Source organism: Homo sapiens, chromosome 20, assembly GCF_000001405.40.
Source record: "Homo sapiens chromosome 20, GRCh38.p14 Primary Assembly".
Taxonomy (NCBI): domain Eukaryota; kingdom Metazoa; phylum Chordata; class Mammalia; order Primates; family Hominidae; genus Homo; species Homo sapiens.
The window spans coordinates 25,931,150-26,003,238 of NC_000020.11; the positions used below are offsets into that span (position 1 = coordinate 25,931,150).

The 72,089-nt window shown below is 40.2% G+C and overlaps 1 long non-coding RNA gene across 1 annotated transcript, besides 2 other annotated features; it reads left to right on the plus strand.

Moving 5' to 3' along the window:
* The first annotated feature begins 24,662 nt into the window (after positions 1–24,662).
* Positions 24,663–38,139, plus strand: LINC01733 (long intergenic non-protein coding RNA 1733). The gene is made up of 4 exons (NR_110003.1): positions 24,663–24,720; positions 24,937–25,061; positions 31,913–32,047; positions 33,854–38,139. It is a non-coding gene; the product is annotated as a long intergenic non-protein coding RNA 1733 (long non-coding RNA).
* Positions 56,435–56,514: an enhancer, noted in NCBI's record as "active region_17680". NCBI's record gives its function as "activates an Ori minimal core promoter by ATAC-STARR-seq in GM12878 lymphoblastoid cells {active_cell/tissue: GM12878}" and the evidence as "EXISTENCE:reporter gene assay evidence [ECO:0000049][PMID:35858748]".
* Positions 68,224–68,408: a silencer, noted in NCBI's record as "fragment chr20:25980009-25980193 (GRCh37/hg19 assembly coordinates)". NCBI's record gives its function as "represses an EF-1alpha promoter that drives an FKBP-Casp9 reporter gene in an ReSE screen in K562 erythroleukemia cells {active_cell/tissue: K562}" and the evidence as "EXISTENCE:reporter gene assay evidence [ECO:0000049][PMID:32094911]".

Consider the following 72,089-nt stretch of genomic DNA (forward strand, 5'->3'; position numbering starts at 1 on the left):
CCTTCACTGCTTATTTTACTTTTTCTCTTCCTCAGTTTGTTTCCCTTCCAGAGAGCCAGGTCATGGGTACTGGAACTAGACGAATAAGGATTGAAAACCCACTTATGTAACCTTGAATGAGTTATTTTACTTGTCTGAGTCTCAATTTTCTTATATATTAAGTGAGGATAATTTTTAATTTATAAGATTCTTGTATAAATAAATATGTACAGAAAGTCCATCATACACCTAGTCCACAGCATGGACTTAATAAATCTCATTATCTTTTCAACTCTATTTCTGCTTCCCATTCTTCAACTTACTACTACAAAGCTAATCCATTAGCTAGTATATAGTAGAAACTGAAAAAAAATTGAAATGCATTTCTTTTATTGCTATAATCACAAATATGTTACATAGACCTACCTCAATGGTAGAGTTCATCCATTGAGTTGGTTCAGTTATGTTTAATATTAGTTTAATATTTCAAACGTAGCAAAAATATTTTATTAGTTACTTATAATAGGTGGAGGAAAGTAAACAATAGGCTTCTTAGAAACACTCTGATTCCTGATCTAAACCCTATTCTTCAGTGAAATTGTTTTGATAATGTATACAATTTCAGAAATTTATATTTTTGCTTCTAATATCTCAATGTATTTAGTTAAGAGAAATAAAAATAACTTTAACTGACTTTATAATATATAAAGTTTATTTTAAACCTTTGCCTTTAAATGAAAAAAAATAATGTTATTAGAGGTTTTATACTTTTCTGTATATAACATCAGGCTAATTTTCACTAGACTGTAAATATTCTTATATGGACAGGCAAATCAGTACTGAATATACAATATATTTTCTTTTCTATGGATTGTGCCCAAATTACATCAGTTTAGAACAAACACGCTTAATTAAAGCCAATAAATTCAGGTGTTCTATGATTGTTATACTTTTTTGTTTTCAATGAAAAATAGCCAGACCTGTTCACTGGGGCTTGTTGTAATTATGGATTTTAATGTGAATAAGCTATCATTTGATGTTCCACCAAGAAAATGTTTTTACATTTTAAAGAGCTTTAAGATTTGTTATTTGAGTTAGTGTCATTTGAATAATGGCTGAGAGAACAGTTTTTTTTTTTCAATTACACACGTATTTCTTCATCTATTTAGAGCCTCTGAGGTCAGACTAGATTAAAAATGCACACACGCATTTGTCTCAAGTAATGGTGGAAAGTTACCTCCTTGGTGACTGCAGTGTGCAAGAATGTGTGTGGTTTGGTTTCTAATCTTTCATTTCTTTCCAACATGAAAAAATAACCTCCCTCAGGCAAGAAAAAAACATTGTACTTGGGGAGTTGCCTTTGATCAAAGAAAGGGGCAATAGCTCTTTCCTGAAAATGGTGACAAGAATGAAAAATGGAAAGAAAGATCTATTTTAACTAGAAGTAATGATTTTGGGGGAGGAATAGGGAGAGTGTATGTGAGTAAACAAGGAAGGAAACTGAGAGTAACAGTCACTGATGTCAGTTTGTGAAAGGGATGAGGCTGACCAACATGCCTTGAGGCCATATCAGAAGATTTTAGTTTTCATATAAAATATTTATATTTCCATCTTTTTTTCCTATATTATGAGGGCAATCAAAAGAAGAATTTTGGCTTTGTACAGAATTTTCCTACGTATTGAGGAAGTAAAAATGCCAGGTATATTCACATTTTCAAGGTTTTACTGAGAATAAAGTTTATACCTAGAAATGATTTTAATACAAGCAATGGGCTATCCTAGGAAAACAAAACGGAGAGAGATGATCTAACAGGAATGATGTAGCAGAATTGACATAAATGCTGCTATGCTTTGGTTCTGTGTCCCCACCCACTCCCACGTGTTGAGGGAGGGAAGTGATAGGATTATGGGGTGGGGGGTGGTTTCTCCCATACTGTTCTCGTGATAGAGAGTCTCACGAAATCTTTTGGTTTTAAAAGAGGCAGTTTTTTCCTGTGCTCCTACTTCCATCTCTTCTGCCACCTTGTGAAGAAGGTGCCTGCTTCCCCTTCACCTTCCGCCATGATTGTCAGCTTCCTGAGGCCTCCCCAGACATGCAGAACTGTGAGTCAGTTAAAACCTCTTTCCGTTATAAACTACCCAGTCTCAGGCAGTTCTTGACAGCAGTGCAAAACCGGACTCATACAAATAGAAAAGATATTATCAATATCATCCTCCCCAGAACTTTCATGTTTTCACTAGATTTATGAGATATATTTTTCAATCTCCTTGAAAATCAACACAAGCCCTTCATTATCCAGTCTCATTATAAAATAAAGTATTTGTTTTATATTGGCACCATGACAATTTCAACTAAATTAATGGCTTCAGCAACATAAATTATTATCTCACACTTCTGTAGGTCTGAAGTCTCAGTGGGCTCAACCAGTTCCCCTGTTCAACATTCGGCAAGGTCCAAATGAAGGTGACAATCAACAGGGATCTTATTGGGAAGCTCTGGTAAGAGTACATTTCCAGATTTATTAAGGTTGTTGGCAGAATTTAGTTGTTTGCAGTTGTATCACCATTCCCAGTATCTTGTACAGTTGTACGTCATTGTTTTCTTGCCTGTGTCAACTGGTGGTTGCTGGTGTCAGCTCCTAGTAACCTGTCTCCAGACTTCCTATGTGAGCCTCTACATCGCAAAACGAGCAATGACGCCTCCGAACCTTCTCAGGAGGAATCTTTCTAATTTCTCCCTCTGCCAAGCCCCTCTTTCTCCAGCTGAAGTATGTTCTCTGCTTTCGAAGGTTCATATGATTAGATTGGGTTCACCTGGATACTTAAAGATGCTTGCCCTATCTTAAGGTTTGTAACCTTAGTTACAGCTACAAAGTCCATTTTGCCATATTCACAGATTCCAGAAATGAGGATGTGGACATCTTTGGGAGGCTACTGTGCATACCACAAATACTAATCTCACAATAATCTGTTTATGGCCTATTTTTTGGCCATTACTTCACTGAAATTCATATTCTGCATTTTGTTAAGTATTCAGTCTCTGAGGTGAAGCACAGTAATACAGAAAAACCTAGATGATTCAAAATGAAAGACATTGATAGCGTAAAAAGAACATCAGAAATCATTGGTTTTTGAGACTAATGTGCGAAAGTTTACTTTTCCATATTTTTTGAGAGTATTTTTCCTTGTTTTTAATTTTGGTATACTTTAGATAAGATGAAATGCACAATTTTTAATCATTATTCAATGACTTTTGATAAAAATACATGATTGAGCCACCCACAGGCCATAGAACATTGACATTACCCCAGAAATTTCTCATGCCACTTAACAATCAATTCCCGTCACCCTCCAGCCATTATTCTTGTTTCTATCACTACAGATTGATCTTGCCCATTCTGAAACTTTATATGGAAGTGATCATACAATACATACTTTTGGTGTCTTTTTTTGTAGTATTTTTGAGTAGTTTTCAATTATTTGACTATATCACAGCTTTTACAACCCATTTTCCAATTTTGCGGGCCTTTGAGTTCTCTTCAGTTTGGGGTTATCAAGAATAATTATACTGTTATCTTTATTTCTGTTAGGCTTGAAAATATTTCATAATCATGTATTCTTAGAATAATTTGCAAGTTATTTATTTAAGCAGTCATATTGATATTTAGGTAAATTTTTTTATTTAAATTTTAGAGTACATGTGCACAACGTGCAGGTTTGTTACATATGTGCCATTTTGGTGTGCTGCACCCATTAACTCATCATTTGCATTAGGTATACCTCCTAATGCTAGCCCTCCCACCTTCCCCCTACCCCACGACAAGCCCTGGTGTGTGATGTTCCCATTCCTGTGTCCAAGTGTTCTCATTGTTCAATTCCCACCTATGAGTGAGAACGTATGGTGTTTGGTTTTTTGTCCTTGTGATAATTGGCTGAGAATGATGGTTTACAGCTTCATCCATGTCCCTAGAAAGGACATGAACTTATCATTTTTTATGGCTGCATAGTATTCCATGGTGTATATGTGCCACATTTTCTTAATCCAGTCTATCATTGTTGGACATTTGGCTTGGTTCCAAGTCTTTGCTATTGTGAATAGTGCCGCAGTAAACATATGTGGGCATGTGTCTTTATAGCAGCATGATTTATAATCCTTTGGGTATATACCCAGTAATGGGATGACTGGGTCAAATGGTATTTCTAGTTCTAGATCCCTGAGGAATCGCCACACTGACTTCCACAATGGTTGAACTAGTTTACAGTTCCACCAACAGTGTAAAAGTGTTCCTATTTCTCCATATCCTCTCCAGCACCTGTTGTTGCATGACTTTTTAATGATCACCATTCTAACTGGTGTGAGATGGTATTTCATTGTAGTTTTGATTTGAATGTCTCTGATGGCCAGTGATGATGAGCATTTTTTCATGTGTCTTTTGGCTGCATAAATGTCTTCTTTTGAGAAGTGTCATTTCATATCCTTTGTCCACTTGTTGATGGGGTTGATAGTTTTTTTTTTCCTTGTAAATTTGTATGAGTTCTTTGTAGATTCTGGATATAAGCCCTTTGTCAGATGAGTAGATTCCAAAATTTTTTTCCCATTCTGTAGGTTGCCTGTTCACTCTGATGGTAGTTTCTTTTGCTGTGCAGAAGCTCTTTTGTTCAATTAGATCCCATTTGTCAATTTTGCCTTTTGTTGCCATTGCTTTTGGTGTTTTAGACATGAAGTCCTTGCCCATGCCTATGTCCTGAATGGTATTGCCTAGGTTTTCTTCTAGGGTTTTTATGGTTTTAGTCTAACATTTAAGTCTTTAATCCATCTTGAATTAATTTTTGTATAAGGTGTAAGGAAGGGATCCAGTTTCAGCTTTCTACATATGGCTAGCCAGTTTTCCCAGCACCATTTATTAAATAGGGAATCCTTTCCCCATTTCTTGTTTTTGTCAGATTTGTCAAAGATCAGATAGTTGTAGATATGCGGCAATATTTCTGAGGGCTCTGTTCTGTTCCGTTGGTCTATATCTCTGTTTTTGTACCAGTACCATGCTGTTTTGGTTACTGTAGCCTTGTAGTATAGTTTGAAGTCAGGTAGTGTGATGCCTCCAGCTTTGTTCTTTTGGCTTAGGATTGACTTGGCAATGTGGGCTCTTTTTTGGTTCCATATGAACTTTAAAGTAGTTTTTTCCAATTCTGTGAAGAAAGTCATTGGTAGCTTGATGGGGATGGCATTGAATCTATGAGTTACCTTGGGCAGTATGGCCATTTTCATGATATTGATTCTTCCTACCCATGAGCATGGAATGTTCTTCCATTTGTTTGTATCCTCTTTTATTTCATTGAGCAGTGGTTTATAGTTCTCCTTGAAGGGTCCTTCACATCCCTTGTAAGTTGAATTCCTAGGTATTTTATTTTCTTTGAAGCAATTGTGAACGGGAGTTCACTCATGATTTGGCTCTCTGACTGTTATTGGTGTATAAGAATGCTTGTGATTTTTGCACATTGATTTTGTATCCTGAGACTTTGCTGAAGTTGCTTAGCAGCTTAAGGAGATTTTGGGATGAAATGATGGGGTTTTCTAGATATACAATCATGTCATCTGCAAACAGGGACAATTTGACTTTCTCTTTTCCTAATTGAATACCCTTTATTTCCTTCTCCTGCCTGATTGCCCTGGCCAGAACTTCCAAGACTATGTTAAAAAGGAGTGGTGAGAGAGGGCATCCCTGTCTTGTGCCAGTTTTCAAAGGGAATGCGCCCAGTTCTTGCCCATTCAGTATGATATTCGGTGTGGGTTTGTCATAAATAGCTCTTATTATTTTGAGATATGTCCCATTAATACCTAATTTATTGAGAGTTTTTAGCATGAAGGGCTGTTGATTTTTAGGTAAATATTTTTTAAGATTACCTGCCCACAAACATAAACTACCTATTGAGCACTGCTTGTATTTTGGTGGGCATATGCACATATACACTCAGAGTTGAATGTGGCTACTTTAAATGACTTCTGCCATTCTCATAAAATAATTAGCAGATTATCCAGTTTATAAACTTGATGACATTGCTATATAAGATACTGGAAAACAAATTCCATTATATAATATTTGCAGAGATAAGTTTTTGAAATTGATAAGCCACTTTTCCAGGATTTTTTATACTAAATACAGTTGTTTGGATAAGGACATTCATATAGATACCTGGCTTCATAACTAATACAAGCAATTTATCATAACATACCCACAGTTAATCTTCACTTTTGCCCTACAATGGGTGCTCTTAAATTACTTTGTAATATTTTTCAAGGCACAGAAGTAAGGAATGGAGAGAAAAATAAGCCTGAGACGTCTTTGGGCTCCAAAAATCTTTACTCTTGGTAACCATAGCAGCTCGTGACTCAATAAAGTGATAAAAAGACTTCATATTTTTGGGTTAAAAAACTTGTATATGTTAGTTTTTCTGACAAAGATAATCAGATACGACAATTACTAAATCGGGATATTAAAACTATCATCTCAGGATAAGAACAATTACGTATTTTCCTGTTGAAACTTTAGATTCTTTGTTGTTGTCATTGTCCCTTAAGGAAAACCTATCTGTCCTTGTGCCCCAGTAGCACTCCACATCTTTGGCAGATGTGAGTTTATATTTTTTATCACTACTCTTGTGCTTGAAGAGCATGCTTTAACATTTCTTGTAGTGCTTTTCTGGTGGTAATAAATACTTTCACCTATTATTTTAATCTTATTAAAGTGTTAATTTTGCCTTTTGAAGATTATTTTCACTGGATATATAATTCTGAAATGATTTATTATTTCTTCTCTATACTTTAAATGATTTTTAGATTTTCATTTAGCTTACATTTGTTCTAATGAGAAGTCAGAAGTATTTTTTATCATTATTCCCTTTTCTATTACATGTCTTTTCTCCCACCTACAATTACGAATTTTGAATTGTATGACTGTGTTGATATTCTACATCTCTCCACTCTCTTTCTTCTTTTCCTCTAAATCCTTGGACATACTTTAATACCAGCTTAATAATGCTTGTTTTTATTCTTAACAACATCCTGGCTATCTTAGGTCTGTTTCTATTGCTTATTTTTCTCCTAATTTTCTCATAGGTTTCTGCTATTTTTGCATGTTTAATAATTGTTTTTGTTTTATATTTGACATTTTCATACTATATTATTTAGATTCTAGACTTCCGTCTTTGGTAGAAGTGTGTTGAATTTTATTTTGAGCACTCAGTTAATTTACTGGCACATTAGTTTGATCCAGTTGGTCCTTATTTTTAAGTTTTTAAGGCTGATTTAAGAGTATTTCTTCTGATAGGAGTAGATGAGCCCCACTTCGCAAGCTGACTTTCCTGAGTTCTTATTTAAACACTGGGAGATGCTCAGTGAGTCTTTTCACTTTGACTGGTTGAAACTCTAATGGCTTTCAACATTGTTGAACCAGTGAAATCCTCATTCCGCTCATTGCCCCTTAGAAACTGTTCTCTCTGTGGCCTTGTGAAATCTTACTCTGTACATGCATAATATGTTGTTCACTCAAAAAATTCAAGAAGACTCATTTGTAGATTTTTAGATCTCTTTCTCAGTTCGACTCTTTCTTCTCTGGAATGTTCTTCATAAATTCCAGCCACCTCAGCTGCATCCTACCATCGGTTTCTCCATTCAGAAAAATTGCTGTGATCTATTCGGGCTCCTCTTTCCTTTCCTGCAGTTTTGGAAGTATCCCTATATAAAAGGCCAGCTTTAAATGTGGAGTTCACTTCAAGGATCACGACTCTATGCTGTGTGTTGTACAATGCTTTAAAATGGGCACATGGTACATTTTGTCTAGTTTTATAGTTGTTTACAGCAGAAGATTCAGTCTGAAATCCATTATTTTATTATAGCCAGAACCAGAAGTCAAGCAATCTGTTTTTAAAAAAGCACATATTGTGTACCTGCTACCTTCCATGTACCATACCAAGTGTGTTCAAATACATAGTCAAGTCAGCTTTTACTATTTGTTGTTCCTCATGAAGGGCTTACATTTTATTTTATTTTATTTTATTTTGGAGAGAGGGCTTAGGCAGATTTTTATTCAATATCTATGCATTTGCTCATGCTGACTGTTTCTGGCATATTTTTACATACTTCCTAAATACTGTTTGTCTTGCAAGATTTATGGCACTTCTTTTTTGCATGTTTTTCTAATTCATCTCCAAAATCAACCTTTCCCAACTTCATTTGTTCATAAGATACTTTTAAATTCACCTCTGTTATAGCATTTACCCTGTTGAATTATAGCTATCTCTGTATGTGTCATAAAAACCCAGGAAAATTTTAGGCTGCAACTGCCACTTTCCTCTCTTTGTGACTCCACTTGTCACAGTTACAAGTGCACATATTAGGCCATTTCTAAGGGTTCATTGTACTGAATACCTGCTACCTAATTTAACTCACATAATAATCTTGTGAGGTATATAGTATAATTATCATTATGTTTAATAAACAAATTGAGTCTCATATAAGTTAATTATTTATTCTAGTTTACTAATGTCAGTGATAGAACTGAATTCTGAGTTCAAGCTCCGTGTTTGCAACTCCAAATCTACTAATCATCACTATACCACATTTATCATGCATTGCCTTCACTCTTGTTAGCCTGACAAATAGGAAAATAATACAATAATCCTTAAATATCAGTACTATCTCATACAATTTCATATAACTCACACAATTTTAATCACAATTGTAAAGGTCTATACAGCTTAATTAGTCTAACTCCCCATTCAACGGCCGTATTTTCTCTACAGTATTCCTGACCATAAGACTTTGCTTTGACCCTGCTGTTTGTGTCCCCCATCCCTTAAAGCAATCCATGTATGCTAGTAATTATTAATTCCTTAGAGTAGTTTACATATGCCATCCTAAAACTTGTATCCACCATTTCTTTCTCCACCCTTAATGGCTGTATAAAATTTGTCCCCTTGGTTATTCATTGGCAAGCCCTCCAATATTTGAAAACAACTAATGTTGCCTTAAGTCCTCTTTCTTTCAAGGTAAGCATCTTTAGTTGCTTTTCTTTGCTCTTCTTCTTAGATTGGTTTCTACTCTTTACATCCAATATTTTCTGTTTGTAGACAAGATTTTAAGACATGTAAAACTATGAAACACGCTGTCCTGTATGATCATAGTAATCTGTGAGGCTATTAATATCTTAGGTGTTATTACAAAGCTTTTACTTTCCCTTTCCAAGATGAACAGCACAGCAACAGGAATAAAGAAAAATTTCCCTCTAATAACTAGAAGAGTTAGAGTAACTACGATTTACAGATGAAAACCTAGGGCCAGAGCCTTCCTGTAGGATATTAGACTTCCTTTTCAAGAGGTGGCCCCCTATATAATATTTTTAAACTATCTGCCCTCTTCCTTCAATCCTGTCACTCTGTTATGCCCTTTGAAAAGAGACAGTGAAGGAGTTATATTTGGAAATATGCCCCATATTTTTTCTGATCACTGGAATGCAGAGGTGAACATGAATTTTATGAGTCTGTAGAGTTAGGGATTACATATTTTAAGTAATTAATTCTACAATAGTAAAAATAGTTCTCACCATAAATCAACAGCTGAATGGTGGGAGTTGGACATAATGGAGAAAATATGGACTAAAGAGATTATGAATAGGTATTGTAGAGAATCGATATTTTAATTGGGTGAATTAAGTAAACTCTTGGATGGATTAAAAGGTTAGATTCTGGTTGGATGTAGTTTTCCCTTATGTTCCAGAAATATGTCAACTCCTGATTTACAACAAAGGCCCAAATTCACGAAAAGAGAAAGACACCTCCTTCCCTATCTAGTAGAAGAAACTAATATTGCCATCAGACCATCCATATGCCATTATTATTTTATATTACTCAGATTATAATAGGCAGTGAACTTTCAATAATATATCACCTGATCTTTTGGTGTTTATATCAGAAACCTGTAATCTTTCTCTGATAAAGAGAATGAGCCCATGAGCCAATATACCTGACAAATGTGTAAAGGCAGGGGCAGTGCCCAGGTGTCCCTGAGAAGTCTATCTCTGCTGCTACTTTCTCAGGGCCGCAGAGGGTACATATCTCATGCAAGCACACACTTGCACTCACATGTGTGCATGTTTACCCTCTGGATTAGCCCAATTCTCCATTCACCTTTAGTTTTGCCTCATATTTTGGGAGTTCAGATTAGAAAACTGATCTAATCCACCAACATTTCTGGCATCTCTAAGCTTACATGGTATCAATGACCTCATGATGCTTTAGATTTATTTTTAATATCTGAGTATTTACTTTCAAGGGTTAATTAACCTTGGTGAAATCTTAAAATCTTCAGCTAAAGATATACTACATGACAGGCATACAATTTTGGAACTGCTTTGTTATGAACCTATACAAGGTAAATTGGCAGTGGTCACGTATTAAAGTAGCTGCTTGAACAAACCTTAATGGCACAGCTTCCATCCCAGGACTTATTAAGATCCAGTGGTTGCTTAAAGAGAAATTAGTTTGTTTGCTATAATTTGTTGAGGAAATCACCATACAATATGCAATTAGAGTGCACATATTTCTTATAAGATACCTGTGGTAAAGCTCTTCCTGTCATCCTAAACTGGAGAACATAGCGAAATTAGTTTCATCATGAAAGTTTAGATGCAGCTGGAAATTCAGAGACAATTGCTTTATCTTAAAAGCTATTTTCACTTTTCCATTGCCACATTTAAAAGTTAAGGTTTATAGAGAAATATTCTCAAGTGATTATGGAACAAGTGCAGGAAAATAGAAGCATAAAAATATGTATTTCAAGGCATCAATTCTAATTCTGCTTCTAAAAATAGTCAGTGTGCAAAGCTGCAGTTGCTGGGGTATTGCTTCAATGAAGCTGCATCGTCACCATCAACTACATTTTCAGGATCCACAATCTTCATATATATACTTTATTTTTTAATATTATAGAGGAAGAAAGTGTAATAACTTGGTGGGAGCTTCCTCCTATGTATGATATAGGAAGGTAGACAAATTAGCATCTGCCCATGCTATGATGATCACAGGAACAATCTTGCAGCTGACAATGCCAAGAAATTACTGTCCTTGAATAACGTCAAGCTTTAAATTTTTGATTACTGAAATTTCAGTAACAAATATTGCAATCAAAATTGAATTTCATAAAACTTTGGATTCATTCTACAATAGTAATATTCGGCTCAGGTGAATAATGATGTTAATACTCAGCCTTTCAGTGTTCAGCCAAATGTTTATTTGGTGCATCTCTACTTTATGTGTATTTGCAGATTTTAAAATATTTTTTTCTGCTGTGTATCATCATAACTGATACATATACACAAACATACAAAATCTTATGAAAGGCAAATGCAAACATATACACAAAGAACATGTTATAGGAAAATGTGAAAAAAGAAAACATTCAAAGCAGAGATCATTACATAAGATGACAAAACTCAAACTAAACATATCTTCACTGTTATATGTAATGAAATAAAATTAATAATTAAAGCAAAAGACATATTGGACAAGAAAAAATGTGTTGATAATTCTCTTAGCTCCACCCAAATCCTTTATCTGACTTTCAATACTCTGTTCTGTGCTCCAGGAGGTGAACTCCTAAGACTTTATCATTCAGGTTCCTCTGCCAGCTAGCTCCTAGTTGAATTGGATTAATGTAAGGCACTGGCAGTGGGTCAGATGGCAGAAGGAGAGAGAGAAAAATCCTGATATCTATACCCTGCTTTCTTCCTAATTCTGCATGAATGTAGTTTCTACCAGATAACTCTTCTCCACAGCACCAGCTCTTTCTAGGCTTCAGTAATGCAAATTATACACCTTGTCCCTTCAGGTCTGGGGATGGTAACAGCATTCCACTGTTCCTGGTATCTGAGTATTACAGCAACCTTTGCTGGGGTTTTAAATCCTGCTCTAACTGAGGTAAGTAGTCCATTCACCAAAGTCTCTATTGTGGACCATTGAAGCAGATTTCTTTTTCTTTTCTTTTTTTCTTTTTTAATAATAGTGATGGGGTCTCCCTATGTTGCCCAGGATGGTCTTGAACTCCTAGGCTCACGTGATCTCCCACCTTGGCCTCCCAAAATGCTGGGATTAGAGGTGTGAGCCACCATACCAATCCTGAAGCAGATTTCTGTTTTATACAAGGGTCCTAATTAATGTAGAAGCTATTACAAAATGGGGTATGTAAGAATATCTGTTTCTTAGGGAATAATAGGTAGCTATACCTTGTACTGCCTACCACACAGAAAGAGCAGAGTGACTGAGAGGCTTGTCTGGATTTTGGAAGTAACATGACTACAGTTGTGTGTATTCAAACCTATTACAGTCTAACTCACAAGTCTACCCATTTAGAACAAAGAGCTCTTTGCAGCAGGTTCAGTCTGTGCTGTAGGCTCCTCTGCTGCGTGGGTATTTTGACTCAGTAGATCTAAGTATCTGGCTTAGAATGATGCTGTTTGACACTTCTAAGTAACCCCAAGAAGACAATCATAATTCATCTAACTAATAATTTTGGAACAAAACTAGGTCCCCTTCTGCCAAATATTTTTATCTATTTAAGAAGTCTGGCTTGTCACCATGTAACTATGTGATTTGAAGTGTTCACCATCAACTGGGTGCTATCCAAGTTATCAAATCTTCAAATTGTGCTTGAAAATTAGCAGGTTATTATAAAATGGAATTGATATGGGTGACATTAAGGCTGAACAGGAAGGGGAGTCACAAGTATATTGAATGAGCAGGTGGTTCAGACCTTTATTAGCTATTCCTGCTTAGTTATCAAATTTTCCTCAACTCTCATTCATATTCACCAGGGGAATCCCCTAAAGAGAAGGTGCTCAACAATCAGGTAGATTAGGTGTCTGGTCTTTCCTGTGGATGTCTATCAAGCTTTCTCCCAGTGATATAGGTGCTTACTTAGTGGAACCATGCAAAAAGTAATCATAGTTGCATGGATGGTAAATATGCATAAACTCAGCACAATGGACTACCCTTTAGCAACCCTGATCTGTCTACTATCACTGAGTGTCCAACTTGTCAATACCAAGGGCAAATGTGTTCCTGATATGGCACCATTTCATAGGGACACCGACCAGGCACCTGGTGCCAGGGTGATTACATTGAATCCTTTATATTGTGGAGTAAGCAATCATTTGTCCACATAAAACCAAATACACATTCTAGAAATGGATTTCTCTTCTTTGCCCTCAATGCTTCTACCAGTGTCACCATATGTCACCTTATAGAATGCCTTATTCATTGCCATAACATCCCATACTACATTGCCTTTGACAAGGAAACTCATTTAATAGCAAAACAATTGTTACAAAAGATCCATGCCCATGAAATTCATGTTTCCCTACATGTCCCATCACCAGTAAGCAGCTGGCCTGATAGATTGATGGAATGGCTTCCTAAAGGCTCAGTTTCAATGCCAGGTGTGACACAATATTGTTTGAAATTGTGGTGCTGGCCTAACAGATTAAACTATTAGCCAATACATAAGCCATATTTCCAAAAGCTAGAATATGTAGGGTCAGGAACTAAGAAGTAGAATTATTTTACCTGACATTCTATTTACAGAATTTTATTTCCCTTCCTGGAAACTTGTATTTAGTAGCTTTGGTGGTTCTCTTTTCCAAGGAAGGAACTTTTCTTTCAAGAAATATAGCTATGTTTCCATTAAATTTGGACCTGAAATTGCACCCTTGCTATTTTTAGCTCCTAATGCCATTGACCTAACTGGCAATAAAGAGTTTAACTATACTGAATGGATTGATTAATTCTGATTAACAAAGGAAAATTAGGCAAGTAGGCCTAGTTGGAATCCAGGAGATCTGCTGTGGAGCCTTTTAGCACTTATATGTCCCATAAAGAGCCACCAAATAAAGACAGTATCACTAGGGACTTTGATCCTATGAAATGAAGATTTGGGTCATCCCATGAGACAATAATTCCTGTACTATGGAAGTAGTAAAGTTTGCTTGAAAATGGAATGGATAATAGAAAAAGGAAATTATGATGATAAAATTTAGCCTCATGACCAAAAGTGAAAACAGTAGTAGCTAATTTACATATTTATTTTAACTGAATATTTCTTTCCCCTCACTCTCCTTGCTATCTCATATAAAGAGTACTGATAGTGGGTGACATTAACATTTATAATCCAGTTGGGAATAAGACTGAATTGCTGACACCCTGCCACAATTTAAATTATGCTAGGACTGTGGTCTACCTGTACTGGAGATCCAATTTTCTTAATCTGAGCAAGAGGCAAGAATGAATGTGAAGTCGGAGTAATGTTCTGGTAAGTTTCTATTGACTTCATGGATTTATTTTCTTCCCTTGTCTAACTTGCTCTGTGCTCATGGATGCAGAGCCATGCAGTCAACATCATTCAGATTCCTTTGTGGCCTGAATTTCAGCAGAAGGCACTCAGTGGGAGGCTCCTGTAGGGTGCAAGTTAGGTGGAGAGGAGAATGCGTTATTTCTTCCCCGATTCCCTCTGCTTTGGTTCTGTGCTTCTGCCAGGGGCTGAATCTCTCCATAACTAGAACTCCTGCTATGCGACCTTTCCTTGCAGCTCCAGAACTCACTTAGCTCTGGTAATGCTATCTTTTCTCTTGTCCCTTTATGGCTTCCTGTGGTTGGTGTCTTTGTTCCTCTGCATCTCTCTTTCTCTCTTATTTTTTTAACCCTAGCTACATCTCCGTAAACAGACTCTTTAGGTTTTTGATAGTGGAAACTCTAAGAGGAATCATGATTCCTTCCAGGATTACATTCAGTAAAAAAGCCAATGATTTATTGCATACAAGCAGCAACTCTAATAAAAATTAACTCAAAAGCTTGAAAGTGAAGCTTTGGGCAAAAGAATTACAGGCAAATGGAAATTAAAAAAAAAAGCAAAGATCACAATATTTAAAACAAATAGGTTTTATTCATGGTTGGTAAAAAATATGAAGTAGGACAAAGACACTTTGTATCAATAAAAAGGTCACTATAAATAAGTAACTGTCATAAATATTTATTAAATATGTATGCAAAATTCAGAAAGCAAAAACTTCAGCAGCATTTTTTAAAATACAATTTATAATACTATTTTTTCAGCTGATGGAAGATCAAGTGAAAAAACATAAGTGAGATTTAGGAGGACATAAGCAATTAATGGAGGATAACTAATATGTGTATATTTATTCAAATACTCATGGAATAATAGTCAAAGTGGACAAAGTATTGGGCCTCAATGAAAACCTTAGCATATTCCAAAAAGTAAAAATAGTGTATAATTTAGTCCATGATGACAATGTAATAAAACTGGAAATTATTTCTGGGAAGTGATATTGCCTGCAATTGTTAATTTCTACATTTTTAAAAATAATTATCTATTATTTTGTTCAGTAAACATCGTACTTTTTATAGTTAAAATATCAAAATACTCAAATATATACAAAAAGTTCATAATATATAATTTTAAAAATACCATACAAATATCAAATTAGAAGAAGCAAAAACAATTGTAGCTGTGCTAATAGCCCTCAATGAGTTCAGAATTTTATAATTAGATATTGAAAGGAGGGTAAGAAGTACATGTATAGTAACTGGACAGTGCACAGCCACAAGTTGGGTATAGCCCTATAAATTGTCTATTTTAAAGTGTACATGTATAGTAATTTGCTATTCAGAAATGTTGAATCATTTAAACATAATTTTATTATTATGGAAACAGTATATGTGCATCAGAGAAAAGTTTTTAAATGCAGAGGAGCAAAATGTGTTGAAATAGTCCTATAAACAAGAAAGCACCATTGTTAGTACCTTTGCCTCTAGCCTTACATATTATTTTTCATCAAATATACACTTTGTAACCTCTTTTTCAGTCAATAATTTTCACATTTTTATTTTCATGCATTTTCATTATATATAATATCCATGCTGTATTTAGATGTCTTTAATTAATTAAACATTTTTCTTCAGGGCTGATTTCTTTAAACCAGTCTCAGTGCAGTCCTGCACATTATATCTAATTGTCCACCCCTTAATTTTTTTTAATCTAGAATTACCCCCCTTTTTAAATGGTACTGACTTGTTGAAGGAAAGAGGCCAATTGACCTACAAAATGGCATACCTTGAGGCTTTGCTTGATTGCTTTCTGTGTCTAAATTTACACCTAATGCCTTAATGGCTGCCAGTTAAACACGCTTGACTAGAATAAATCACAGGTGAAATTTTGTACCTCATGTTGTACTACATCAGAAAATTTGTAATGTCAGGTTGACCGACAGTTGAGACAGTAAAAGTGATCATTGGTTTGTGTGATATCTGATATCTGATACTGATGTCATCCTTCAGTTAGATTGCCCCTTTTGCAAGTATGGGATGCTATGAAGGTCTACTTCCCCATAAGCCTTCACTTAATGAATTTTAGCAGCAATGTTTCTCTTTCATAAGCTTCCACTGAAATATAATATAATTGAATTGTGCAAATCATAATTGTATAGCTCAAGGAATTAGTTCAGAGTGAACACACCCATGAAACTATCAACCTGGGTCAAGAAACACTCAAAGGACACATAGGAGGCTCCTCATGCCCCAACCACATTATTTCCCTCTCCCTTCTCCCAAAATGTAACCACTCTCCTGATGTCAAATGGCAAAGAATAATTTACCCCCTATAAATAGACTAATACGGAATGTGTTTGTATTTGTTTCTCTTGTTCAAAATTATGATCAAGATTCACGGGTGTTATTGTGTGTATCTTTATCATATTCATTTTGATAGATGTAAAGTAGTACAATCTATTCATACACCACTATTTATTCTTTCCTGTCTTGCTAGACATTGCTTTCTTTCTGTGGCTAAATAATCCATTTGTGAACATTGTTATAAGTTTCTATTACTGCATATGTGCATACAATTCTGTTGAATGCATACCCAGAAATGAAATTCTTGGATCATACAGGATGCATGTGTTCAAATGTTGTAGATAATATGAAACCTGTTTCCAAAGTGGTTGTTTGAAATTCATCCTGATAGCATAAGAGATTTCCAGTTGCTTCAAAACCACATCAACACTTTAAATTATTTTCTATCTTTTAACTTTTCTGGTGAATGTGTAGTATTTCTGCTGATGGACTTAATTATTATTTAAGGACAAGTGAGGTTGGACGTCTTTTAAAACATTTATTAGATATTTGTATAATCTCTTTTGTAAACTGCTTTTTCAAAATATCACCCATATTCCTATTGGGTGGCCTCTCTTCTTATTGTTCGAATTTTTATGTATTCTGCATATAAGCCATTTGTCAATTATATAAACCACAAATAATCTAGTTTCACTTGCTTTTGCTCTCTTATTGGTGCCTTTTTAGAGAAGAAAACACTTTTTAATTTTAATACAGTTGAAATCATTAATGTTTTTCATATCCCGCTTAAGAAATCTTTGCCTTCCCAGACCCTGAAGATATTCTTTTTTATCTTATACAATTATTGCTTTTCCATTCCTGTTTACATCTACATGAATGAAATGGTTTTGTGAATGAAGTGAGGTAAAAATCTAGATTTCTTTTTCCATACTGATACAAGATTCTATACTGTTATATTGGTCTATCTATGCTTGTGATATTTACCTTTCTTCATTACTATGGTTTATATTATAGCCTTGATATCTGGGACTGTAAGTTTGTTCTTTTTTGAGATGTTAGCCGTTCTTAGCCTTTTGCATTGTCATCTAAATTCTAGAATTCACATGTTAATTTTTGAAGATAAAGAAGCCTCTTGGAACTATGATTGATGTTGTAATCAACAGATAAATTTAGGAAAATGGACATCTTTATAAATTTAAGTTTTCAATTTATGAACACATTCTATCTCTAGATTTATTTAGGTTTCATTCAATACTACCCAATAAAGTTATATAGTTCTGTAGAGATTTTGCATATATTTAATTAAATTTATCTCAAGTATTTGATGTTTTGATGCTGTTCAAAGGGGTATCTTTTTATATTTTAATCTTCTATTTATTGTATAAAGAAATACACTTTTTAAAATATTGATCTTATATCAGAAACCACACAAAACTGTGATATTAATTCTAATAATTAAGTAGAAAATTATCTTGGACATTTCATAAACACAAATGTATATGTGAAAATGGGAGTGGCATTTTACCTTTCTGGTCTTTAGTCTTTACTCCTTGCCATCTTGCACTGGCTATGAATGGATTAGAATAAAGTGGGATGGAGTAATGATAATAAGTAATCTAGCCTCATATTTTATCTTGCAGACAAAATGTTTAACATTTCACATTATGAAGGATTTTGCTGCAGATTTTTTTCTTTTTTTTGAAGATTATGTTTATCAATTAAAATGCTACAGTTTGCTGAGGCTTTCAATTCTAAAAAATACTATTATCAGAGATTTTAGACAATCATCTGATTTTTCTTTTTATTCAGCAGTACATTGCACTAATAGACTTTTAAATGTTTTTGGCAAATTTGAGCAGAAGGAGGATAACCTTTCAAACACGAAAGTTGCAAGAAAAGTATAAGAAACCACAAAGTATTTTACTGATATTTTCAGATTCACCAGTTGTTTATGTTTTGCTCCATTTATTTATGACTTTTCCTCCTCTCTTATTCTTCTCTTTTTTTAATTATTTAAGACTAATATGTCAAGTTTGCCCTTCTACCCTGTTAGGGTTTGGCTGTGTCCCCATCCAAATCTCATCTTGAATTCCCACATGTGTGGGAGGGAACCAGTAGGAGGTAATTGAATCATGGGGGCACGTCTTTCCCATGCTATTCTCATGATAGCAAAGAAGTCTCAAAAGATCTGATGATTTTATACAGGGGAATTTCCCTGCACAAGCTCTCTTCTCTTGTCTGCCACCATGTGAGACATGGCTTTCACCTTCTGCCGTGATTGTGAGGTTTCCCTAGCCACATGGAACTGTGAGTCTATTAAACCTCTTTTCTTTTGTAAATTGCCCAGTCTTGGGTTTATCTTTATCAGCAGCATGAAAATGGACTAATACATACCCCTAAATGAATCAATTTGACTTTCTAAAAAAAGGACATCTCCCTATAACCAAAGTATAATTATCAAAATCAAAAAAGTTTACTCATTGATTTTTTAACGTTAAAACATCCTTACATTTCTGGAATTAAAGGAAGTTTGTTAGTCTACATTAAACTTTTAAAATATGCTACTGAATTTGTTTAAAAAATATTTGCATAAGATTTTTACTTCAATTTGTATTTGAAGCCTGGATTGTGTTTTTCTTTCATGTACTGCCCTGTAAGATTTCTTATCAAGATAATGATAATGTGGCCATCATAAAATGTGTTGAAAAGGGTTTCTGCAATTACAGAAACTAAGTGTTATAGAACTCTAAGTGTCATAAAAGAATTACTATTCCATTATTAAATCTTTAGAAGAATTTGCAGGCAAATCCTGGCATGGACTATTCCAAAATTGAATATGTTAAATATTTAATTTCATTAATGTAAATCAGATTACTCATATTTTGGTTTTTTCCAGTGTCTACTTTGGTAAGTAGTATTTTTCTTAGAATTTGTCCATTTTTTCTAAATTTTGAAATTGTTGCCAAAATTTGTTCATAATATCCTTAAATAAATTTTTTAAAATCACATGTATTGATGTATAATTTACATTCATTAGAATTTACTCTTCTTAGACATCCAGTTTGATGATTATTGATAAATTACATTCATTAGAATTTACCCTTCTTAGATATACAGTTTGATGATTATTGATTAATGTACATAATCATATAACTACCACTGCAATCAATATACAGAATACTCCCATCACCCCCATAAATTCCCTCAATTTCCTTTGTATCAAGTCTCTAACCCCTACTTATATACCCTGGCAACCACTGATCTGATTTGTCTCTATACTTTTGCCTTTACCAGAATATCATATAAATGGAATGAAACAGTGTATTGCCTTTCATGTCTTTTCAAAATTATGTTCTTTCATGGATTTTAAGTTTCTTCTTTTTAAATTGCTAATATTAACCTACTATCTCTATATAGAAAACTTTGTTTATCACTAGCTGATTGATGTACATTTGAGTTGTTTCTAGGTTTAAGGTATTGTGAATAATTTGCATATAGAGATTTACATGAACTTCCCTTGCTCCCTTTTTTGGGGGTAAATTCTTAAGAGAGGACTTTCTGGGTTGTATGTAAGAGAATATTTAAAATGATAAGAAACTGCCAAAGTGTTTTCCAAAGTTGCTGTATCTTTTTGCAACCCTGCTAGCAAACTGAGAGTTTTGTGTTCCACATCCTCACTATCGCTTGATACTTTCAGTTGTCTATAATTTTTAAATTTTAGCCAATTTAGTTATATGTGTAGGGGCATCTCATTGTGGATTTAATTTACATTTTTCTAGTGAATAATAATGTTGATCATTTCATATGCTTACTGGCCATTTGCATATCTTTGTGAAGTGTTTGCTCAAATGTTTCCCCACTTTAAAATTTTAAAAATTTAGAATTATTTTATATTCTGCTAATATTTTACAACTGAAGTTCACAAAACACTGAAAGGGTTAATTCAGACACACTGGCAGAAACTGCAGTCTCTGATAATCTATATATATTACTTACCAATAATTGGTACAGAGTTGTGAGTATTGATTAAGAAGCCTGAGAAAGAACTAGGACAAAGCACTTCTGAGCCTTTAGATAACTTATTTTCTTTGACTGGATTTGCCAAAACAAAATTGATCTTTGGCTATATGTTTTTGGTCATATTTCAAAGAATAATATCTTTAGGAGATAATTCCAAATATCCAGAAAAATGCTTATCTCGAAATCTACTTCTGAACCTTTAAACTTGACCCAACCTCCCACATATCTTTTCCAGGCAATTACTTTGGCTTTCTCTAATTCATTCTCTAGTCAGGATCTTAACCTTTATTTTTTTTTCTTTTCCCCAGCTTTCTTGAACTAATAGTATCTGTGAAACATATTCTTGGAAAGTGAAGCAAACAAAGAAACACACAGTTAACCAAAAGTTAACAATTTGATAACAATATCATGGCAAATGTTAGAATACCATACCAGTGTATGCTTCTGTTGTTTGTTTGCAGATCTAATGAAATCATAACATACGACTCTCAGAAAACAGCAAGGTAAAGATGGCTTCTTAAAGATGTCCTAGACTTAACAGCAATAAGGTTCTAGGTAGGAGACTGGGTCCAATTGCTTTTTAACTTTTAATCCAATAAGATTTTATCTTTATTAGAAGGAATTATATTTTTTAAATGGTAGTTAAAAACAGGTAAGAAATGAGCGATTATTACACAACAGTGCACTCTATAGTATGTGATAAACGTCTCTCTCTTTTGACTTAACAGTCTGAATTAAAATGCTACTATTTCATTAATCAATATGATATTTAAATCACCAAATTAAAAATGACCACTATGTGTTAAAATTTTCTCTGATGACACTTCACTATGCAGAACATGGTAATTACTTTGAGAAATCAGCTATTCCAAGGTAACTGGGCAGTTACAATATTTTATCAGGTAAATTACCAGTCACCATCAACATTCATCACAGACTCATTTGGATTTTATTACAGATTGACATTTACTTATTTGCCCAACTTTTAAAATTACAACTGTTGCACGATTGCCCCAGGGTGCAACTGTAGAAAATTAGCACACTAATTACATTAATTATCATAAATAAAAGGTTATCAAAGAGTAGCATGTAATAACATAGCATTTTTTGAAAGCAACTTAGGGCATCCCTATAATACCTCAAATTTAGGTATTACATTGAAATTTTCAAGACTGCTTTACCTCTATTGTTTTAATCTTTAACACCTCAGCTATAGGAATGTTATTATTAATGCCATTTCAGAAATGAAGAAGCCACAGCCAAAACAGCTGTATGATCGCCCTAAGATCATATACAGCTGGAACAGTTTAAGGTCAAGTCAAAAACCACATTTCCTAAACTTCCAACATTCCATCTTTTGCCCCTATATTTTTCTGCCTTTTAGGGATGAAAAGTAAAATATTTATCTTTTATGCTCCAATGTATCAACACTTTAAGTGAACTAAAGATCCAAAAGTGAGTCTGATCTGCTTGCTTTTTCCCACCTCTATTGCTGCCGACCTATCAAGCAAACATCATCTTTCCTCTCAAGTACCTGTAACAACTCCCTTCCTTCTTGCCCCATAAAAATCCATATTATACAGAGAAAACCAACTGACTTTTAAAATATAAATGAGATCATGCCATTTATTTTTGCTTAAAATGATCTGTGGATTCTCAACATACTGGAATAAAATCTAAATCACCAAGTCCTATAAAATTCATGTAATCTGAACCCCTCTCCCGTTTCATCTCCTATCACTCTGTATCCCCTCATTATTCTGCTTTTTTTTTTGTCTGATTGTTGAGCCTATTGCCAAGATTGAGCCTGCCTCTGAGTCTTTGTTCTTCTATTTTACTCTGTTTGAAATGTTCTACCCCCAGATTTCTGCAGAACTGGTTTCAAATTCCTACTCCTCAAAGAGATTTTCTTAAATAACTGAACCTAAACTGACCTTTCCTCTTTCTCCTTCTTTCCTACAGCCTATCCTCTAGTCATTCCTTATCACATTCTGTTTTATTTTTATGCCATTTTTCTTTGCTTTCAGAAGTTATCACACCTTAGAAGTCCACAGAAGAGTTTGTGTATCTTGATTACTATCTGTAACAGAAGCTATGCATTCTTCACTCCTATCTCTAAAGGCTGCTCTGGAAATCACCTGCAACTTCAGTTGTTGTTTCTCTTATATTCTAAAGAGCTTTCTATCTCAACATCTCTCAGCCTGAGGCCATTCTCTGAGTATTATTCCTAGCAGACAAGAAATGCCAGGAAGTTAAGGGCTCAAGGTATTAGGATGGTGCAAAATTAACTGTGGGTTTTGCTATTAACACAACCTTTAGTCCATAGATAAAATCAGGAAATTACTATGTACACGGCTCCTTCATTCCTCAGGTGGCCAATTATAAAGGTGTGTTCGACGTCTTTCACAGTCTCCAGCATGACTGAACCCTAGTTGCCCACAGTAGAAACCAGCTTATTCATGTGCACTTCATTGCCTTTCATTTCTCTATCTATTTTGTTGTTAAATAAAACAAAATCACACCCACTTCCCTGTCCCCAGTGCCTGACTGGACTCATCATACATACTATTGTCCTCTTCCCTCCTCTTTGTTTTCACCATTTTCCTTCCCCACTGGCTTGTCTTGTCTCCACTAATAATCTTCTTTCTATAACTTCCTTCTCTAAGCCATATGCTTTTATCTCTCACCAATGCCCTGGATCACTGTCTTGAAGGTGGTTATCTCCACACGGCCTTTTTGTCTCCAAGTTTCGATAACTAATACTGCCCTTCATCCCTTCAGGCCTAGAGAAGGTAACAGTTGCAGGGTACATACAGAATTATCCCTTTTGGTTTATCTATACACTATCCACAGCTTTTAATTTACTCTTTTATTATATTCTATTCAAATTAAACAACTTAAGTGTATTGTGCATTTTCCCTAGTACACTGATAGGTACCATTTGTACATTCAGGTTTTAGTGTATATTCAAAGAGCGATTTTCCTTTCTTTCTTCCTATGAGATTTTTCACTTATTTCTTGAAATTGGCTTAAAGAATACAGCATATCCAGGTTTTAGGAGAAAAGAGACTCAGCCCTAAAAACAATAATATTTTGCTATGCACTAAATTCACAAGAACAATTTTTCTTTATCTATTTCTGCTTCTTTTTTAATTCCTAGAGAAACAACTTTTTGTCTGATATCTCCTCTTTCTTCAGAAACCTTATTTTTGTTATAGCTCAAAGTAAAGCTCTCGGGCTTCTCTTTTGGAGGCAAACCTTCTCTTTGGAGTAGCATAAAGACATAGTACTCTTATTTACTTCTCTTCAGTTTTATTTTATTTTATTTTATTTTATGAGGAATTAAATGTATAGAGTGAAATATACACATATTCAAGGTATAAACCCAAGTGACACACATCTTAATCTGAACACAAAACATTTCTTTCACCTCATAAACTTCTCTCATACCGCTTTCCAGTCAGTATTGCTGCAACATAAGGCAACTGGTGATGTGGTTTCTATCACCATAAGTTAGTTCTGCCAGTTCTTGAACTTCATATAAATGAAACCATAGCGCATGTAATCTTTGGGTCTAGCTTCTTTCACTCAGTGTAGTTTTTGAAATTTGTCTGTTGCTGTGTGTCTTGATAGTTTGTTCTCTTTTGTTACTGAACAGTGTTGAGTAAAAGAGTCAAACTCTGTAAAATATTTGAAGAGATTTATTCTGAGTGAAATATGAGTGACCATGGCCTATGACACAGCCCTCCTCAGGAGACCCTGAGAAAATGTTCCCAAGGTGGTTGGGGTTTAGGTTGATTTTATATATTTTAGAGTGTTGAAACACACTAAATATGTCCTGAGAAGGACTCCATACTTCTATATTTGAATCTTTGTGGACAAACTGCAACCTAACTTAATAGGTAGACAAGGTTGAAAAACCTAACTTAGGAGTATGCACCTGTAACAATAGCTGAGTGTAGGCCAATCCCAGCAACCATACTTCAACCACTCTTACACTACTGAGTGTTCAAACTGTGCTCAACTAAGGCAAATGCTAAGCTGTAACCAATTCAGTTGTTTCTGTACCTCACCTCCAATTTCTGTACCTCATTTCCCTTTTTATGTCTATAAATCTTTCACCACGTGGCTGTGCTGAAATCTCTCTGAATCTGCTGTGATTCCAGGGACTGCCCTATCATGAATTGTTGATTGTTGAATTGAACTTCTTTAAATTTAATTCAGCTGAAGTTTTTCTTTTAACAGATGGTGTCAGAAGTAGGATCTGAAGAAGAGACTTAACAATCCCCAGGAGTGCTGAGTGAACAAGCAAGGTACCTGCAAGGACCTACTTTTGTCCCTTGATCTCTCAAAGTGGCTGGGGATCATGGGTAAGTTCTCTCAGATTTCAGAACTCCATGGATTTGTGTTTGGAATTCTCTGAGTTTCTCTGAACAAATTTGTGATCCAAACAGTTTGAAAGTTAGGACAGAAACTGAACTAGGTCCAGGATCAGATTTGATCTGGTAATTAACTGACTTGGATCCAGCTGGAGGCCTCTCTCTCTCTCTCTTTTTTTTTTTTTTTTTTGAGACGGAGTCTTTCTCTGTCACCCAGGCTGGAGTAGAGGGGCAAGATCTAGGCTTACTGCAACCTCTGCCTCCTGTGTTCAAGAAATTCCCCTGCCTCAGCCTCCCGAGGAGCTGGGATTACAGGTGCCCACCACCATACCCAGCTAATTTTTGTATTTTTAGTTGAGACACGGTTTCAACATATGGGCCAGGCTCATCTTGAACTCCTGACCTCAAGTGATCTACCCACCTAGGCCTCCCGAATTGCTGGGATTACAGACGTGAGCCACCATGCCTGTCCCAGTTAGAGGCCCCTTACCTTTGGCTGAGACAGAAAGAAAATGTTAGTAAATGGTAATATTGCAGTGGTTGTAAAATTTGGCTTTTAGAAATGCACAGGGATTCTTGAGTTCTACACCTTCATTTCATTTTTCTTGTGTAGTTAGGTAGAAAAAAAATTATTGGCTAAGTCAATCAAGGGAACCGAAGAGTAAAGCCAATATCTTAGGTAAAAATAGGATCCTTAATTTTTGAAAGTCTGAGTTTCTTCCACCTTTTTATTTTTTATTTTATTTATTTATTCATTATTATTATTTTGAGATGGAGTCTCTCTCTGTCACCCAGGCTGGAGTGCAGTCACGCAATCTCAGCTCACTGCAAGCTCTGCCTCCCAGGCTCAAGCGATTCTCCTTCCTCAGCCTCCCAAGTAGCTGGGATTACAGATGCGTGCCACCACACCCAGCTAATATTTTGGATTTTTAGTAAAGACAGGTTTTCACCGTGTTAGCCACGATGGTCTCAATCTCCTGACCTTGTGATCCGCCCGACTCAGCCTCCCACAATGCTGGGATTACAGGTGTGAGCCACTGCACCCGGCCTAAAGAAACAGAATTTTATTAATTTATCAGCTGAGTTAGCATTACAGTTGCTAACTCAGTAACTGAGTAAACATCACAATGGCTTACGAAGCATTTGCCATTGTTTGAGGTTGCAGTGAGGACAACATGAAATACCTGATGAAAAACCTTCACAAAACCTGGTCTCTTTCCAACAGCTTAGCTATGTGAGAATAGCTTTTATAACATGACAACTCTAAAAATAAAACCATTTTAAAGTTAAAGCTGTCCTTCCAGTTGCTGTTTCAAACTTTATCCCAAGAACTGAGGTGTCGTTCAGTAAAAGGCAACTACAGCCTTCTCAGGAGTAAGGCTAAGTACTTGTTTTATGTTTTCTGGTGATGAAGTTATTTCTTGTCTTTGAGTTTACAGTGACAGCTATAAAAGTGATTGTCAATAGTATTAGTATAATTTAATTTCTAATAGAATGTGTTTTCCATGTATGTTTTAGTCAGAGCTATGATTTTCTTAATAATACCAGAACTTGTTTTGTGCTCTGTGATGATGATATTAGTGATCTGTACTCTCAGCAGTATTTTACAGTACTTCAGACTATTAATACACTAATCTGTGTTTTTGGCTGGGTGCTGTGGCTCATGCCTGTAATTCCAGCACTTTCGGAGGCTGAGACTGGTGGATCACTCAAGCTCAGAAGTTCGAGACAAGCCTGAGCAACATTGTGAAACCCCCTCTTTACTAAAAATACAAAAATTAGTTGGGCGTGGTGGTGGGCACCTGTAATCCCATCTACTTGGGAGGCTGAGACAGGAGAATTGTTTGAACCCAGGAGGCGGAGGTTGCAGTGAGCTGAGATCACACCATTGCACTGCAGCCTGGGCAAAAAGACGGAAACTCCATCTCAAAGGAAAAAAAAAAGAGTAAATAGTAAGATCGGGCATGGTGGCTCATGCCTGTAATCCTAGCACTTTGGGAGGCTGAGGCAGGTGGATCACCTGAGGTCGGGAGTTCTAGACCAGCCTGACCAACATGGAGAAACCCCGTCTCTACTAAAAGTAGAAAATTAGCCAGGCTACGTGGTGCATGCCTGTAATCCCAGCTGCTAGGGAGGATGAGGTAGGAGAATCGCTTGAACCCGGGAGGTGGAGGTTGCAGTAAGCCATGATCACTCCATTGCACTCCACCCTGGGCAACAAGAGCGAAACTATGTCTCAAAATAAAATAAAATAAAATGAAGAGTGCATAGTATTCCTTTATGTGTGTGTGTGTATGTATGTGTGTATGTGTGTGTATATATATATATATATATATATATATATATATATATATATCACATTTTCTTTATCCTTTCATCCTATGCTGGCCTCCAAGGTTGCTTTCATATCTTAGCTATTATGGATAATGCTGCAGTGAATATGGTAGTGCAGTTATCTCTTCAGTATGCTGATTTCAATTCCTTTAGCTATACACACATAGGTGGGATTGCTGGAACATACAGTAATTCTATTTTTAATTTCTGATGAATCTCCATGTTATTTTCCTTAATGGCTCTATTAATTTACGTTGGGAAATAAATTCCTTTTTTTTTTTTTTGAGATGGAGTCTTGCTCTGTTGCCCAGGCTGGAGTGCAGTGGTGTGATCTAGGCTCACTGCAAGATCCACCTCCTGGGTTCACACCATTCTCCTGCCTCAGCATACCGAGTAGCTGGGACTACAGGTGCCCACCACCTGCCTGGCTAATGTTTTTTGTATTTTTAGTAGAATGATGTTGGGAATGGACTGGTTTATTCAATAAATCGTGTTACGTACATTGACTAATAGTGTGTAGGATTGAAGTTATATTTACTGAATTCTTTACATTAAGGTATAGTCAAAACAGACTGAATAATTAAATGTAAAAATGATCTGGAGAAAACCTTCTCGTTGTGTTTTGTTTTGTTTTTTTGAGATGGAGTCTCACTCTGTCATCCAGGCTGGAGTGTAGTGGGGCGATTTTGACTGACTGCAACCTCAGTTTCCCAGGTTCAAGTGATACTCCTGCCTCAGCCTCCCAAGTAGCTGGGATTATAGGCATGTGCCACCACACTCAAATAATTGTATATATTTTAAAATAGGAATAGATTTTCTAAGCTAAACTGAAGATAAATGCTAAGGAAAGAGTGAGATTTGACTTGATAATTATGTGTCTGAATGAATTAGCCAATTAATAAAATGAAAACAGGCCAGGGGCAGTGGTGCATGCCTGTAATCTGAGCACTTTGGGAGGCTGAGGCGGGTGGATCACTTGACGTCAGGAGTTCAAGACCAACCTGACAAACATGGTGAAACCCCATCTCTACTAAATACAAAAAAGTAGCTTGTTGTGGTGGCACATACCTTTAATCCCAGCTACTTGGGAGGCTGAGGCAGGAGAATCACTTGAACCTGGGAGGTGGAGGTTGCAATGAGCCGCGATTGCGCCATTGCACTGCAGCCTGGGCAACAAGAGCAAAACTCTGTCTCAAAAAAAAAAAAAAAAAAAAAAAAAATCACTGCCCCACCAACTTTTTCACATAGAATGATTAAGGATTCCAGAGCCCATGCTACCTCTAGGGGCTCCTACCCCTCCCACACTACACATATATCTTGACAGGGCTAGTTACAGAGAAGAAAAGGCCCAGTAAATTAATATCACAATCATTGCCACATACCCACCAAAAACTCAAATTAAAATTTTGACAAAATTAAGTATCAAGAAGAATGCGAAGATTTGGGAATTATCAGACATTGTAAGACTGTCAGTTGGTGTGTTAACATTGGGATGAAACCAATAATAGCTAATAAAATGGAAGATATGTTTACGCTGTAACCTATGGTTTCACCTCTTGTTTTATACTGTTCACTATACACACTATACACACCAATGGTAACCAAATATAAATACACAAATGTTCACAACAGCATCATTTGTAACTGACAAAAATGAACACAACCCACATGTCTACCAACAATGAAGGGATACACACTGGTGTACTGTATTTTTATTTTTATTTTTATTTTTGAGATGGGGTCTTGCTCAGGCCCCCAGGTTGGAGTGCAGGGTGCGATCTCGGCTCACTGCAATCTCTGCCTCCCAGGTTCAAGTAATTCTCCTGTCTCAGCCTCCCGAGTAGCTTGTCTTACTGATGGGTGCTGCCACTCCCAGCAAATTTTTGTATTATTGGTAGAGACAGGGTTTCACCTTGTTGGTAAGGCTGGTCTCAAACTCCCTACCTGAGGTAATCCACCTGTCTCCACCTCCCAAAGTGCTGGGATTACAGGTGGGAGCCACCACGCCCGGCCTTTTTTTTTTTTTTTTTTTGAGACTGAGTCTCACTCTGTTGTCCAGGTTGGAGTACAGGGTGCAATCTTGGCTCACTGCAACCTCCACCACCTCCCAAGTTCAACTGATTCTCCTGCCTCAGCCTCCCGAGTAATTGGGATTACAGGCACCCACCACCATGCCTGGCCTTTTTTTTTTTTTTTTTTTTTAACAGAGTCTAGTTCTGTCGACCAGGCTGGAGTGCAGTGGTGCAAACTCGGCTCACTGCAACCTCCACCTCCCAGAGTGATTCTTCAGCCTCAGCCTCCCGAGTAGCTGGGACTACAGGCACATGCCACCACGCCCAGCTAATTTTTTGTATTTTTAGTAGAGATTTGGTTTCACCGTGTTCACCAGGATGGTCTCGATCTCCTGACCTCACGATCTGCCTGCCTCGGCCTCTCAAAGTGCTGAGATGACAGGCATTAGCCACTGCATGGCCTACTTTTTGTAGTTTTAGTAGAGATGGGGTTTCACCATGTTGGCTAGGGTGGTCTGGAACTCCTGAACTCAAGTGATCTGCCTGCCTCAGCCTCCCAAAGTGCTGGGATTATAGACATGAGCCATCGTGACTGGCTGTACTGTTTTAATAGAATGCAGAAACAATGCTAAGTGTGAATATTAAATACTTAATATTGGGTAAAAGGAGCCAGAGGCAGCAGGATACAGACTTTACTCCAATTATGTAAGAGAAAAATCAGGCAAAACCAGACTTGACTTTAGGCTTCTAAAAAATGCATAATAAGGCCAGGCACTGAGGTCAGGAGTTCGAGACCAGCCTGACCAACATGTAAAACCCCGTCTCTACTAAAAATACAAAAATTAGCCAGGCATGATGGCAGATAGCCCATGCCTGTAATCCCAGCTATTAGGGAGGTTGAGGCATGAGAATCACTTGAATCCAGGAGTTGGAGGTTGCAATGAGTCAAGATCATGCCACTACACTCCAGCCTGGGTGACAGAGCAAGTCTCCATCTCTAAAAAAGAAAAAAAAAGAAAAAGAAAAGAAAGAAAAAAATACATAATAAAAAGAGAACCTAGGAGAGAAATGCAGATATCCACAGGTAATGTGGTTATCTGTTATATCTGTTACTAATAAGGGATGGAAGACTTTAGGATCATTTAGGGGCATACAGAGGACTTCTTGGTGGTGATAGTGCTCTATTTCTTCACCTGGATAGGTATCACACAGATGTTTATTTAATAACTGATGGATCCATATGTTTGTTTGCATATTTCACAATAAGAATGAAATAGAGGAAAGGAAGGTGAATGGAAAGAGATTTCTCCATTCATCAAAATTTTAAAGTCATGTTTTTCCTCAGGTTCTTCTCCAAGTTCAGTCTGAAATGGTGAAAGCAGCCAAGTGCGGTGGCTCACGCCTATAATCTCAGCACTTTTGGGAGGTAACAGAGTGAGACTCTGCCTAAAAAAAAAAAAAAAAAAAGAACAACAGAGTAGTTATCAGGTAGAGAGGAAGGGAGGAAATAAAGACATGTGGGTCAGAGATACACAGTAGCAGATATGTAGGATGAACGATCCTATACATCTATATACAACATGAGGACTATAGGTAATAAAATTGTACTGTATATGGGATTCATGCTAAATAAGATTTTACCTTCCCTTGCCACACCAAAAAATGTGCGTATCTGTGATAGATATGGTAATTTGCTTCACTATAGTAATGAATTTTTACTATCTATATGTATTCTATAACATCATATGTGAACCTTAAATATACACAATAAAATTTATTTTAAAGAGAAAAAAATGGCCAGGTGTGGTAGTTCATGCTGGTAATCCCAAAACTTTGGGAGGCTGAGGTGGGTGGATCACGAGGTCAGGAGTTTGAGATCAGCCTGTCCAACACGGTGAAACCCCGTCTCCACTAAAAACACACACAAAAAATTAGCCGGGTGTGGTGGCACACACTGTAATCTTAGCTACTCAGGTAGTTGAATTGCTTGAACATAGGAGGCAGATGTTGCAGTGAGATGAGATCTCACCATTGCACTCCAGCCTGGGTGACAGACCGAGACTCCACCTCAAAAAAGAATGTATATATATATATATGTAGAGAGAGAGAGAGAGAGAGAGAGAGAGAGAGAGAAAATTTATGAAAGTATGCACAACAAAATTAAAATGTTGACTCTAAAGTGAGCTACTGAGTGACTGGGGTGCATGAGAGAAAAGGTTACTTAACATTTTTATACCTATTGAATTGTATCCTATGTATGCATTATAAATTTAAATGTGCAATAATGCAGATAACTGAAATGTGGGTATGCTTTGATTAGGACTTTGCATTTCCCATTTGCTCAAATTCCTTATGATTCTAGATGCATATGAATAGAAATACAAAATGTAAGGAGACACGGGACTTCTGATAGCCCTTTCTTCTTTCCACATTTTGTGTCTCTGGCTGTAGTTTGCCATATGAGTCCATATGGCTAATGAGCAAAATATTTTTCAGATGGATACATGTGACCAAGCATTGCAAGTTAAAGATATTTCTGAATCTTGGACCTCTTATTTACAGTGAAGCCCCCTCATGCATAGTAAAGCAGAGAGGAATGTAAAAGGTTGCTGCATGGATAATCAATTTCTGGTGAGCAATAATTATAGGCAATGTAAAATGAGACAATTATTGCTTTTCATCATATCTTGAAAGAACTCTTACAGTCCATGATTTTGAAAAAAAAATCTAAGTTCACTCTTTTCTTTTCTATAAAAAAAGACATTATCCAGTAGAAGTTCAAGAGTAAAATCTGAAGGCAGCTTATCTGACCTAGCCACATGGTCTTGCCACTTGTTAAATATAACTTTCTACACACTAACTTCTCCAGACCTCAGATCTTCAACTCTCTAAAATGGAAACCTAGTAGTATTTGCCTCTAGAACTGCAGCTGAACTGAGCATTTTAGGGAAGGAACAAACATACACACGATATATATATATATAGTCAGATTATGAACCCAGTGTAGCCCAGAATGCAAAAATTTCTCAGTAACAGAGATCCCCAAGAGAAAAATGTGATTTAGCCTATCTCAGTGGCCTTTCATGTGGCAAATGAAAAGTTAAAGTCCATAATGAGAAATATATGGGCAGCCAGTGACACCATCCATTCAATGTAGACTCTCAACATCTCTGACAATCATTCCCTGTTGTACTCCAACCTGCTTATATATTGGGGTGATATCACCTTTTGATCATAACATACATAAACCTCAAGCTTCAGTAAGAAATATTTATGAACAATCAGATATTCTGTGTTTCCAGTCAAAACTCAGGTAGATCACATTTTATGTGACAGGAGAAGGCACAGTTGATGCCCAGTTAACTGTGAGATCATCTCTGCCTGCAGCTTCCTATCATCATAGCAAGCTCTTTCCCTGCAGTTCACCATCTGTATCTGCCCTTTGCTATATAGATAGCAAAAATAAGCATCTAAAAAGATGCTCAACACCATATGTCACTAGGGAATTCAAATTAAAACAATGATGAGATACCATTACACATCTATTAGACTGGCTCACATCCAAACACTGAGACTACCAAATGCTGATGAGGATATGGAACAACAGGAACTCTCATTGATTGCTGCTGGGAATGCAAAATTGTAAAGCCACTGTGGAAGGCAGTTTTGCAAATTCCTTCAAAACTAAACATACGCTTACCATATGATCTGGCAATTGTATTCCTTGGTATATGCTCAAATGACTTGAAAACTTATATCCACTCAAATTCTGTATATGAATGTTTATAGCAGCTTATACGTAACCAACAAAGATTGGAAGTAACCAGGATATCGTACAATAAGGAAATGGATAAACTAATTGTGAAACATTCATACAATGGAATATTCTTCAGGAATAAAAATAAATGTACTACCAAGGCATGACAAGACATGGAGGAATCTTAAACATGTATTTCTAAGTGAAAGAAGCCAATGCAAAAAGCCACATAGTGTAGAGTTCCAATTATATGGAATACTAAAAAAGACAAAACTAAGCAGATGGCATTATATAAAGTTCAGTGGTTGCCAGAGGCTTCAGCAGAGGGAAGGATGAATAGGTGGAACACAGAAGATTTTTAGGGCAGTGAAACTTTTCTGTGTGACCCTATAATGGTGGATATATTGCTTAAGCATCTGTCAAAGCCCATAAATGGTAGAACACAAAGAGTGAATCTTAATATAAGCCATGAACTTAATAATATCAATGTTGGCTCATCAAGCATAACAAATGTACCGCACTAACAAGATGATAATAGAGGAAGTGTGTGTACTGTGTTGTGAGGCAGATATTAGAGCTCAATATGCCTTCTGCTCTATTTTTCTGTACACCTACAACTGTTCTAAAAATTAAGTCAATTATTTATTTGTTAATTATTATTTTTAAATTTATTTTTCGAGATGGAGTCTCACTCTGTTGCCCAAGCTGGAGTGCAACAGCATGATCTTGGCTTACTGCAACCTCTGCCTCCCGGGTTCAAGCGATTCTGCTGCCTCAGCCTCCTGAATAGCTGGAATTACAGGCACCCACCACCATACCCAGCTAATTTTTTGTATTTTTAGTAGAGACGGGGTTTCACCGTGTTAGCCAGGATGGTCTTAATCTGCTGACCTCTTGATCCACCCACCTTGCCCTCCCAAAGTGCTTAGATTACTGGCATGAGCCATTGCACCAGGTCTTATTTATCTTTTTGAGACAGGTTTTAGCTCTGTCACTCAGGCTGGAGTGCAGTGGTGCAATGATGGCTCAATGCAGCACCAACCTCCAGGGCTCAAGTAACCCTCCCACCTCAGCTTCCTGAGTAGCTGGGACCACAAGCGTGTGTCACCATACCTGACACATTTCTTAGACCTCAGAAAAGATGCTCAACACCATAAGTCACTAGGAATATTCAGTATTCAAATAGAGGCTTCAATGGGCTCCGAACTATCCCCTCCTGAACTCTATAAAAAGCGTGTTTCCAACCGGCTGAATGAAAACAAAGGTTTACATCTGTGAGATGAATTCACACATCAGAAAGCATTTTCACCAAGAACTTTTCTAGTTTTATAGCAAGATGTTCATTTTTTCAATATTGGTCTCAATGGGCTCCAAAATGTCCCTTTGTACAGTCTACAAAAATTTTTGCCAAAGTACTGAATCAAAACAAATGTTTAACACTGTGAGATGAATTTTCAAGTCACCAAACATTTTTACAGATAGTTTGTATCTACTTTTTAATCACAAAACTTAGAATTGTTCACTATAAGCCTCAAAGGGCTCTAAATTGTCCCCCTTAGCTTCTACTAAAAGAGAGTTTTGAACCTAGTGTGTAGAAACAAAAGTTTAAGTCTGTGAAATAAATCCCCACATTGCAAAGCTATTTCACAGATAGCTTGCTTCTAGTTTTTATCATGAATTATTCAACTTTTCACTACAGGCCTCAATGGGCTCTGAAATGTCCCTTCATACATTCTACAAAAAGAGTGTTTCCAACTTAGCTGAATCAAAAGGAAGTTTAAACTGTATGAGATGAAACCGCAAATTGCAAAGCATTTTCACATATAGCTTCTATAGTTTCTATCATATAATATTCAGTTTTTCACTGTAGGCCTCCATGGGCTATGAAATGTCCCCTCATAGGTTCTACAGAAAGGTGTTTCCAACATGCTGAATGAAAACAAAGATTTAACTTTGTGAGATGAACCCACACATCACAAAACATTTTTATGGATGGATTTTCTCTAGTTTTTATTGCAGAATATTTGATTTCATGCTGTAGGTCTCAATTTTCTCCAAAATTTCCCCTTGTAGATTCTACAAAAAGAATATTTCCAATCTGCTGAATCAAAACCGATGTTCAATTCTGTGAGATGATATGCAAAGCTTTTTCACAGATAGCCTGTTTCTAGTTTTTATTGTGGGATATTTGGTTTTTCACTATAAGCATCAGTGGGCTCTGAAATTGTCCCTTTGTAGATTCTACAAAAAGAGGGTTTCCAACCTGTTGAATCAAAATAAAGTTTTAACTTTGTAAGATGAACCCACACATCGCAAAGCATTTTCACCCATAGCTTGTTTCTAATTTTTACCATGGGTTATTGGTTTTTCACTAAATGCCTCAGTGGACTAGGAATTGTTGCCTTGTAGATTGTACAACCAAAGAGTTTCCAACCTGCTGAAGCAAAACACAGGTTTAACTTTGTAAGATGAATCTACACATTGCAAAGCATTTTTACAGATAGGTTGCTTTGAGTTTTTATCAAGAGATATTTGATTTTTCACAGTATGCTTCAATGGGTTATGAAATCTCCCCTTGTAGATTCTACAAAAAAAGTTTCCAAACTGATGAATCAAAAGAAAAGTTCAACTTGTGAGATGAAATCACACATTACAAAGTATTTTCAGAAATAGCTTCTTTATAGTATTTCTCGCAGGATATTAGATTTTCCAATATTAGCCTCAACGAGCTCTGAAATGTCCCTTTGTAGATTGTACAAAATGAGTGTTTCCAACCTATGGAATAAAAAGGAAGGTTTAACTCTGTGAGATAAATCCACACATCACAAAGCATCTTCACAGATGGCTTGTTTCTAATTTTTATTGTGGGATATTCGGTTTTTCACTAAAGGCCTCAAGCACTCCGAAATGTCCTTTTGTAGATTCTATAACAAGAGTGTTTTAAAACTGCTGAATCAAAACAAACGTGTAACTCTTTGAGAGGAACCCACACATCACAAAGCATATTTTCAGATCACTTGTTTCTAGTTTTTAAAGCATGATATTCGGTTTTTCACTATATGCCTCATCAGACTCAGAAATGTCTCATAGTAGATTTTACAAAAACAGTGTTTCCTACCTGCTGAATCAAAACAACAGTTTAAATCTGTGAGATGACTCCAAACCTCGCAAAGCATTTTCACAGATAGTTTTTTCCTAGTTTTTTTCGCAGGATATTTGGTTTTTCAGTATAGGCCTCAATGAACTCTGAAATGTCCATTCATAGGTTCTATAAAAGTGTGTTCCCAACTCCCTGTATAATAGCAAAGGTTTAACTCTGTGAAATGAATCTATACATTGGAAAACATTTTCACAAATAGCTTGTTCCTAGCTTTTATGATGAGACATTTGATTTTTTACTATTGGCCTCAATGGGTTCAGAAATGTCTCTTTGCAGATTCTACAAAAAAAAAAGTTTTTCATTTTTCTGAACAAAAATAAAGGTTTAACTCTTTGATATGAAATCAGACATCACAAAGAATTTTCACACATAGCTTGTTTCTAGGGTTCATCACTGGATATTGTGTTTTTCATTATAGGCTTCAAAGGAGTCTTAATTGTAACTTCCTAATTCTACAAAAAGAGTGTCCCCCAACCTGCTGTATGTAAATAAAGGTTTACCTCTGTGAGATAAATCTTCACATTGCAAAGCATTTTCCCCGATAGCTTGTTTCTAGTTTTTATATCGGGATATTGATTTTTCACTATAGGCTTCAATGGGCTTTGAAAGATTCCTCTGTAGATTGTACAAAAAGAGTGTTTTAACCTGCTGAATCAAAACAACGTTTAACTTTTTGAGATACATCCACACATCACAAAGTATTTTCACGGATAGGTTTTTATTTTATTTTATTTTATTTTTTTTAGATGGAGTCTCACTCAGTCACCCAGGCTGGAGTGCAGTGGCACGATCTTGGCTTCCCGGGTTCATGCCATTCTCCTGCCTCAGCCTCCCAAGTAGCTGAGACTACAGGTGTCTGCCACCAGGCCAGGCTAATTTTTTGTGTTTTTAGTAGAGATGGGGTTTCACCATGTTAGCCAGGATGGTCTCGATCTCCTGACCTCGTGATCCACCCGCCTCAGCCTTTCAAAGTGCTGGGACTACAGGCGTGAGCCACCATGCCTGGCCAATAGCTTTTTTTTACTTTTATTGTGGAATATTGGTTTTTCACTACAGGCTGATATTGGCTTCAAATTGTACCCTCACAGATTCTACAAACAGTGAATTTTCAAGCTTCTGAAGCAAAATAAAGGTTTAACCTTGTAAGATGAATCTGCACATTATTGCTGGATATTCGGTTTTTCACCGTAGGCATCGATTTTCTCTGAAATGTCCTATTGAAGATTTTGCCAAAAGAGTGTTTCTACCCTGCTGAATCAAAAGAATGGTTTAATTCTGTGAGATGAAATCACCCATCGTAAATTATTTTCAGAGACATCTTCATATAGTTTTTACCTCAGAATATTCGGTTTTTCACTATAAGCCTCAATGGGCTTTGAAATGTCTCCCATAAATTGTACAAAAAAAAAAAGGAATTTCCAACCTGTTGAATCAAAACAAATATTTAATGTTGTGAGATAAATTCAAATATCGCAAAGCATTTTCACAGATTTTTTTTCTACTTTTTATCACGGAATATTTGGTTTTTCACTATAGTCCTCAGTGGGCTCAGAAATGCCCCTTGTAGATTCTACAAAAAGAATGTTTCTAACCTGCTGAACCAAAACAATACTTTAACTCTTTGAGGTGAATCCACACATTGCAAACATTTTCACAGATAGCTTGTTTTTAGTTTTGATCACGTAATATTGGATGTTTTACAATAGGCCTCAACGGGCTCAGAATTGTCCCCTCTTAGATTCTACTAAAAGAGTGTTTCCAAAATGCTGTGTAAAAATAAAGGCTTAACACTGTGAGATGAATCGACACATGACAAAGCATTTTCACAAGTAGCTTGTTTTTACTTTTCATCGGGAGATATTCAGTTTTTCAATATATTCCTCCATGGGCTCTGAAATGTCCCTTCATAGATTCTATGAAAAGACTGTATCCAACTGATTGAATCAAGACAAAGATATAACTCTGTGCGAGAAATCCACACATCACAAAGCATTTTCACTGATAGCTTGTTTCTAGTTTTTATCACGGGATAATTGGTTTTTGACTATAGGCCTCAATGGGCTTCAAAATGTCCTTTCATAGATTCTACAAAAAGAGTGCTTCAGTCCTGCTCAATCAAAGCAAAGGTTTAATTCTCTGAAATGAATCCACATATCACAAATCATTTTCCAATATAGCTTGTTGCTAGTTTTTGTAGTGGGATATTTAATTTTTTACTTTAGACCTCAATGGGCTCTGAAATGTGCCTTCTTAGATTCTACAAAGAGTGTTTCTCACCTGCTAAATCAAAACAATGGTTTAACTTTATGAGATAAGTCCACACGTCACAAAGCATTTTTACAAATAGCTTGTTTCTAATTTTTATCATGGGATATTCAGTTTTTTCAGTGTAGGCCTCAATGGTCTGTGAAATGTCCCCTCGTAGATTCTACAAATAGAGTTGTTGCAATCTGATAAATCAAACATTTAATTCTGTGAGATAAATCTATAAATCTACACATCTCAAAGCATTTTCCCAGATAGCTTGTTTCTGGTTTTTATCATGGGATATTTGGTTTTTCACTATAGACCTCAATAGGCTCTGAAATGTCCCCTCATAGAGTCTACAAAAAGAGTGATTTCAACCTGCTGAATAAAAACGAAGGTTTAACTCTGTGACATAAAATAACAAATCATAAAATATTTTCACAGTTGGCTTGTTTCTAGTTTTTATCATGCAATACTCAGTTTTTCATGACAGGGCACAATGGGCTCCAAAATGTCCCTTTGTACATTCTAAAAAAAGAGTGATTTTGGTCTGCTGAATAAAAACAAAGGTTTTATACTGTGAGGAATCCACACATAGGCAGGAATTTTCACAGATAGCTTGTTTCTAGTTTTCATCGCAGGATGTTCGGTTTTTTAATATACTTCTTGATGGACTCTGAAATATCCCTTCATAGACTCTACAAAGAGAGCATTTACAACCTGCTGAGTAAAAACAAAGGTTTAACCCTGTGAGATGAATCCAGACATCTCAAAGCATTCTCATATATAACTTGTTTCTAGTTTTTATCTTGAGATATAACGCTTTTAACTTTAGGCCTTAATGTTCTCTGAAATGTGCCATTTTAGTTTCTACAAAAAGAGTGTTTCAAACTGCTGAATTAAAACAAGGTTTAAGTCTGTGATATGAATTGACACATCACAAAGTATTTTCACAGATAGCTTTTTACTAGGTTTTGTCATGGGATTTTCAGTTTTTCACTAATGGCTTTCATGTGCTCTGAAATGTCCCTATGTAGATTTTACAAAAAGGGTGTTTCCAGCCTACTGAATCAAAACAAGGGTTTAAGTCTATGAGATATATCCATACATTGCAAAGCACTTTCGCAGATTGCTAGTTTCTAGCTTTTATCATGAGATACTTAGTTTTTCACTATAGACCTCAATAGGCTCCCAAATGGCTCTCATAGATTGTACAAAAAGAGGGTTTTCAAAGTGCTGAATCAAAAAAAGTTTTAACTCAGTGAGGTGAATCCACACATTGCAAAATATTTTCACAGATAGCTTGTTTTTGTTTGTTTGTTTGTTTGTTTTGTTTTTATCATGGGATATTTCATTTTTCACTATAGGACTCAATGGGCACCAAAATGTCTTCTCCTAGATCCTACAAACTGACTGTTTCCAACTTGCTTAATCAAAACAAAGGTTTAACTCTGTGATATGAATACACACATCCCAAAGGATTTTCACAGATAGCTTGTTTCTTGTTTATATCTCCACGTATTTTGTTTTTCACTGTAGGTTTCAATGGGCTTTGAAATGTTTCTTCGTAGATTGTGCAAAAAGAGTTTTTCAAATCTGCCAAAGTAAAATAGATGTTTAACTCTTTGAGATGAATCCACATACTGCAAAGCATTTTCACAGGTAGCTTGTTTCTAGTTTTTATCATGGGATATTCGGTCTTTCACTGTAGTAGTCCTCAATGGACTCTGAAATGGCCCTTAGTAGATTCTAGAAAAATAGTGTTTCCAACCTGCTGAATCAATATAAATGTTTAACTTTGTGAAAGGAATCCACACAATGCAAAGCATTTTCATAGATAGCTTGTTTGTAGTTTTTATTGCAGGATATTCAGTGTTTTAATGTACTTGTCCATGGGCTCTGAAATGTCCCTTCATATATTCTATAAAAAAATAGTGTTTTCAACCTGCTGAAAAAATAACATACGTTTAACTCTGAGAGATGATTCCCCAAATCACAAGACCTTTTCACAGATAGCTTGTTTCTAGTTTTCACTGTGGGATATTTAACTTTTCACTATAGGTCTCAATGAGCTTTGTAATGTCCTTTTGTACAATCTGCAAAAAGAGGGTTTCCAGCCTGCTGAATCAAAGCAAAGGTTTAACTCTGTGAGATAGATCCACACATTGCAAAACATTTTCACAGATATCTTCTTTCTACTTTTCATCATAGGATACACCCTTTTTCCAAGTAATTCTCCAGGGGCTCCGTATTGTCTTTTCATAGATTCCACAAAAAGAATGTTTCCAAACAGCTAAATCAAAACAAAGGTTTAACTCTGTGAGTTAAATCTACGCATTGCAAAGCATTTTCACAGATAGCCTCTTTCTCATTTTTATGAAGGGATATTCAGTTTTTCACCATAGGCCTCAATGGGCACTAAAATGTCTTCTCATAGATTCTAAAAACAGACTGCTTTCAACCTGCTTAATCAAAAGAAAGCTTTAACTCCATGATATGAATACACACATTGGAAAGCATTTTCACAGATAGCTTGTTTGTAGTTTTTTTCTCCACATATTTTGCTTTTCACTATAGGCTTCACTGGGCTTTGAAGTATTTCTTTGTAGATTCTGCAAAAAGAGTTTTTCCAGCCTGCATATTTGAAACACCAGTTTAACTCTGTGGCATGAATCCACAATGGCAAAGCATTTTCACAGATAGGTTTTTTCTTGTTTTTTTTTTTTTTATTTCTGTGGGATATTTCATCTTTCACTGTAGATCTCAATGGGCTCTGAAATGGCCCTTCATGGATTCTACATAAAGAGTGTTTCCAACCTGCTGAATCAAAACAAATATTTAACTCTGGAAGATGAATCCACACATCACAAAGCATTTTCAGATATAGACTTTTATTGTTTTTATTGTGAAATATTCTGCTTTTTACTATAGGCATCAATGGGTGTGATATATCCCTTCATGTATTCTATAAAATAGTGTTTTCAACCTGCTGAATTTAAACCTGCAAAGGTTTAAATCTGTGAGATGCACCCACACATTGCAAAGCATTTTCAAAGACAGTTTGTTTCTACTTTTATCGTGAGATATTTTGTATTTCACTATGGGCCTCAGTGGGCTTCAAACTGTCCCTTTGTAGATTCTACACAAAGAGTGTTTCCAATCTGCTTAATCAAAAAAATGATTAACTCTGTGAGATGAATCCACACATCACAAAGAATTTTTACTGATAGCTTGTTTCTGGATGTTATTGTGGGATAATCGGTTTTTTAATCAACCTGCTGAATCACAAGAAAGATTTAGCTCTGTGAGATGAAATCACACATTGCATATAACTTTCAGACACAGCTTTTTTGTAGTTTTTTATCACAGGACATTAAGTTTTTCACTACAGGCTTCAGTGGGCTTTGAAATGTCCTTGTGTCGATTGTACAAAGAGAGTGTATCCAACCTGCTGAAAGAAAACGATGTTTAATTCTTTGAGATGAATCCACACATCCCAAAGCATTTTTACAGACAGGTTGTTTCCATTTTTTATCATGAGATATTAGGGTTTTCACTATAGGTTTCAATGGGCTCTGAAATGTTTCTTCGTAGATTCTAGAAAAGGAGTGTTTCAATTCTGATTGAATTGAGTGTTCTGATTCTTCTGAATCAGAAGAAAGTTTTAACTCTGTGAGTTGGATCCACACATTGCAAAACTTTTTCACAGATAGCTTGCTTCTAGTTTCTTTAATGGGATATTTGGTTTTCCACTATAGGCCTCAATGGGCTCTGAAATGTTTTTATGTAGAATCTACAAAAAGAGTGTTTCCAAACTGCTGAATTAAAACAAAGGTTTAAATATGTGACATTATTTCACATATCACAAAGTATTTTCACAGATAACTTGTTTGTAGTTTTTATCGCGGGATATTCAGTTTCTCACTATAGGCCTCAGGGTTTGAAATGTCTTTCCTTAGATTTATGAAAAACGTATTTCTAGCCTGCTGAGTGATAACAAATGTTTAACTCTGTGAGATGAATCCAGACACTGCCAGTCGTTTTCACAGATAGCTGTTTTCTAGTTTTGTGTGTGTGGGATATTCGCTTTTTTACAATATGCTTCCAAGGTCTCAGAAATTCCCATTCGTAGATTCTACAAAAAGAGTGTTTCCAAATTGCTGAATTAAAACAGAGGTTTAACTCTGTGAGATGAATCCAAACATTGCAAAGCATTTGGACAGATATCTTCTTTCTCGTTTTAATCGCAGGATAATTGATTTTTCATTATGGGCCTCAAAGGTCTTTGAAAATGCTCTTCATAGATTCTACAATAAAAGTGTTTTCAACTTGTTGAATCAAAGGTTTAACTCTAGGAGATGAATCAACACATCACAAACTATTTTCACTGATAGGTTATTTCTAGTTTCTATCGCAGGATATTCAGTTTTTCACTATATGCCTCAAAGGGCTCTGAAATGTCCCTTCATAGATTCTACAAAAAGAGTGTTTCCAACATGCTAATTAAAAAAAAAGCTTAACTCTGTAAGAAGAATCCACACATCACAAAACACTTTCACTGATAGCTTGTTTTTAGTTTACTTCGTGGAATTTTTTTTTTTTTTTTTTTTTTTTACTATAGGCCCCAATGAGCTCTGACATTTTTTCTTTTTAGATTCAACAAAAATAGTGTTTCCAACCTATGGAATCAAAAGAAAGGTTTAAATTTGTAAGACGAATCCACACATCACAAAGCATTTTCACAGACAGCAAGCTTCTAGGTTTTTTCCGCAGGATATTCTGTTTTTCACTGTAGGCCTCAATGGGCTGTGACATGTTTATTGGTAGATACTACAAAAAGACTGTTTTCAGCCTGCTGAATCAAAAGAAAGGTATAACTCTTTGAGATGAACCCACACATCCTAAAGCATTTTCACACATAGCTTACTTATAGTTTTTATCGTGAGATATTCTGTTTTTCACTATAGACCTCCATGGGCTCCGAAATGTCCCCTTGTAGATTCCAGAAAAAGAGTTTTTCCAAAGTGCTGAATTAAAACAAAGGTTTAACTGTGTGACATTATTTTACAGATCACAAAGCATTTTCACGGATAGCTTGTTTCTAGTTTTTGTTGCAGGATATTTGGTTTTAAACTCCAGGCCTCAATGTGCTTCAAAATGTCTCACCTTAGATTCTACAAAAAACTTGTTTCCAACGTGCTGAATCAAAACAAAAAGCTGGCTCTGTGAGATAATTCCATGCCTCGCAAAGGCTTTTGACAGATAGCTTGCATCAAGTTTTCATCGCGGGATATTCCATTTTTCTCTATAGGCATCAGTGGGCTCTAAAATGTCCCTTTGTAGATTCTACAGTGAAAGTGTTTCTAAACTGCTGAATTAAAACAAAGATTTAGCTCTGTGAGATAAATCCAGACATCACAAAACATTTCACTGATAGTTTGTTTCTAGTTTTTATCGCAGGATAGTCAGTTTCTTACTATAGGCCTCAATTTGCTCTGTAATAGCCCCTCTTAGATTCCAGAAAAGGAGAGTTTCCAGCCTACTGAATCACAAGAAATGTTTAACTCTGTGAGATAAAATCACACATTGGAAAGCATTTTCAGACATAGCTTCTTTGTAGTTTTTATCGCGGGATATTTGGTGTTTCACTATAGGCCTCAATGGATTTTGAAATTTTCCCTCATAGGGACACAAAAAAAAGGGTCTATCCTTCTGAATCAAAACAAAGTTTTAACTGTGAAAAGAAAGCCACACATAGCAAAGGATTTTTACCATATCTGCCAACAAGGAAACTCTTGTTCTCCCACTTTTATCAGAGGGCTGCCTGATTTCTATAGGATGAGAAGCAGGCAGCAGTGTCTGGATGTGCCTGCTCATGTAGGCTCTGTTACAATCATCTGCATGTTCTTCTTCATGTGGAGGGGATCTTTTATGGATCTGTTGCTAGGGGGGACTGCCTCTCTCTACAGATCTTTTGGCTGCCAGGGATTTCAGGGAGCAAAAAATACTTCCAGTAGGCTGGCTGCACTCCAGGTTGTGAGTAGTGGTCTCACTATGGGGGATTGGGGTGTTTGCAGGAGGCTTTTGGGTCCTCTGGCAGGAATCCTTGAACATGGCTTGGACTCTAGCACAGGCCCTCTCATTCTCCAAGGCAAGCATTGATTTTCCATTGCTTTCATGAGGAGTCCATACTACTCTTCATCAGCGCTCCTAAACACACTTTTTTGGCTTGCAATTACCTCAGACGGCCACTGAGACACTCTCTGAACTGCATCTGCACCCATGAGGTCAGTTCGAAGTGTGAGACTTCTGCTTCACCTTGAACTTGCCTTTCTCATGTTTCCTGCCTTTCCCAGAGAGCCATGTTGAGTAGCAGGAGCCCCTGTGAGGCCCAGGATGAAGGGAGGCAGTGAGCTCAAGGGCCCTGCCATTTTCTGCTGACATCTGCCTCTGGGGTCTTGGGTATGATTTCATCACCTGGACACCCCTTAACATCTCAGCAGACTGTATTCCCTTCCCCATGGGACCCAATTCTTGCACACAGCCTCTTTCGGGAATGGAATAAGAGGAACAGTTTCCAGCATCCACATCACAGTCTCCAAGTGCCTCCTCCTCCAGCAGGACCTGACCATGTAGATGGCCCGAAGGGGCCTGCTTAGAGGGTGTGGGGGTGAGTCTTCTTAAAATTTGCCCCCCTTGGTGATGTCTAGGTACAGCCCGCCTGTGTTCCCCAGGCTGCTCTCTCCCAAGAAGAGCTTGCTGCAGAAACACACAGCCTCTGAAGCTGCTGGGATGTGTGTTTCTGTGGGAGTGTTTCAAGTTGTGGATATCTGCGTGTGAATGTGGTCATGTGAGTGTGTGTGTGTGTGTATGTCTGTGTGTGGGGGTAAGTGGAGTCTGCTAAAAGAAATGTGGCTAACGCACTGCAGCACTGTTTTTTGTCACCCCACCTTCTGGTGGCCTGTCTCTGTGGCTCTGCTTGGGCTGAGGGTCTCCATGTTCTTCATTTTTCCATGGTTCCTGAATCCACAGTGAATTGGAAGAATGGCTGACAACCGCTGGGGTCAAAATCACCTCCCTTTGCAAAAACGCCACATTTCTACAAAGAAGAGAAGCACACCACACCCCAAAACAGACAACTTCCCGTGCTTTATTGTTCTGTGACCAACGCAGGGCCAGACCCCAGCAGTCCAGTCGCAGGGCTTCTTGAATTTACCTCTATTTTGGTTTGTAGCTGAGCAGGTGCTTCAGGTCATCAGGGAGGCACTCCTCCATTGTCTCAGAATCTTATTCTGGGACACAGAGTGTGAGCAACAATAAGGTCAGATAGGGGTGAGGATACAATCTGTTGAGGTGTGGATGGGATCTCACACCTTCACCTGCAAAAAAGGTGCAGAAAGATGACACAGAAGTTGCTTCCAACTGCATCCCCTCATTCCCTTCATTGCACAGTCAACAGCATGGCCTGGTGCCCAGGTGGGATGACTCAATCGTGCAGGGAAAAGTAGGATTACAAACTGGGGCCCTTCTGGCCAGCTCCAGAATTGAGCTTTCATTCCCAGAGCCACATTGGAGTGAGATGGATTGATGCTGGGTTGGATGTGGCCTCCACACTGGCCTCCTCTGTTCCTGACTTCCATGTTCCTTGTGGGCCTAGAGTGTCCTAGGTCTGGCTCAGTCTGACTTCCATGTTCCTCATGAACCTGGGGTTTTTCTGGATCTGGCTCAAAGTCTTCCACACTAAAAGTTTCCCAGTTCATGGAGGACGACTCTCATGGGAATCCATTGCATGAGTGTTTTCTTATAAACACTGTCACATTTTAATGACTGGGCAGTTGTGATACTTTTGGAATCATAAATTTCGATTATATCCACCATCAAGATAACTCTTGTTCTCCCACTTCTAAAGGACAGCTGCATGACTCCTGTAGGATGAGAAACAGGCAGCTGTGTCTGGCTTTTACCTGGCAATCTAGGCTCTGTTTCATGTCATCTGCACTTCCTTTCTCATTGTGGATGGGGTTTTTCATTGGGCTGTTGGTGGATAGGACTGACTTTCATTGTGGATATTTTCGTTGCCAGGAATATCAGAAAGCAAAAGGCATTTTGGGTAGGCTGGCCACACACCAGGTGGTGGGTAGTGGTCTCATAGTGGTGGCTGGCATTGTTTGCACTTTGCAGGAGGCTTTTAAGTCCTCTGGCAGGAATCCTTGAACATGGCTTGGACTCCTGCACAAGTCTGCTCATTCTCCCAGGAGAGCCTTGATTTTTCTTTGCTTTCATGGTTTGTCCACATTGCCAATCAACAGCACTCCTGGACATTATTCTCAGGTTTCAAATTGCCCCAGACAGCCTCTGAGACACTCTCTCAACCTCATGTGCGCCCACGAGAGGCCTGTTTTAGGTGTGAGAACACTGCTCCACCTTGGACTTGCCTTTGTCGTGGTTTCTGCCTTTCCCAGAGAGCTGTGCTGAGAAGCAGGAGCCCCTGTGAGGCCTGGGATGAAGGAAGGCAGGGGGTTCAAGGGCCTGGCCATCTTCCACTGACACCTGCCACTTGGATCTCAGATATTATTCCATCACCCAGAGACCTCTTAACAACTCACCAGACTTTATTCCCATCCCCAGGAGACCCAATTCATGCACACAGCCTCTTTTGGGAATGGAGTCAGAAGACCAGTCTCCAGAGCTCACCTCACAGTCTTCAAACTCCTCCTTCTCCTGTGGGACCCTACCATGGAGATGTCTCATGAAGGCCCTATGTTCGAGACTATTAGCGTGCTGCAGTGGGTTGCTTCAGGCAGCCTTTTTCTGGAGACTAGGCCAGCTCTGGCTGTACCATTTTCCTGAGCTTTGCCAGGCTTACAGCCCTGACAGCCAGGTGCCCGAGCCTGCTTGGTGAATGCACATGTGACCGTCAGGCCACCAGGCACCAGTGGTGAGCAGTGGCTCATGTCACAGTGAATGCCACCATTACCTGGTGACAAGTCCCTTCATCTTGGTGGAGAAGGAGTCCTCTGTGGATGTGTGTTGGCATTGAACTATCACCTGTCTACTCTGAGGGCTCTATGGGATATTCCCACAATCCTAGGAGTGGGCAGTGGCGAGTCAGCCTGAAGACACATCAAGTGGAGCCCCAGGAATAAACCACAAAATCCCTAAGGATCCAAAAGGATACCCACGATGAGTCAGGCCTGCCTAGACAGTGTGGGAGTGAGTCTTTTTGAAACTTCCCTCCCTGTGATTTCTAGGTACATCCCGCCTCTGTTTTCTGAGGCTGCTCTCTCTCAGAAGGAGCTTTCTGCAGAACCGTGCAGCCTCAGGAGCTGCCAGGCTGTGTGTTTCTGTGCGAGTGTTGTGAGTGTTTGAATGTCTGCGTGTGTGTGTGTGGCTGTATGTGAGTGTGTTTGTGTGTGTCTGTGTGTGTGTGTGAGGGGCATCTGCTAAAAGGAATGTGTTTAATGCACTGCAGCACTTTTTTTTCTAGTCCCTCCACCTTCTGGTGCACCTGTCTGTGTGGCTCTGCTTGGCCTATGGGGCTGCATGTTCTTTGTTTTTCCGTGGTTCCTGAGTCCACGGTGAGTTGGGGGGATGGTTGAGACTCACAGGTGTACAAATCACCTCCCCATACAAAGGAGCCATTCTTCTAGAAAGAAGAGGAGCACACCACTCTCAGAAGAAGACACCTGTCAGGGCCTCATTGTCCTGTGGTCAACCCAGGGTGTGACTCTAGCAGTCCTGTCCACAGGCCGCTTGAATCCAATTCGAATTCTGTTTGCAGCCGAGCAGGTGCTTCATGTCATGAAGGGAGCACTCCTCCAACATCTTGGGATTTCATTCTAGAACTAGGAGTGTGAGCAGCAATAAGTTCAGATATGGGTGAGCATACAGTCTGCTGAGGTGTGGATGGGGTCTGCACCTTCATCTGCAAAAAAAGGTGCAGACAGATGACACACGAAGTGCTTCCAACTCCACCCTTGCATTCCCTTCATTGCACAAGCTGTCCACAACATGGCCCCATGGTCAGGTGGGAGGACTCCAACTTGCGGGGAATAAAAAAAAGGTTTAACTGATACAAAAAGGTTTATCTCTGTAAGATAAATCCACACATCGCAAATAATTTGCAAAGATAGCTTCTTTCTAGTTTTTATGCCAGGATATTAGGTTTTTCAGTATAGTCCACAATAGGCTCTGAAATGTCCCTTCATAGATTCTACAAAAAAGTGTTTTCATCCTGTTGAATCAAAACAAAGGTTTAACTCTGTGAGATAAATCCACACTTCACAAAGCATTTTCACAGATAGACAGTTTTTAGTTTTTACTGTGAAATATTTGGTGTTTTACTTTAGTCCTCAATGTTCACGAAAATATCTTTTTTTTTTGTATATGCTACATAAAGAGTGTTCTCAACCTACCGAATGATAATAAAGGTTAAACTTTGTGAGATGAATCCACACATCACAAAGCATTTTCACTAATAGATTGTTGCTAGTATGTATCGTGGCATATTCAGTTTTTCAATATACTTGTCAGTGGGCTCCAAAATGTCCTTTTGTAGATTCTTTAAAAAGAGTGTTTCCAACGTGCTGAATCAATATAAAGGTTTACCTCTGTGAGAAGAATCCACCCACCACCAACATTTTCAAATATTGCTTGTTTCTAATTTTTATCTTGAAATATTCATTTTTTCACTATAGGCCTCAGTGAGCTACAAAATGTCCCTTCATAGGTTGTACAAAAAGAGTGTTGCCAACCTGCTGAATCAAAACAAAGGTTTAAGTTTGTGAGACAAATCCACATATCAGAAAGCATTTTCACAGGTAGCTTGCTGCTAGTTTTAATCACTGGTATTAGGTTTTTCAGTATAGCCTCTAATGTACTTTGAAACATCCCTTTGTAGATTCTATTAAAAGAAGGTTTTCAACCTGCTGAATCAAAACAAAGGTTTAACTCTGTAAGATGAACCCACACATGGCAAAGCATGTACACAGATAGCTTGTTTCTAGTTTCTATTGCAGAATATTTGGTTTTCCACAGTAGGCCTCAATGGGCTCTGAAATATCCCTTTATAGATTCTACAAAGAGTTTTTCCAACCTGCTGAATCAAAAAAAGTTTTATCTCTGATAGATGAATTCACACATCATAAAACATTTTCACAGACATTTTGTTTCTAGATTTTATCACAGGATATTAGGTTTTTCTCTATAGGCCTCAATGGGCTCCAAAATGTTTCTTCCTAGATTCTACAAAAAGAGTGTTTCCAACCTGCTGAATCAAAATAAAGGTTTATCTCTGTCAGACGAATGAACACATCACAAAGCATTTTCACAGATAACTTGTTTCAAGTTTTTATGATAAGATATTTTGTTTTCCACTGCAGGCCTCAATTGGCTTCAAAATATTCCTTTGAATGTTCTTCAAAAAGATTGTTTTCTACTTGCTGTAACAAAACAAAGGTTTAACTTTGTGAGATAAATCCACACATTGGAAAGTATTTTCACAGATAGCTTGTTTCCTGTTTTTATAGCAGAATATTTAGTTTTACAACTATAGGCCTCTATGGGCTGTGAAATGTTGCTTTATAGATTCTAAGAAAGAGTTTTTCCAACCTGCTGAATCAAAACAATTTTAACTCTCAGTTGAATCCACACAACACAAAGGATTTTCACTGATAGATTTTTCTAGTTTTTATCAAGGAATATTTGTTTTTTTATTATAGTTCTCAATGGGCCCTGAAATGTCTTTTAACACATTCCAGAATTAGACTGTCTGCAACCTGCAGAATAAAAACAAAGGTTTAACTCTGGGAGATGCATCCATACATCACAAAGCATTTTCACAGATAGCTTATCTCTAGTTTTCATTGTGGGACATTCGATTTTTTAAAAGAGGCCTCAATGGGCTTTAAATGTCCCTTCGTAGATTCTCCATAAATAGTGCTTCTAATCTGCTAAATCAAAACAAAGCTTTAACCTTGGGAGATGAATCCACTCATTGCAAAGCATTTTCACATAAAACTTTTTCTAGTTTTCATCATGGGACATTTGTATTTTTACTACAGGCCTCAATGGGTTCCAAAGTGTCTCTTCATAGGTTCTACAAAAAAAAGTGTTTCCAACCTGCCTTCTATAGATTTTCCAGAAACAGTGTTTTCAACCTCCTGAATCAAAACAAAGATTTAACTGTGTGTGATGAATCCAGACATCAGAAAGCTTTTTCACAGATAGCTTTTTCTAGTTTTTATCATGGGATATTTGTTTTTCACTACCTGCCAAAATGGGCTCCAAATTGACCTCTCACAGATTCTACAAGCAGAGAGTTTCCAACCTGCTGATGCAATACAAAGGTTTAACTTTGTATGATAAATCTACACATCACAAAGCATTTTTACAGATACCTTTTTTCTAGCTTTTATCACAGTATAATCTGTTTTTCACTACAGGCCTCAATTTGCTCTGAAATGTCCTGTCGTATATTCTACAATAAGAATGTTTCCAACCTGCTGAATAAAAAGAAAGATTTAACTCTATGAGATGAAATCACACATCTCAAAGCATTTTCAGAGATAGCTTCTTTATAGTTTTTATTAGGATTTTAGGTTTTTCACTATAAGCCTCAATCAATGGGCTTTGAAATATCTCATCAATTGTACAAAAAGAGAGTTTCCAACCTGCTGAATCAAAACAAAGGTTTAACATTGTGAGACAAATCCACAAATTGCAAAGCATTTTTACAGATAACTTGTTTCTAGTTTTTATCATGGGATATTTGGTTTTTCACTATAGGCCTCAGGGGGCTAAGAACAGTCCCCCCTTTGATTCTACAAAATGAATGTTTCCAACCTGCAAAGTTTCCAACCTGCTGAATCAAAACTAACATTCAACTCTGTTAGATGAATCCACACGTTGCAAAGCATTTTCACAGATAGCTAGTATCTAGTTTTCATCGTGGGATATTCAGTTTTTTACTACAGACCTCATTGGGTTTGAAATGACCCCTTGCAGATTCTAGAAAAATAGTGTTTCCAACCTGCTAAGTCAAAATAAAGGTTAAACTCTGTGAGATGAAACCACACATTGCAAAACATTTTTACAGATAGCTTGTTCTAGTTTTTATCATGGCATATGTGGTTTTTCACTATTGACCTCAATGAGCTCCAAAATGTCCCTTCCTTTATTCTACAAAAAGAATGTTTCCAACCTGCCCAATCAAAACAAGGTTTAACTCTGTGAGATGATTCTAAACATTGCAAAACATTTTCACACATAGCTTGTTTCTAGTTTTTATCCTGGGATATTTGGTTTTTGGTATAGGCCTCTATGGGCTCCAAAATTTCCCTTCATAGATATTACAAAAAGAGTGTTTTCAACCTTCTGAACCAAAACAAGGGTTTAACTCTGCGAGATGAATCCACACATCTCAAAGCATTTTCACAGATAATTTGTTGTCAGTTTTTATCAGGGATATTCGTTTTTTTATAATAGGCCTCAAGGACTCAGAAATTTCTTATTTTAGATTCTACTAAAAGAATGTTTCCAACCTGCTGTATATAAACATAGGTATAACTCTATGAGATAAATTCACACATAACAAACATTTTCACAGATAGCTCATTTCTAGCTTTTATCACAAGATATTCAGGTTTCACTATAGGCCTCAGTGGGCTCTGAAATGTTCCTTTGTAGATTCTACAAAAGAATGTTTGAAACCTGCAGAATAAAAACAAAAGTTTAACTCTGTGAGATGAATCCACACAACACAGAGCATTTTCACTAATAATTTGTTGATAGTTTCTATGGTGGGATATTTAGTTTATCAATACACTCATCCATGGGCTTCAAAATATCCCTTCATTGATCCTTGAAAAAGAGTGTTTCCAAAATGCTAAGTCAAAACAAATGTTTAACTCTGAGGGATAACCCACACATCACAAGGCATTTTCACAGATAGTCACTGGGAAGCTGGCCTTTCTGGAAAAGCCACCTTTTTGGCACCCCTCCCCTCATGCCCGTGACAGTGGCACAGTGCTGTATCCTGCCTGGGCTTTGGCCTCTGCTTTGTCCCTCCTCTTGCCCTGTCTCCCCTGCTTCTGAGGGGCCTACATGCCTCTTGCTCTGGCTGAATGTCTTCAACAATGATCACATCCCAGGCCGTCAGGGAGACACTTCCTGGAGATCCCTGTCGTGATTGTTTCTCTCTTTCAACCTGTTTCTGCTTGATAGGGCAGGATTGACGACCCTGGAGCTCTTGGCTTCCACACTTGTCTCAGACAGGGAAGCTTCCTTCCTCTCCGTGTTTCACCTCATGGGTGGGTGGATTGCCTGGAATGAGCACTAGGCGACCGTGACAGGCCTTGTCTTCTAGGACAGGTGGTGTCCCATTTCCTCTGCACTTCATGTCTCATTTGTGAGAGACATCCTCTCCTCTGCTCCTGGGTGGACTGACTCCCTGGATCTTTTGATGGTAAAGAATATCGGGGAAAGGAACCAAAGGGACTGGGCTGGGGCTGGAGCTGGGTCTGGATCTGGGGCTGGGGCTGGTTGCAGGGGAGGTTGGGTCAGGGCTACCTGGGCCGTGGAGGGTTGGGGGTGGGGTGAATTTTGCAGAAACCTCTTTAATCCTCTGGCAGGCATTTCAAAATGTGGCTTGGACTCAGGCACAGGCCCCCTCCTGGTTCCCAGTTGTTCTTTGATTTTCCTTGGCATCGATGGAAAGGTCACTTGATCCCTCCTTCCACCGGACACATGCCTGGACACCATTGTTGGTTTTGCCATCGCCCCATATGCCTCCGGTGACACACATTCACACCATCTGCTCTGGGATACGCCAGTGCCACGCTTGGTCGCATTGGCCTCACCTCGGAATCGCCTCTGTCTTTGTTTGCACGTGTCCTGAAAAGCAGTGTCAGCTTGGAGGAGACTCAGGGCTTTTAGAAGCGGGGCAGGCCACTGCTCTTTCAAAGGGGGAGGGAGGCAGAGGGCTCAGGGATCAGTGAATTTTCAGCTGACACCACGCGTTGAGGCCCATGTGATCATTCTGTGCTGCAGGGAGGCCCTGCCTGCCTCACCAGATGTGGTGAACCCATCCTTTCTCACCCAGAGGGGTCCAAAATCGGATCTGAAGGGGAGTTCTGAGAACCTAGCAGGCACCCTGAAGCTCCCCGTCCATCGGTGGAAGTCGGCTCAAGGAGGTCCTGAAGACTGGACTCCTGGGGGTTTGGCCCTGGGCCAGGACATCTGCGGCCCCCTCTCCCACGCGGCCCCAAACGGGACCCCAGATCCAGCCTCTGCCAAGGCTGCAGGAGGAGCCCCCCTGCTGCTGCGCAGCCACGGCCTTATTTAAAGGGGACGCAGCCCCACTGCCAGGAGCAGAGCGTTAGTCGGCCCAACCAATGCGCATGCGCGAGGCGTGAGCGGATTCTCCCATCACAGTGGTTCCCACGGTTGTCTTAGAAACCAGTCTCCGAGGCTTGGCAAAGCAGTTCTCCTTGGCAGTGCTTGGGTGTCGGGACTCCGAGGTTCCGGCCTGACCGCTCCACGGGGTCGACAGGAACGTCTCCAGATGCCAGGAGTCGCAAAGAGCCGACCACGACGATGAGACCACGGGCGGAGTCCAGGGGAAGCAGCAAGGCATCCCAGCCTCAGGCCTGCCCGGACGGTGTTCGGGTGAGTCTCCCCAAAAGTCGTGCCCCCGGGATCTCAAGGACAGGTCGGCTTGCGTGCCCCTGGGCTGCTCTCTCACCCGAGGGTCGTTCTCATCCAGAGCAGAACCCCGCAGCCTCAGGTGTTGCCTGGGGGTGTGTGTTTCTGTGCCACTGCTGTATGACTCTGTGTGTGTGTGTGTGTGTGTGTGTCTCCCATTCTCTCTTCTGTCTCTGTCTCTCACTCTCTGTGTGTTTCTTTCCCTCTCTCTGTCCATTTGTGTGTGTGTGCCCGTGTGCGAGTGTGTCTTTGGACGAATGTGCCCTGTGCGCCAAAAAGCGATTTCTCGCATGTCAGCCTTTCTTTGGTGAGCCTCTTTCTGTGTCTCTGCCTGGGTCCTGTGGCTGGCTGTCAATCGTTTTCACCCTGGTACCACTTTGGCTGTGTGAAGGCTTCGACCGCGTGAGGAGATGCGTTGGTCCCGGAGCAATTGAAATCTCATCCTCATCCTGAGCGGCCTCATTTTTAGGATCAAGATGACCACACTGCAGCCAAGGACGAAAGCCCCACAGGAGCTCATTGTTTTGCAGGAGAGGAGTGGACCCACGTCAGAAATGAGGTTGTATCTTTTCCCGGGTCTTCTGTGAGCAATGAAGCCACATCACGATAGAGTCTTGAAGAGGAATCCGGAAATGGGAGTTGGCAATCCCTGTCACTGGAACGCTGGCCTCTCTGGACAAGCCACACTTCTGGCCCCCCTCCTCTTATGCTCGTGGAGGTGGCACGGTGCTGTATCCTGCCTGAGCTCTGGCCTCTGCCCTGCCTTCCCTCTTGCTCTGTCTCCCCTGTTTCTCAGCCGCCTAGATGCCTCTTGCTCTGGCTGAATGTCTTCAACAAAGATCATTTCCCTGTCCGTCAGGGAGACACTTCCTGGAGATCCGTGTCATGATTGTGTCTCTCTCCAAACCTGTTTCTGCTTGATTGGGCAGGTTTGATGTCCCTGGAGCTCTTGGCTTCCATGCGTGTCTCAGACAGGGAAGCTACCTTGGTCTCCATGTTTCACCTCATGTGTAGGTGGATTGCCTAGAAGCAACGGTAAGCGACCGTGACCGGCCTTGTCTTCTAGGACAGGCGTGGTGAAACATGTCCTCTGCATCTCCTGTCTCATTCTTGAGGGACATCCTCTCCTCTGCTCCTGGGTGGACGGACTCCCTGAATCTTTTGGCCGCGTCTTAGATCTGAGGTGTTCTTTGATTTTGGTTGGCATTGATGGAAAGGTCACTTGTGCTCCCCTTCAGCCGGGCACATGCCTGGACACCATTGCTTGTTTTGCCATTGCCCCATATGCCCTCAGTGACACACATCCATACCATCTGCTCTGGTATACGCCAGTGCCACACGTGGTCGCCTTGGCTCCACCTGGGAATCGCCTCTGTCCCTGTTTGCACTTGTCCTGGAAAGCGGTATCAGCTTGCAGGAGCCCCAGGGCTTTTAAAAGTGGGGCGGGCCACTGCTCTTTCAATGGAGGAGGGAGGCAGACAGCTCATGGGTCAGTGAAATTTCAGCTGACACCATGATTTGAGGCCCATGGGAACATTCTGTGTTGCAGTGAGGCCCTGCCTGCCTTAGCAGATGTGGTGATCCCCTCCTTTCTCACCCGGAGGGGTCCAAGATGTGATTCAAAGAGGAGTCCTGAGACCCCAGCAGGCGCCCTCGAGCTCTCCCTCCATCGGTGGAAGTTGGCTCAAGCAGGGCCTGAAGACAGGACTCCTGAGGTCACCCGCGGACCTCTCTCCCACGCCGCCCTCTACTGGGTCCTGGATCCAGCTGCCGCGGAGGCTGCAGCAGGAGTCCCCCTGCCACCGCGCAGCTGCCATTGTTTCAAGGGGACTCCGCCTGACTGCCAGGAGCGGAGGGCGAGTCGGCCTAGCCAATGCGCATGCGCGAGGCGCGAGGCGCGAGCCGCTTCTCCCATCACAGTGATTCCCACGGTTGTCTTAGAAACCAGTCCAGGAGGCTTGGCAAAGCAGGAGCCCTCCGTGGCAGTACTTGGGCGTCGGGACTCCGAGGCTCTGGCCTGACCTCTCCACGGGGTCGACAGGAACGTCTCTGGATGCCAAGAGTCACAAAGGGCCTACCAGGACGAAGAAACCCCCTGGCGGAGTCCGTGGGAAGCACCGCGGCAGCCTAGCCTCAGGCCTGCCCAGACGGTGTTCAGGTGAGTCTCCCCAAAAGTCGTGCCCCCGTGATCTCTAGGACAGGCCTGCCTGTGTGCTCTTGGGCTGCTCTGTCACCCAAGGGTCGTTCTCATCGAGAGCAGAAGCCTCCAGCCTCAGGGGTGGCATTCGGTCTGAGGAGGGTGTGTTTCCATGCCACTGCCATGTGACGGTGTGTGTGTGTGTGTGTATGTGTGTGTGTCTCCCATTCTCTCCTCTCTCGCTGTCTCTCACTCTGTTTCTTTCCCTCTCTCTGTCGGTTTGTGTGTGTGTGTGTGTGTTTGTGTGTGCATGCTCTGGTGTGTGTGTGTGTTTGGACGTATGTGCCTGTGAGCCAGAAAGTGATTTCTTGCATGTCGGCTGGTCTTTGGTGAGCCTCTTTCTGCATCTCTGCCTGGTTCATGTGGCCAGCTGTCAGTCATTTTCCTGGCCGTTCCACTTTGGGTTTGTGAAGGCCTCGATCACGTGAGGAGACGCGTCGGTCCCGGAGCAATTGAACTATCATCCCCATCCTGAGTGGCCTCTTTTCTAGGGTCAAGATGACCACACTCCACCCGAGGACAAAAGCCCCACAGGAGCTCACTGTCCTGCAGGAGAGGAGCAGACACACGTCCAAGAAGATGATTGCATCTTTTCATGGCTCTTCTCTGAGAAATGAAGCCACACCATGATACAGTCTTGAAGAGGAAGCCGGGAATGGGAGATGGCAACAATCCCTGTCACGGGAACGCTGGCCTCTCTGGACAAGTCACTGGTTAGGCCCCCCTCCCCTTGTGCCCATGGGGGTGGCAAAGTGCTGTATCCTACCTGAGCTCTGGCCCCTGCTCTGTCCTCCCTCTTGCTCTGTCTCCCCTGTTTCTGTGGTGCCTAGATGCATCTAGGTCTAGCTGAATGTCTTCAACAAAGATCACTTTCCAGTCCATCAGGGAGACACTTGATGGACATGCGCATCACTATTTTTTCTCTCTGCCAATCTGTTTCTGCTTAATTGGGCTGGTTGGATGACCCTGGAGAGATTGACTTCCATAGCTGTCTCAGATAAGCAAGCTACCTTGGTCTCCATGTTCCACCTCATCGGTTGGTGGATTGCCTAGAATGAGCGGTAGGCCACTGTGACCAGCCTAGTCTTCTAAGACAGGCAGTGTCACATTTCATCTGCACTTCCAGTCTCATTATTGAGAAACATTCTCTCCTCTGCTCCTGGGTGGACTGACTCCCTGAATCTTTTGGCCTCCTCCTGGATCCAGGTGTTCTTTGATTTTCCTTGGCATTGATGGAAAGGTCACTTGTGCCCCCCTTCCACCTGGCACATGCCTGAACACCATCTTGTGTTTCACCATCACCCCATATGCCTTCAGTGACACACATTCACACCATCTGCTCTGGGATACGCCAGTGCCACGCATGTTGGAATTGACTCCACTTCGGAATCGCCCTTGTCCCTGTTTGCATGTGTCCTGAAAAGAGGTGTCAGCTTGCAAGGGCCCCAGAGCTTTTACAAGTGGGACAGGCGACTGCTCTTTCAAAGGAGGAGGGAGGCAGAGGGCTCATGGGTTAGTGATTTTTCTGCTGACACCACACCTTGAGGCCCATGTGATCATTGTGCCCTGCAAGGAGGCCCTTCTTTTCTCAGCAGATGTGGTGAGCCCATCCGTCTTCACCCGGAGGGGTCCAAAATCGGATCTTAAGAGGGGTCTTCAGATGCCAGCAGGTGCCCTGAAGCTCTCCCTCCACCGGTGGAAGTCAGCTTAAGGAAGTCTTTGAGACAGGACTCCTCGGGATTTGGCCCTGGGACCCCCGTGGCCCTCTCTCCCCTGCCGCCCCCTACTGGAACCTGCATCCCGCCATCGCCGCGGCTGCAGCAGGATTCCCCCTGCCACTGTGCAGTCGCCATTGTTTAAAGAGGCCACAGCCTGCCTTCCAGGAGCGCAACGCGAGTCGGCCCAGCAAATGCGTATCCGCGAGGCTCTAGCTGATTCTCCCATCACATTGATTTCCATGGTTGTCTTAGAATCCAGTCCCTGAGGCTTGGCAAAGCAGGAGTTCTCTGTGGCCCTGCTTCGTTATTGGGGCCCTGAGCCTCCAGCCTGACTCGCAAGGGTTTTAATACCCTTCCCATCCTCAGCTGCCTCTTTGCTAGGATCAAGATGACCACAACCCAGCCAAGGACAAAGGCCTCACAGGTGCTCATTGTCCACCCCCAGGAGGGTGCCCACAGACCTTCAAGAAGGCGGTTTTCACTCCTCTCGCACTTTGCCCTCATTCAGAAATCCAGGAAGAGTTCGACACAGCGACGGAGAAGGAAGCCGGCAACGGGATGCGGCAATCATTTCTGTCACCCAAAAGCTGGCCTTCCTGGCCAAGTCACCCGCTTGACACTTTTTCCCAGTTGCTCGTGATGGTGGCATTGTGCCGTATCCTGCCTGGGTGCTGGCCTCTACTCTGTCCTCCCTCTTGCTCTGTCTGCTCAGGTTCCAGGAATCCTAGAGGCTTCTTAGTCTGGCTCAACGTCTTCAACAAAGAACACTTCGCAGTCCATCAGGGAGAAATATCTTTGGGGTCCGTTTCATGATTGCTTCCCTCTCCAAACCTATTTCTGGATGATAGGGCAGGTGTGATGATCCTGGAGCTCTGGGCTTCCATACCTGTCTTGGATAGTGAAGCTCCCTTGCTCTCCATGTCCAAAGTGATGGCTGCATAGTCGGTCCAGGAAGAGCGGGAGGCGACCCGACAGTGGCTGACCTTTGTTTTCTAGGAAAGGTGATGTTGCATCCCACCTGTATTTCCTCTCTCATTCCTGAGGGCCATCCTGTTGCTCTGCTCCTGGGGAGAGTGCCTTCAAGCACTGAATCTTTTGGCTGCCACGGATGTCAGGGAGCCGAGGGGACTGGGTTTTGCTGGGTGCAGGGGAGTTGGCATCAGAGGTACCTACCTGCTGGCAGGATTGGGGTGGGATGTACTTTGTCGAAACCTCTGGGCTCCTCTGGCAACCATCCCTGAATGTGGCTTGGACTCGGGCACAGGCCCTGTCTCGCAGGTTTTTAGGTGTGCTTGGCTTTTCATCAGCTTTGTGTGGGAGGTCCCAGTGGCCCACGGACGCACAACTGGACGTCACTGTCTGTCTCGGCGTCGCCCCATATGGCCTCAGAGACACACGCTCATTCCATCTGCTCTTGGGTGACATCAGTGTCATGTGTGGTCACATTGGCTCCATCTCGGACTCGCCTCTGTCTCTCTTTGCATATGTCGCAGAAAGCAGTTTCGGGATGCCAGAGCCCTGGGCCTTGGAGATAAAGACAGGCCACTGCTCCACCTAGGAAGGAGGCAGGCAGCGGGCTCATGGGTCAGTGCATTTTCAGCCTACAGTATGCCTTACGGCCCTTGAGATCTTTCTGTGCCCCAGCGAGAACCTTCCCGCCTCACTACATTGTAACCCCATTCCTGATCACCGGTTCGGATCCATAATCAGATTCGAGGAGGAGTCCGGAGAGCCCAGCGGCACCCTGAAGCTCCTCCTCCACCAGGAACTGAAGCAGAAGATGGATCAAGAAGGTCCTGACGACAGGACCCCTATGGGTCCAACCCTGGGTCTCCTGCAGGCCCCCTCCTAGTACCCTTCCCACTTGCCGCCTCGGACTGTACCGCCACCCCAGTCGCCGCAGTCAGCTGTGTTGCAGCCATTTTTTAAAGGGTCCGCAGCCTGACTCTCCGGAGCAAGGGCGGAGTCGGCCTCTCCAGTGAGCATGCTCGACGACTGAGCCACCACTTTGGTAACAGTGTCCGCCACTGTTGCCCAGAAATAGGTCCCTGAGACTTGGCAAAGTAGGAGCCATGTGTGATAGTGCGTCAGAGTCGAGGCTGAGAGCAGTCCTGGCCAGGGTGTTAACAGGATGGTCTCCGGAGACCGGTATTTTCGGAGGGTGGACAACCAGGAAGAAACCTCAGGAGCAAGAAACCTCAGGCAGATCGCAAGGGAGGCAGCGCGAGATGCCAGCCTCAAGCCAGGATTTGCGGAGGGTCGATGAGGCCCCTCTCCCAATCTTCACTTCACCAGCCACCACCCCAGTCCCTGCAGCCGCCGCTCTGCCGTCATTTATTTTATTATTATTTTTTAATAGTCGGAGTCTCACTCTGTCACCCAGTCTGGAGTGCAGTGGTGGGATCTCAGCTCACTGCAAACTCTGCCGCCTGGGTTCAAATGATTCTCTTGCCTCGGCCTCGCGAGTACCTGGGATTAGAGGGATTAATCAGAGTCGAGGCTAAAACCAGTCCTGGCCAGGGCATCAACAGGATGGTCTCTGGAGGCCGGAATTCACGGAGGGTCATCCAAGAGGAAGAAACCGCGGGCAGAGGGCCGAAGAAGCAGGGCGGGGTCCCAGCCTCAGGCCTGCATGGACCGTGTGCCAGTGAGTCTTTTCAAAAAAGGAGAGTTTTGCTTGTGTGTCCATGAGCTGCTCTCTCACTGATGGGTCGTAGTTGCGGAGAGCAGAACACGGCAGCTTCAGGGGCTGCCTGGGGGTGAGTGTTACCGTGCCACTGCCCTATGTCTTTTTGCGTTTGTGTGTGTGCGTAAGTCTCTCTCTTATTTCTCTCTCTCCTTTCTCGGTCTTTCGCTCTGTGACCGTCTGTGTGTGCGTGTGTGTGTTGGGACACATGTGCCCTGTGTGCCAGAGGGCGGTATCTTGTACGTCAGCCTTTCTTCTGGTCACCCTCTCCCCGCGTCTCTCCCTGGGTCTTGTGGCCGGTTGTCAGTCGTTTTTCCGGTGGTTCCAGTTTGAGTTTGTGAAGGTCTGGATGAGATGGGGAGCTGCGTCTATCTCATAAGGATTTAAATCACCTCCCCACCCTGAGAGACCTGTTTTCTAGGATTAAGGCCTCCACCCCCGAGCCAAGGATAAAAGCCTCACCGGAGAGCTCATTGTCTACCTGCAGGAGCTGTGTAGAGCGACATCAGAAAAGATTGTTCTCATTTGTCTCTCTCTTTCATCTCCTTAAGAAATCTAGCCACAGGGTAACACAGGTTTTGAGAGGATCAGAACAGGACGTGGCAAGGATCTGTGAGTGTGCAGGCTGTGTTTCACATATCATTAAACATAGTCCAGTGAGGGTTCTGCAGATAGCTGGCATTTAGGTTTGTTTTATTGAATCAAGGAAAAGAAAAAATGCCGAGTAAAAATGACACAACTTGCCTACCAGCCCATCTGAGTGTTACAAATTTAATAGTAATTTTAATTTATCTTCTCATGTAAAGGTCCTTGGCAGTGATACCTAATTTCCTAAGATAGCCTTGCTTTATATTGTTTGATTAAGATGTCATGCATATCAGAGAATCTGAAAATTCTTCCCAATGCCGTCGACATACGTGATTAATCACATTACCAAAATAACATACCAAAACAAACAACAGAAAATTATTTGTTACTTAGTTCCTTCAAATTTGTTTATCTAATTGGTGGTTCCTTCATGCACAAAACGTTTCATGTGTGTCTGGCACTCTTCTGGTCACAAATTTCATCTTAAGTAACCTAAGTATTGAAATGCTTGTGCTCTTTGATTGATTTTTCCTACATAAATACTTTGATAAAAAGCTACATTGAGGCTGGGCTTAGTGGCTCACACCTCCAATCCCAGCTCTTTGGGAGCCTGAGGCCAGTGGATCAGGAGATCAGGAGATCAAAACCATCCTGGCCAACATGGTGAAACCTCATCTCTTCAAAAATACAAAGAATTAGCCAGGAGAGGCCAGGTGCTGGATCATGCCTGTAACCCCACACTTTGGGAGGCTGAGGTTGGCAGATCACCTAAGGTCAGGAATTTGAGACCAGTCTGCCCAACATGGCAAAACCCTGTTTCTACTAAAAATACAAAAAATTAGCCAGGTGTGGTGGCAGGCGCCTGTAATCCCAGCTACCCAGGAAGCTGAGGCAGGAGAATCGCTTGAACCCAGGATGCAGAGGTTGCAGTGAGCTGAGATCATGCCACTGCACTCCAGCCTGGGTGACAAGAGTGAAACTCTGTCTCAAAAACAACAACAAAAAAAAAAAAAAGAAAGAAAGAAAAGAAACCTTGTCTATACTAAAATTACAAAAATTAGATCCTGAAGGTCACATCTGAATGAGAAAGACATTGTTTGCCTCAAATTGTCTGACTCCAAGGAATAGTGCAGACTGGACAAGTGAGGTGACTCACACCTATAATCCTAGCACTTTGGGAGGCTGAGGCTGGTGGATCTCCTGATGTTAGGAGCTCAAGACCAGCCTAGCCAAAATGGCAACACTCTGTTTCTACTAAAAGAACAAAAATTAGCCAGGCGTGGTGGTGCACATCTGTAATCCCAGCTTCTCAGGAGGCTGAGGCAGGATAATCACTTGAACCTGGAAGGCAGAGGTTGTAGTGAGCTTAGATTGCACCACTGCACTCCAGCCTGGGTGACAGAGTGAGACTCCATCTCAGAAAAAAAAAAAAAAGTATGTAAGTCACTAATATATCAAAGAAAACAACCATTCATGTATTGTAAATAAATACTCAACCAAGACAAAAAGACATGTCACATGTTATGGGAAAAGACTGTAATGATGGTGAGAGAAAAACTGTGACCCTTGAATATAAGACAGAAAAAAATCAGGGCACGATGTTAAGGAATTGGAAATAATTCTCTATATTAAAGGAATACAAGAAACAGAAAGAGAGGAGAGAGAGACACGATAGTCACACACTGCAGGGGTTTGGGGTAGATGGGAATCAAGGAGGCAGAGAGAGCAGTGGGAATGTACATAAAATCACCCTCCAGAGCTGTGCTGTCCAACAAGGCTGCTGAACACTTGAAAGATGGCTAGTCCAACCTGAGAAATGCTGTAAGTGGAAAACACATTTAAAAAAATTTCTGAATACTCAGTATAAAAGAAAGAATGGGCCGGTGTGGTGGCTCACACCTGTAATCCCAGCATTTTGGAAGGCCAAGGCAGGAGGATTGCTTGAGCCAGGAGTTTGAGACCAGTCTGGGCAACACAGCAAGAGCTCATCTCTTCAGAAAAAAAAAAAATTAGGCCAAGTGCAGTGGCTCACACCTGTAATCCCAGCACTTTGGGAGGCCAAGGTAGGTGGATCACTTGAGCTCTGGAGTTTGAGACCAGCCTGGACAACATGCTGAAACCCTGTCTTAACAGGTTTTTTTGTATTTTAAAAATACAAAAATTAGTCAGGCGTGGTGGCACATGTTTGTGGTCACAGCTACTTGGGCGGCTGAAGTGGGAGTATCATTTGAGCCCTGGAGGTCGAGGCTGCAGTGAGCCGACATTGTGCCACTGCACTCCAGCCTGGATAACAGAGTGAGACCCTGTCTTAAAAAAAAAAATTAGCTGGGCATGGTGGTGGTCAGGAACAGCCTGACCAACATGGAAGAGCACTGTTTCTACTAAAAATACAGAAGTAGCCAGGTGTGGTGGCACATACCTGTAATCCCAACTCCTCAGGAGGCTGAGGCAGGATAATCATTTGAACCAGGATGGCAGAGGTTGCAGTGAGCTGAGATCGCACCACTGCCCTCCAGCCTGGCAACACAGCCAGACTCTGTCTCAAAAAAAAAAAAAAAAATACACACACACACACACACACACACACACACACACACACACAATTTTGGAGCGAAGTTTCAAAATAAATCAGTAAGCACCACCCACCAGGTTTATCTTTATGCAAAGTGCCCCCTCTGCACATGCAGGATTAAATGAACCTTGAAAATATTATGCTAAGTGGAAGAAGCCAGTCATGAAATATCACGTTATGTAATTCCATTTAAATAAAATGTCCAAAATACATGAATGCATAGAGACAGAAAGTAGATTAGTGGTGGCTCAAGGTTAGGGGAGTTGGGGGAAATGGAGGGATATGGGGTTTACTTTGGGGTAATGAAAATGATCTAAAATTTATTGTGATGATGTTTGCACAACTGTGCAAATATACTGAAATCATTGAATTTTACACTTTAAATGGGTGGCTTCTGTGATATGTTAATATTTCTTAATAAAACTTCAGAGAAAAAGAGTACCTGTGTGCCTCCAGAGTCCACATTTTTACACTTGATGATGAAATCAAGATATTGTTTCTTCTTCTTCTTTATTTTTATTTTATTTATTTTATGTTTTGAGACAGTCTCCTTCTGTTGCCCAGGCTGGAGTGCAGTGGCACGATTTCAGCTCACTGCAACCTCCCAGCTAATTTTTGTATTCCCAGTAGGGATTGTGGTTCACCGTGTTGGCTAGGCTGGTCTCGAACTTCTGACCTCAAATGAGTCCACCATCTTGGCCTCCCAAAGTGCTGGGATTGCAGGCATGAGCCACCACACCTGGCTCAAGACTTAGTTCCCATTGTTTCAGATGCCCTAGGACCATTTTATTCTACTTTAATTTCTGATGCATCGTCTCAGTGGAAATTTTACATTACTTCCCAAAGTATTTTACTCTTTTTAAGATCTTATCAGCTGAGTGCAGTGGCTCACACCTCTAACTGCAACATTTTGGGAGGCCAAGGTTGGAGGATCAGTTGAGCCCAGGAATTCAAGTCCAATCTCTGCAACATAGTGAGAAGCCCATCTCTACAAAAAAAAAAAAAAAATGTTTAATTAGGTGGGTATATTGTTGCATGCCTGTGGTCTCAGCCAGTAGGTAGGCTGAGGTGGGAGGATCACTGGAGCCCAGGAGGTTGAGGCTGCAGTGGCCATGATTATACCACTGCATTCCAGCAAAAATATTTTTAATTACATTTTTTAAGAAAACAAAATATACACTTACTGACTTGATACAAATGAATGACTTTTATAATCTACAGAAACCAAAAAAATAACAATAATAAAAACCCACAGCCATTCTTCTTATGTGAGACTCTGGTGTCTCTGAGTTGTAAGAATTGTGAATTATGATTAATAACAAATATGCATGACAAGGACCCAATAAGAGATAGGCATTGATAAATTGCAAATCACACTTACTGGAGTAAGGTCTTTAAAGTTGTACAAGAAAAAGAAAGAAAAAGAAAAGGCATTGAAAAACTGCATTGGCTACCAAAATGCTAAAGTTTACCTAAGTCCATTAATCAGCACACACACACACACACGCAATGGATGTGTAAAATGGTCAACATGGTATTCCATGAACGTATCCTCTTATAAATAGGTCTGTGGGGGTAAGAGATGAGGTTCTATAGATCCTGGAATCAGGGATGGGGAATCTGTGGGGTCCCTGGGGTGAGAGATGAGGGTCTGTAGATTAGTGATGGGTGGTCTTTTGGATAGTGATGAGATCCATGGAATCAATTCTTGTGGGTATGTAGGGTCAGTGATGAGGGAATCTGGTGTCAGTGGCGGGATGTGTGTGGAATCAGTGAGAGAGTGTGGAATCAATCTGTGAAGGCCAGATTTGTGGTGTCATCTCTCAGGCTGACACATCCTGACCTGTGTGACAATGGTGGAAATTCTATGGGGTCAGAGTGTGACAGTCAGTTCCTTGCCACTGGGTGTTCTGGGTCCGGCCAAGGGCACAGATTCCCTTACCTGATCCTGGCTGGAGAGGCCCTTCTCACGGACTCCTCATGTGAAAGATGGGTTGTCGGCGGTTTTGGTTTTTGTTTTATGGTGGGGGTGGGTGGGTTGGCTTTTCCTTTTGGGTTTGGTTTTGCCTCTTAGAGACCACAGACACATCCAGCTTTTAGGAAGACATTTTTGTCTGGGCGATCGCTAGTTCCTTTGGGCCAAGCCATCTAATGGGAATGAAGCTGACCATTCCCTCAGCGCAATTCAGATCTAGATGGTCGCTTTAAGGGGTCCACTCGGGGGCATGCAAGTGGGTTGTGGCTTTGAGTGGCAGGTGGGCGGGAAGAAACAACTAAGAAAGACACACGAGAGGTCCTCAGGCTTGATCTGTCACAGCTAGAAGAACAGCTTCCTTAACCCATCAGGCGCCAATGGGAGGTGCCTCTGGGCTGCAAGAGGCTGGCAGAGGGGGACTTCCAGACCCAGAAAGTCTGGGCACAGAAGCCTATTACTGCCAGACGCTGAGGAGTTGCCGTGGGAACCAAGGGCCTTTCGGGCCAGATCAGAGCCTTTCTCAGACAATTCTTTGGGTAACTGGCAAGCTCCTGTCCAGCGCACACCCCTATGAATGCTTAGTGTGCCATCTCGGGCAAGTCTTCTTTGGTCTGAGAGCCACTTGTTTCTTAAATCCCTGCGCTAATCTCGCCGTCTGCTCCTATGTAGCCCAGGCATTTGCCGCATGCTGGTCCTTTCTTTCCTGACAGGCGGGCAGTCTCCCTCCAGCTTCTGGGAGGACAGTTCAAATTATGGAGGAGGGGGTGCATGTAGGGCAGCAGTGCCCAGGGGAGTATGGGGGAGTTGGGGGAGCAGAGGCTCATTTTTCTTTATAGCTCAGATTCCCAAGCCTGTGACTTTGAGAATCTTTGTCTTCCTTGCAACATTTCAATCTGAGGCTCTTGTGGAGAGGGCAGAGTTGGAGCCAGATGGAAGAGTGGTGGGAGAGGAGTGGGTGGAGGGAACATGGAGAATGTTTCAGGTGGTGTCTTTATTTCTGGCACCTTACTTTGCCTACTGGAGTTTCCCAGTCTGTTCCAGACGCCCTCTCTAGACCCTGAGAGGGCCTGAGGAGGCATGTTAGTTGCCAGTGTGGTGGAGATGGAGTGCCGGGAGGTGGAGGTTGCAGTGAGCCAAGATCACGCCACTGCACTCCAGGCTGGGTGACACAGCGAGTCTCTGTCTCAATAAATAAATAAATAAATAAACAAACAAATGGAAGGGAAAAAACACAATATAAAAACCAAGTGATTCTAAAAGTAACAATATATCATAATGCCTAAATATGTGTAATTGGTGGGGCATGGTGGCTCCGATTATCATAATGCCTAAATTTGTGGGATTGGTGGGGTGTGATGGCTCCCACCTGTAATCCTAGCACTTTGAGAGGCTGGTGGATCACCTGAAGTCAGGAGTTTGAGACCAGCCTGACCAACATTGTGAAACCCTGTCCCTACTAAAAATAGAAAAAAATTAGCCAGGTGTTGTGGCGGACACCTGAAGTCCGAGCTACTAGGGAGGCTGAGGCAGGAGAATCACTTGAACCCAGGAGCAGAGGTTGTAGTGAGCCGAGATTGCCCCATTGCACTCCACCCTGGGTGACAGTGTGAGACTCCCTCAAAAAAAAAAGTTTGTGGGACCAATTCCAATCGAGTCCAGGGGTCTCAGTTGGCCAAGGCAGTCTCAAACTTCTGACCCCAAGTGATCTTCCTGTTTCGGCCTCCCAAAGTGCTGGGATTATAGGCGTGAGCCACCATGCCCAGCCTCCCCTCCTTTTCACTCAGGGATTTTAAATGTTTTATTTGCTCCATCTGTTATGTATGATTGCCTTGACGATTTCAGCTTGAATTAAAATTACATATTTTTGCCTGTGTTTATTAATATTTAAACATATTAAAATAATACATGTTCATAATGAAAATGAAACATTACAAATAAATACACAGGAAAGGCAGTATTCCCCTTCCAGCTCCACTCTTGAAATAACCAGTTAACAAGATGATGAACATCTTTCCATGATGTTCTCCAAGATTCATATAATTATTTGCAATCATACAATGGCATATACAGCTCAGGTGTGGTGGCTCACGCATGTAATTCCAGCACTTTGGGAGACTGAACCGGGTGGATCATTTGAGGTCAGGAGTTCAAGACTACCCTGACCAACATAGTGAAACCCCATCACTACAAAAAACACAAAAATTATCTGGGCGTGGTGGACGCTTGTATTCCAAGCTACTTGGGAGGTGGAGGCATGAGAATCACTTGAACCTGGGAGATGAAAGTTACAGGGAGCCGAAATTGCATTACTTCACTCCCACCTGGGCGACAGAGTGAGATTCCATCTCAATAAATAAATAAATAAATAAAGATAAAGAAAGAAAGAAAAAAAGAAAGATGAAAGAAACAAAGAAAAAAGGAAGAAAGAGAGAAAAAGACAGAGAAAGGAAGCACGAAAGCAAACAAGCAAGCAACCAAGAAAGAAAGAAAGAAAGAAAGAAAGAAAGAAAGAAAGAAAGAAAGAAAGAAAGAAAGAAAGAAAGAAAGAAAAAAATAGAAAGAAAAAGAAATCATGTGCTCAGGTTGCTAGGATCGATGGTAGGAACAAATCCTCTAGCGGTGAAAATGTAAGAATGAAAAAGAAATTTCTGTTAGTCTTGTTTGTTGTACCCCAAGCTCTAAAAATACAGCCATATGTGTGAAAAGATGAAAAAGGCATTAAATTTGTGAATGGAAATCATAAACAGAAATGTGTTCTGATTGACAGCAATTGGGTCAATGCTATCCAAGGTGCAGGCATCCACTGCGGGTCTTAGAACACATCTCCTGCAGATAAGGGAGGGCTACTATATAACGTTTCTTTCTTTTTTTCTTTAATTATAAAACATTCTCCTTTTTTATATAACAATTTGCCATTGATATCACTTTAGGTATAAAGATATTAGGATATCTTTATAGTAGATAAAAAGCTAACTCATTATTTGTAAGAGTTAAAGTATCTTCCACTATATGAGCATTTAAAATGCTAAAGTACTTTTGCCACCAAAAATAGTGCTTCTGTAAATATTCTTTTACTTGTACCTTTATTAATTTTTACTTCTGCTGAAACAAATTGCATGAGGAAACAAATGTATGTGTATAAAATGTAATATATGTATGTATATTTAATATGTGTATATACAACTTAATATATACACATACATACAATAACATACCCCAATTTTTGGTTGTTTTTTGAGGTGGAGTTTTGCTCTGTCGCCCAGGTTGGAGTGCAGTGGTGTGATTTCAGCTCACTGCAACCTCCACATCTTGGATTCAAGTGATTCTCCTGCCTCAGCCTCCTGAGTAGCTGGGAATACAGGCATCTGCCACCAAGTCCAGCTATCTTTGTCTTTTTAGTGGAGATGGGTTTTCACCATGTTGGCCAGGCTGCTCTCGAACTCCTGACCTCAAGTTGTCCACTGACTTTGCCCTCCCAACGTGCTGGAATTACACATGTGAGCCACCGCGCCTGGCCTAACATATACAATTTAATGTATATACAAATATAGATTGGGTGCAGTGGCTCACTCCTGTAATCCTAGCACAATGGGGAGCTGAGGTAGGGGATTGTTTGAACCCAGGAGCTTGAAACAAGCCTGGGCATCATGGTGAAACCCTGTCTGTACAAAAAACACAAAAATTAGTTGGGTGTGGTGGCACGTGCCTGTGCTCTCAGCTTCTCAGGAGACTGAGGTTGGAAGATAGCTGGAGCCCAGGTGGTCGAGGCTGCAGTGAGTTGTGATCATGCCACTGCACTCCAGCATGGGTGACAGAGTGAGACCCTGTCTTAGACAAAAGCAAATCAAACTAAATATAATGTTTACGCTCTACACACTTGATTTCTTTCCAAAGGGTTATATAACACTGTAATTTCACCAGCAATATATGCGACTACTCATTTCCTACATACTCACTATCACTTGTGTGCAGTCGAGGAAAGTTAGTAGGCCTGAATTGCCCAAACCTGGCATACTCCAAAGAATGGTGTGACTCTAGCCCAGCTCCTGGGAAATAACCTCTAGGTCCTTGGAATCTCCTGCCTATCTGGGAGTTAACAATGTGATTTATTGTGGGGACCTTGGACCATGCAGTGTCAGCTTGACCTTGGGAAGGGTGGAGACAGAGAAACCAAGGTCATCCAAATGGGTGCTCTTGTCCATGTGACCAACCTCCAGTAAAACCCTCAACCCCAAGGCTCAGGTAAGCTTCTTGTTGGGGAGTATTTTCTGTACTTTCTGCCACATATCGCTGGGTGAATTAAGCACTGTTCACATGATGCCACTGGGAGAGGACAACTGGAAGCTTGTGCTTGGTTTCTCCTGGACTCTGCCCTATGCACCCTTTTCTGCTGCTGATTTTAATCTGTATCCTTTTGTTGTAATAAACTATAACTGTGAGTATAACAGCTTGACTCAGTTTTGTGAGTCCTTCTAATCAATCACTGAACTTTTGGGACCCCAAAACACAATGTTGTTTCTTAATTGAATTTTCCATGTTATGTAAGAAACCTATGTGCATAATTGAAAATCCCACACTAAGAAAGAGCTTTCCATGCAGTCTACTCCCCAACCTGTTTCTCCAATACTCCCAAGTCTACTTTCTGAATAATCAAATATTTAAATTTTCTAAACTATTTATAATCCATATATCTGAGTGCTTATCTCTGTTATATAATAGATAGATCTTCCTCCTTCTGTTTTTTTTTTTTTTTTTTTTTTTTCTGAGACAGAGTCTTGCTATGTCACTCAGGCTGGAGTGCAGTGGCACGATCTTGGCTCACCGCAAGCTCCACCTCCCGGGTTCACTCCATTCTGCTGCCTCAGCCTCCCCAGCAGCTGGGACTACAGGCACCCGTCACCAGTCCTGGCTAATTTTTTTTTTATTTTTAGTAGAGATGGGGTTTCACCGTGTTAGCCAGGATGGTCTTGATCTCCTGACCTCGTGATCCGCCTGCCTTGGCCTCCCAAAGTGCTGGGATTACAGGCATGAGCCACTGCGCCTGGCCCCTCTTTCTTAATATATCAACTTGATATATTACCTGATGGCTTCGTGTTCTGATAGCTGATGACTTGGCTGACACTCACCCCTTACCACAGTGCCTGAACCACTTTCCTTATATGATGCTCTCACTATTTTCTTTTTCTTTTCTTTTCTTCTTCTTCTTCTTTTTTTTTTTTTTTTTGAGACAGAGTCTTGCTCTGTCGCCCAGGCTAGAGTGCAGTGGTGCAATCTCAGCTCACTGCAACCTCTGCCTCCCAGTTTCAAGTGATTCACCTGCCTCAGCCTCATGAGTAGCTGGGATTACAGGCATGAGACACCATGCCCAGCTATTTTTTGTATTTTTAGTAGAAGCGGGGTTTCGCCATCTTGGCCAGGCTGGTCTCAAACTCCTGATCTTGTGATCCACCCACCTCGGCCTCCAAAAGTGTTGGGATTACCGGTGTGAGCCACCGACCCCACCACTCGCACTGTTTTCAATGGCTCTGTTGGTTACCATTCACAACATTCAACAATCAGACTTATACCTCATTTATTTATTTATTTTTAATTTTTTCTGTTTTTAGGTTTAAGGGATAAATGTGCAGGCTTGTTACATGGGTAAATTGCATGTCACTGGGGTTTGGTGTACAAATGATATTGTCACCCAGGTAGTAACCACAGTACCCAATAGTTTTTTGACCCATAGCCTCATGCCATCCTCCCCACTCAAGCAGACCCCAGTGTCTATTGATCCCATCTGTGTGTCCATGTGTACTCAATGTTTAGCTCCCACTTATAAGTGAGACCATGGGTATTTGGTTACCTGATGCTGCATTAATTCATTTAGGATAATGGCCTCCAGCTGCATCCATGTTGCTTCAAGGGACATGGTTTCTTTTTCTATGGCTATGTAGTATTCCATGGTGTATAATTACCACATTTTCGTTATCCAATCCACTGCTGATGGGCATCATATATGCCACTTCAAATTATACTACTAGGCTACAGTAACCAAAATAGCATAGTAGTGTACAAATACAGACACATAG